The sequence below is a fragment of the Prosopis cineraria genome, unplaced genomic scaffold (assembly GCF_029017545.1).
Source record: "Prosopis cineraria cultivar Desert tree isolate PC_DT_omini unplaced genomic scaffold, ASM2901754v1 PC5, whole genome shotgun sequence".
NCBI classification, from domain to species: domain Eukaryota; kingdom Viridiplantae; phylum Streptophyta; class Magnoliopsida; order Fabales; family Fabaceae; genus Prosopis; species Prosopis cineraria.
Genome location: NW_026555336.1, coordinates 5,188,391 through 5,249,338, shown reverse-complemented (window position 1 = coordinate 5,249,338; position 60,948 = coordinate 5,188,391). Strand labels below are relative to the sequence as shown.

The following is a 60,948-nucleotide window of genomic DNA, read 5'->3' as shown; positions in this document are numbered from 1 at the left end:
TCAATTTGTATAATTTATGACTGATCTTTTAAAATTTATAGATCAATTGACTTATTTATTATATATAACTTATTTTTCAAAATTTTTAACGTAAAAATATTTTTGATCTATTAAGTGTGATTTTATAAGTGGATAATTTAAAATATAAAAAATTTTGATTCATCTAAAACTAGAATTATATAAAAATTTTAATTTAAAAAGGTAGTTATTACTTATTAGAATACATAAAAGCCACATTTATATATTAAAATTAATATTTTTTTCTGGACGAATTTTCAGTATTTAGAAAAATGTATAATTTGGAGACATAAGCTTGTTATCTTTTAATTATTTACACATATATAAATATATAAATTAATATAAAAACATAGGTACGTTAAAAAACAGTGGCGATAGTCTCTAGATTTTAGATTTTACTATTTTACTTTTTACATTGATATATTTGATCATACAATGTGAACACCGATGATGATGATTCCAATTCGCTGCCTTGTGCAGAGAAGCCAGAACACTGGGTATCGTATAAAACCACCCCTTATTTCACCCCTTTGCTTCATCCTCCATCTTGCTTGAGGGTTGGCTGAGAAAACCATGCCCATGGCCATGGCGCCTACGAAGGACCCACCATCACCGGCCTTTCTTGCCACTGTTGCTGAGCTTACGAGAATTTACAGATCGCTTCCCCCTCGACCTTCGATTGAAGAAGTCCAAGCTGCCAATTCTGCAATTGAAACTGTCAATAGCGAGGAGAATATGAAACTCCAAGAAATCTCAATGCAGCAAGTCCCTGACGGTGTTCCTGAGCAGCTTTTCTCTGTGTTACAAGAGTTGAAGAAGACTGTGGTCTTGTTCCAGGGCCTTGAACAGAGGAGAGAAGCTCTCCATCTTCTTCAACAAGAGAAGATGTTTCAGACCCTTGGTGATCTTATCCAGAGGGCTTCTCAATTCGTTTCCGGGGATGCTCCGGAACCGGAACGGCCCAATTTAGCCGAAGCAGCGGGGAAAATCGAGACAGATGTTGGTATCGGTGATGACAGTCTAGTGAAGGGAAAGGAAGACGGAGACAAACCGGAGAAAATTAACCTCATCGTTGCAGAAAGATCCTCCGCGAAGACGTCTTTCTCTGCTGGTTAGCTCGAATATCTCTCTGACTCTTGCGATTTTTTTCAAAGAATAATCCGCTAGCATAATTAACATGGATTGTGTTTGTTTTGTAGTTCCTGTGCGTATTTTATACCCGGATTATATCCTGAAGTTGGAAAATTGAACGCCAAATCCATCATGGTTTTGTGTGATTATGCTGTTAAGGTTTTTTCTCTGTCTTCAAAACAAAATGTTTCGTTACAATTATAGAGGTTTTGTTTTGGCCTGAATATAGAGGTTCATTAAAACAGTTCATTGTCTCTCTATATGAATATAGATACCACAATTACTGATGTTAAATACCTTTATTATCTCTTATTTGGCCTGTAGTTTTTGGAATTGACATGGTCAACCATGTAAGCTAGAAAAGACAACGGTATTTGATATGAATGGTGTTTATGATAATTTTGAAACAGTCATTCTTCGGAGCGATTTTATCTTCCTACGGTAGTGCACAGTGGCTTCTGTAACTTGCAAATATTGTCTTAGGCCAATCAATTCACTCAACTAAATGTGTATCCTTTGATCTGAGAGTATTTTGCAGATGATGGAAACGCCCAGAAATTAAGTCTCATGAAATTGGCCACAGTTATCGAAAATTGTGCTAACAATGGAGTGGCAATCCTTGAGCTAAGAGGGAAACTTGAGGACCGGATGGAATGGTTGCCTGTTTCAATTGGGAAACTGTCTCATGTATGTGAGATGGACCTATCTGAGAACAGCATCATGGCTCTTCCTTCCACCTTTGGGGGTCTCAAGGCCCTAACAAAGCTCGATCTTCACGCCAACCAGCTTATAAACCTTCCACACTCTTTTGGAGAATTGATAAACCTCACTTATCTTGACCTTCACGCCAATAGATTGAGATCACTGCCAGCTTCTTTTGAGAAGTTGGAGAATCTCATTGATCTTGACCTGAGTTCAAATGAGTTCTCACAATTACCAGATTTGATTGGGAATTTAAGAAGCTTGAGAAGGTTAAATGTTGAGACAAATGAACTCGAGGAGCTACCTTATACAATTGGAAAATGTTCATCACTGGCAGAGCTGAGGCTAGATTTTAATCAGCTCAAAGCACTTCCTGAGGCAATTGGCAATATTGAGTGCTTAGAGATTTTAACTCTGCACTATAACAGAATTAAAAAGTTGCCTACTACAATGGGGAACTTGTGCAGACTGAAGGAACTTGATGCTAGCTTTAATGAACTGGAATTTGTGCCAGAGATCTTATGTTTTGCTGTTAGTCTGAAGAAATTAAATGTGTCGAATAACTTTGCAGACCTAAGAGCCTTGCCAAAATCAATTGGGAATCTTGAAATGCTTGAGGAGTTGGATATAAGTGATGATCAAATAAGAGCATTACCAGAGTCTTTCAGGTTCTTGTCCAAATTGAGAGTTTTTCGTGCTGAACAGACTCCTCTTGAATTGCCGCCCAGAGAAGTTGTCAAATTGGGTGCTCAGGTAGGGAAAAATTTACGGAGAAAATACATTTTATCCCATAAACACTGAGCACTAAATAGTTGTTTTGGGAGGGTTAGGGAGTGGATTTAATATTTTAAAGTTGAAGAAGTGCTTAGTTTTGCTCTAAACTAGATTTTATATGCCACTTTTTGTAACAAATTTAACTACTGAGAGGTAAAATATAATTTTCCTGGGTAGCATTGGAACTTTTTCCTGTTCTCATTTCTCTACAGAATTGATCTAAACTTCACTCTCTTTTTTATTCTCCAGGAAGTTGTGCGGTACATGGCTGATTTTGTAGCCAAGAGGGATGCGAAATTTGTGGTACTGACGAAGAAGAAGAAGAGGGGATTTTGGTTCTGGTTTTGCTCAATATTCTGCCCCCAACAGAGAAGATTTTGAATGAAACCATGTCATTAAGCTCTCTCATCACATTACATTTTGCCCTCCATGTAATTTGGAAAGCCTTTCCGGAAGGAAATGTTCAATACTTGTGGACTTTGCTTTGTTGTCTTGCGAGTGTTTTATATAATAAGACTGTAAATTTCTGGTGTGACTGTCAGTCTGTCTGTTGAAAATCAGATGGACGTAAACAACCACTGTCATTGTAATACCAGGAACATCATCCTGGTCATGCTCTGTATAAAATGGTTGTCTTTATTTGTGATTCATTCCCTTTAGAGTGGGTTTTAGTGTACGTGTTCTGGCTTTTCTTTTGTGACGTTTTACTGGACTTGTGCAATCATTGTGAAATCTGGTTGTTCGAAGGTAAATTTTACAAGAGGATGACAAATGAATAAATCTAAAGTCAGAGTCACTTCAAGTAATGTAACTTTTTGCTCAGTTCATGTTAAATAATTACTTTTGAATATCAGATGTGGTATTACAAGATGTTCTGAATTACGCGTGAAAACTTCCACATTTCGAGTTGATATGTCTGTAGCTTTATTATGTTTGTTATTATCAAATTATTTGCTCATTTTTTTTAAAAAAATTATCCTAACTTAACCCATTTTATAATAAATAAAAAAAAAAGGGGGGAAGGCACACCTCCATGTATATACACACCTATGTCAATATTAAATATGAACTCATGACCTCTTTCAAACAAGGAACATGGATGTGCTCCAAAGATAGCTTGTCCTTAACAAATTACTTGATCATATGATTATTTGCATGCTTTGTTAAATTCTTGCATGTGAATGATGCAAGATGAATCATAAATTGATGAGATTCCTAAATAATTTACTAATAGAAGTGTTTAAGTGGCTCATCTACTCTAAATTTGATTCCTAATTCTCTTTTTGTTCTCATAAAACAAATATTTTAACATAATAGATTAGGAGTAAAGGTGTTCAAAATCAATCCAAAACAATTATACTAAACCAAATTGAACTAACCAATATAAACTAATCAAAACTGATTATAAAAAAGATTTGGTTTAATTTTTCTTTTAGCAAAACCAATTGATTTGATTTGGTTTAGGCTTTTGTCTCTTAAAACTTGAACCGAATCAAACGAAGCTTTATTATATCTATTTCATATATTTTTATAAATTTGTCTTAAAAAATTTCTCTTTCCCAAATTTAGTTATCTATAAATCACCCTTGTTAAAAATATGTTGTAATTAATTAAATGTTGCTTATGATTATTTTTTAATTTATAATCAAGTGTTTATAGGGTAACATATTAATTTTTAATAGTTAGATGTATTAAACAAACAAACAACAACAATAACAACAAGCCTTTATCCCACTAGGTGGGGTCGGCTACATGGATTGCAAGACGCCATTATGCTCTATCATTTATTAAGCTTTTAGAAATATTATTAATTAAGAGATCACGTTCAACAACTTCCAAGAGTGTTCTCTTAGGCCTTCCTCTACCTCTCTTAATCGGACTCAAAGTTATATGTTCCACTCTTCTCACTGGTGCCTCCCTTGGTCTTCTTTGTACATGCCCAAACCATCTCAACCGATTTTCTACCATTTTTTCCTCAATAGGTGCCACCCTCACTTTTTCACGTATGTGCTCATTTCGAATTTTATCTTTACGTGTATGTCCGCACATCCATCGTAACATTCTCATCTCTGCTACTCCAACTTTATGCTCTTGCTGTCCCGTTAGAGCCCAGCATTCACTACTATATAACATTGCCGGTCTGATAGCAGTACGATAAAACTTTCCTTTAAGTTTATTAGGCACCTTACGGTCGCAAATAACTCCTTTAGCTTTTCTCCAATTAAACCACCCAGCTTGAATTCTATGTGAAATATCTCCACTGATTTCGCCATCATTTTGAATAATGGCTCCCAAATATCTAAACTTTTCCACTTGAGGTATAATTTGATCTTCCAATTTCACTTCCAAATTATTTTCGAATAGTCCTTTACCAAATTTATAATATAAATATTCCGTCTTACTTCTACTCAGACGAAAACCTTTCAACTCCAATGTCCTCCTCCATAACTCAAGTTTGCAATTAACCTCTTCTCTTGTCTCTGCTATAAGAACTATATCATCCGCGAAGAGCATACATTTCGGGATTTCCTCTTGAATATGTTCCGTCAAAACATTTAAAATCAAGTTGAACAAATAAGGACTCAGAGATGATCCCTGATGTAGTCCAATCTTTATAGGAAAATCCTTTGTTTGACCACTAGGCGTTCTTATACTAGTTTTTACCCCCTCATACATATCTTGTATGGCTTTAATATAAGCAATCCGTACTCCCTTTTTTTCCAACGCTTTCCAAAGCACTTCTCTTGGTATACGGTCATAAGCTTTTTCCAAATCAATAAAAACCATGTGTAGATCTTTATCTTTACAACGATACTTTTCCATTAATCCCCTTAGTAGATAAATTGCCTCTGTAGTTGATCTACCTGGCATAAAACCAAATTGATTCTCAGAAATACTTGTCTCCAATCTCAACCTGTGCTCAATTACTTTCTCCCACAATTTCATTGTGTGGCTCATGAGTTTAATCCCTCTATAGTTAGTACAATTCTAAATATCTCCTTTATTTTTATAAATAGGAATTAATGTACTTCTCCTCCACTCATCAGGCATTTTCTTGGATCGTAAAATCACATTAAATAACTTAGTTAACCATCTCACCCCTTCTTCACCTAAACATTTCCACGCTTCGATAGATATACAATCAGGTCCGTTAGCTCTACCATTTGCCATTTTCTTAAGAGCTTCCTTTACCTCCTTATCACGTATTTTTCGATAGAATGACAAATTTTGTTCTCCTTCACCAGTTACTAAATCCTCCAAGTTACTAGATGAATCCTCTCCATCATTGAAAAGTTTAGAAAAATAAGTCTCCCATCTATTTTTAATTTCATCATCTGTAACTAAAATTCTTCCCTCTTCATCCTTAATACACCTTACCTGTTCTAGATCTCTTGATTTTCTTTCCCTACTCTTGGCAATCTTATAAATATTTTGCTCTCCTTCCTTCGTCTCAAGGTTCTTATAAAATTCTTCAAAAGCTTTAGAACGAGCTTCACCCACAGCTCTCTTAGTTTCCTTCTTAGCCATACGGTACCTCTCCCAATTTTCCTCATTGTTACACAAATGTATGGCTTTAAAACAGTTCTTCTTATACTTGATTTTGTCCTGTACACTATTATTCCACCACCAAGACTCCTTATCTCTCGGACCAGAACCTTTTGATTCTCCCAAAACTACTTTTGCAACCTCCCGTATCTTTTTAGCCATATCCTCCCATATGATGTTAGCACTTCCCTGAGAATCCCAAATTCCTTTATCTAAAAGATTTCGTTTGAAAATATCTTGCTTCTCACCTTTTAATTGCCACCACCTAATCTTTAGTGTTACTACTTGTCGACGTTTTTGGATTTTACTCATAATACACACATCAAGGACTAGGACCCTATGTTGTGTCGTTACAGCATCTCCAGGGATCACCTTACAATTTTTACAAAGTTTTCTATCTGTGTTCCTAACCAAAAGAAAATCAATCTGCGACCTTGAGGCTCCACTTTTGTAAGTGATGAGATGCTCATCTCTCTTTTTGAAACAAGTGTTGGCAATCTTAAAATCATACGCCAATGAGAAATCAAGAAGAGTTTGCCCTTTATTATTTTGCTCTCCAAAACCAAAACCACCATGCACCCTCGCATACTGACCAGCTTCCCTCCCGACATGCCCATTAAAGTCTCCTCCAATAAAAATCTTTTCACTCTGTGGTATATGTCGAATCAACCCCTCCAGATCCTCCCAAAATAATTCCTTAAGACTGGCTTCTGTCCCGACTTGCGGCGCATAAGCGCTAACAATATTAACAGTCTCACGTCCAATTATCATTTTTAAAGAAATAATTCTGTCTCCAATTCTGCTAACTTCTACAACGTTCTTCTTCCACTCATTATCTATAATGATGCCTACTCCATTGCGTGCACTTACTTTTCCTGTATACCAAAGTTTGAAACCTTAAATATCCTTAGCTCCTTCTCCACGCCATTTTGTTTCTTGCAAGCAAAGGATATTGATTTTTCTTTGAATCATAACCCGTACAACCTCTACAGATTTACAATTTAATGTCCCAACATTCCAAGTACCAAATCTAATTTTGCTCTTATGGACTAACTTCTTTAGCCGCGTGCGTCCAGAATGACGCGGTAGCCCTTGCTCATTTAACACTACATCCGGGCGCCGATGCAGCGGCTCTAACTCACTTATCACTGTACTCGAGCCATGCAGCGCGTTACTTACGGGCAACGACCTAGCATTAACATTATAACGTCTATTGTCCATGTAGTTAGATGTATTAAACAATTGTTAAAAAAAAATATTCTTTTGTTTTGAAGAGATTTTTTTCCATTGAAAATATTAATTAATAGTTAAAAATTATTTGTTAAAATGCGTACATACATACATACATATATATATATATATATATATTGATTATAAAAATATCTAAAAATACTCAATCTTAATTTAAATCCAAACCAAACTGTTCAAAAATTGAATAAAATCGTTTGAAAAAAAAAATAAATGGGTTTTAAATTTTGATGATGTATTCGGTTTGGTTTTTCCTCCGAACTAAACCAAACCGCATCTATAAACACCTTTACTTAGGAGCCTAACAAATTGAAGAGTTGTTAATTTTGTTATCATCTGCGGCCGCATAATTCCTTCTTATCCCATTTGGATAGAGCCATGAGAGAATTAATGAAGTCTGGTCAACAAACAACAAAAAATTAGTGATATTTTTCTGCCATAACAAAAAAAGAGTGATATTAAGTACAGCAATAAGGGTTGACTAGAATTAAAAAAAAATGGTTTATTAAATTTAAAACGATGGGCTTAAAACCGGAGCAACTCTTTATTAGGGGCGTTCAGATTTTCTCTGTTTCTACCTAGAAAATATCATTCAACATAAACTATAACCTTTTAAATTAATTATCAAATGAATAACTTTTTATTATATGAAGATTAAAATATATTTTTAATACTTTAACTTTACGTATAGTTTTATTTTAATCATTTAATTTTATATTGCTTTTTAATTTTGTAACCTCAACACTGTTAATTTCCTCAATAACAAAAAAATTCCTACATTCAGATTTTAAATGTTAAAAAAAAACTCAAACAATAACCTATTCAATTTATTTTTTAAAATAATAATAATTGACATAAAAATAAATATTTAAAATTAAATGTGTAAGAGTTAGAGAATTGAAAAAAATACTTTAATGGTGAAAGAGAGTAGCTTGTGTTTTGTTCTTTAGATTTCTGTAACTTCTGTTTATTTTAATGGCAATCCAGTATTATTAAAAAAATACTTTATAAAATTAAGAGATCAAATTTAAACCTTATATAAAATTAAATAATAAAAGTATATTTTAACCTCATTTAAATTGCTATGAATGATTAATTAAATTAAATTAAATTTATAATAAAAGTAGCATCCCCCATGTTGCATGTTGGACTTATATTTAATTTTTCCCCCATTTGTTACGTTTTTGTGGTCACCATTGTTAACAAGATTAAGTGGCATTTTTATTCCTCAACTATACTTTGATAAGTGCTCAATATCCTAACCTACTTGTTGTAGTATATTTGCCCATAATGTTAAATGCTCCAACATTAACTGTTAAAAATGCTATCTAATATTTAAGTTTGCTTGAAATTGTCGCATGTCATATCAAATGGATAAAAGTTAAAGTATATTTTTTCTCTTAAACTATTTTCTAAAAAGTACTCAGTGTTTTAAATTAATTTTGTTGTAGCAATTTTGCTCCTAAAATAATTAAAGCATGGAAAAAATGTACTTTAAATTGGATTCATTTTGTATAAATAAGTGGCATTTTCAGTCAAATTAAGTCGCAATTAGCATTTTAATGGTCAACATTAGGATGTTTAATGTCAAGGATAAATATGCTATATTTTAATTATTTCAGAGATGAAATTGCTGCGATAAATAGTTTAAAATACTGAATGCTCATAGAAAAATAATTCAAAAATAAAAATATACCTTCATCCTCTTTAATAAAATAAAGTATTATTATTATTATTATTTTTCATGCTCCATGTCTGCATCGACATGTTTGTTTAAAGTCCTAAACTATGACATCGCCTTCAAAGTCGTCTTACAAAATTTGAAACTTAATACCAATTTTTTATTTGACATTTGATTGATGTCGTTACTTCCACATTAATGTTTTGCTTAATTTCTCTTGATTTTTATTGAACTGTTGAATTTCTTGAGACAATGACATTGCAATATTAAAATATAAGACACATTTTCTTACACTAAATTTGAAGCAAGTTGCATCACATATTTTCTATAAAACGGATTTCTTTTTGTCTTTTTCTGTCATCTAAACCTCATTTCAAATTTATATGACGTTTTATCCAAGAATTACATATCTTTTTCAATAAAATTGACTTTATTGCCTATCAATTAGACGGATAGTAAAATATATATAGTGTTAGAAAGTTTAATAATGTATATAAAATTTGTGGCAAAAAAAAAAGTATATAAAATTTAAAAGGATAACATAATCGATAGAGACCAATAATATCTTATTTTTGTGCTACGTTGGAATCTTTCTTTTAAATTGTTTGATTTTATTGTGATCCAAATCCAATTAAGGAGTATTCAAAATTTTCATATTTCTAAAGTCATAACTAATTAGCTTACTTACGGAAAAAGCTAAGTAATATTTAATGCTTTTGATCCATAAAAAAATTCTGGCCAAATCAATTCCCAAAATAGATTAAGAAAGTCTTGAGCCGTACTATGATCGTCCCCCCAACCTTTGGCTAGAAAATATAATATAGTGAGAATAATATTTAAGGACCTCTCAAACAAATTCATCACTATAATGGCCCATTAGTTTTTTTATTAAATATTATCTTGTAAAAATATATATGTGTATATTATTATTAAAAGCTGAACTTTAACTTATATTTGTTGTTTATATTTTTTTAAAAAATTTAACAAGTTAAGGTTCAGCTTTTAACAACGATATATATTTGTTTTTATAATATAATATTTCATATAAAATTAATGCACCCTTATTGCGATAAATTCTCTTAAGAATGTCTTAAATGTTATTCTTCCTATAATATATTAATAAATAAGGATATATTACATCAAACTAAGAAATAATCCTATCATTCTCCCTCTAATAAACTCCAAGTAAATGCATAAGAAAGAAAAGCAAATTGGGATGTTGAGATAAATTTTTGAAAGTACACTTTTATCATTTTAAAACTAACAATAATAATACTGTCTATACAAAAATGAGTTTATTTGGTTAGTCTAATTAATAAAGATTTAACACATAACATACAAGATCGGTGATAGAACTATGTTTTGGTGAGGGTGTGTAAATGTATTCCTTACTTTTTTTTTTTAAAAAAAAAGAGTAAGGTCTATAAATTTTGCAATTTTATACCTTTTACTTTTGATAATTTGCTTCATTTGAACTAAATAAAAAATATTTGGGCTGAAAAACTTATTAGTTATGTTTTAATGATCAATATGGGATATGAATAACATATTTACATAAAAACCATATTAACATGTTTAATATAATTTTTAAAAAGATAAATGATGATCAATATAATAATATTATTACAATTTTGATCCTAGAGTAATTTTTTTAATTGGATTAAATAAGAATTTGACCTCCTTGTCCAATGTTCTCCCTCAAATCATGAAAATAGTACACTGTAGCCCTTATTAAAGCTATTCACATGGCTTGAAAGTCCAATCAACCTGGCCATACTGAAAGCATTTGGGTATCAAGCTAAAGTCAAACCCTTCCCTACCCAACCTGTTCCAAACATGCCAATTTTTTAAAATATTTTTATGAATAATATTTATTCTATAGTATTATTTTTTGTTGAAAATTATTACGAACTATATTATCTTTATGACTTTTTAGATAATTCTTATGATTACATTTTTTTAATCTCTTGCAAAATTTAAAAATTAATTTTTACTTAATATTATGTAAAAATATTTGATTGTAGTTGTTGATTATATGTAATTTTAAAAAAATTACTTTGAATCTAATATTAAATTTATAAAAAATATATTTTAAATGATAATAGTTGTATTTTTTTATAAAGAAAAACTCTTTATATATTGAGTCAATCGAGCCAAACTCAGCCAAACACTTGGGTATTGAGCTAGTTTAAACTGCACATCGAATAAAGCATTGGGCAAGGGTGATGCTTACCCTAGCCTATGTGTAGTTTAGCCCCTATCATTATTAAAAGTTAACTTTAAATGTTAGTTAGTTAGAAAAGAATCTCAAAAATTAAAGAAAATGACCAAAGTATTTTTTTATTATTTTATATAATTTTTTAGGTCATTGCTTGGTGAGCCATTGAACCCTATTCACCTAAATTTTATTACAATAAAATAAATAAATTTATTTATTTAAGATTATCTTTAGGGTCAAATATGACATAATAGATCTTGGATTTGGATCATACAAATTACAAAAAAAAAAAAGAGAAAATTATGAAGGCCCAGTTGTTTAGTTGGGCCTAAACCAGAAAAAAATTTCCAAGTCTCTCTCTTTTTTTATTTGAATTTCCAAGTCTTCGTGGAGGCCGTTTGATTTGGGAATGAAAACCCCAGATTTCTTACTGCTTTTCATTTCACTTCCAGTCTTACACTCTCTCAAATCTCAACGCTTTTCCTGACCTGAAATCATCTACTCGTTTGTTTCGCAGCTCCTTGGTCCTTGCTTTCAAATCCTGGGTACCGCAGTTTTTGTTTGTTGCCAGTTTGTCTGAGCATTTTTTGATTTCTTATTCGGTTTTATGCACATCGAAACATTTGTGTCAGTGATTTATGGAATTGTTGCTTTTGAAATCAAGTTTTGATTGTTTAGCTCAAATTTTATTTTTGATTTTCTTGATGTGGCCTCCCTGTGTATATAGAGACCCGATGAATTGGACAACTGTTTGAATAACCATTACACAAGCCAATGAATAAGGATGTTTTGGCAATTCCGTCTGGATTAATTAATTTCTGCTTCGTAGTGTTTTAATGCACAATTTCTAAGCTAAAAAGTCACATGGAGAAAGTGCTAACAGCATGTAATGATAGGGAGTCACTTGCGGTTGATGGACCCTTTTATGTTGACGGGGATTTCGACGTGAATTTTGGAGGTTTAAGGGTGTTGTGAAACATGCTCTTTTTCTGCCAAGCAAGCTATTGATAAGAATCTGCATTCTAGAGCTCAAACTGGACTGGAATGGCTGAGAACTCCAGAAGACCTGATGAGGAGTTGAAAGTGCTTGGCAAAAACACCATCAATCAAAATTTGGATGTGTACATATGGGATATGGACGAGACCCTTATACTGCTGAACTCCTTGCTGAAGGAGTCCTATGCAGAGGCTTTTAATGGCTTGAAGGATGTCCAGAAGGGTGTGGAGATTGGGAGGATGTGGGAAAAGCTCATCCTGCAATTGTGTGATGATTATTTCTTCTATGAGCAAGTAAAGTTTGGCATTTATGTGGAGATTTGTGTCACTTGTTTTATTTCTGGAATATTCATATTTTGATATGGATCTTTTTCGTGCAGATTGAAAGTTACAATAAGCCATTTCTTGATATTTTGAGCGAATATGATGAAGGAAGGGACCTCTCTGATTATGACTTCAACCAAGATGGTTTGGGTCCTCCCGTTGATGAAGACAACAAAAGAAAACTTGCATATAGGCATCGAGTTATAGCCCAAAAGTACATATTGGTAAAAATGAAGTATAGCTTATGTTATATGCCCCTTTCTATGAGTTCACTTTTATGCCTATGCGGTTTATGGTGCAATGTTGATCCTTCTGTCATGTAAATTTAAAATTATTCACTTATGGATAACAAGCTTAGTGTTGTAAATGAGTGCTTGGCCTTGTGATGAACTGACCGAGGATCCATCACGAAGGTAAACGAAGATGCTTCATTAGAAAGTGGCTACTGCAAATGATTGTAAATTTAACTTTTGAAATCCCATGTCAGCAAATTGATAGTTATAATTGATGATAATCAACTTTTCGACAAAATTAATTCTTGTAATATAGAATTAGACTACCTTTTCAAAATCTCCTCACAAGCATGGGTGCATCAAATGGAGATAGTAATGTTAATGACTGAGTTGATGCACTTGATGGAGCAAGATTATTTTAACTTAGAATAAGGTTGTAACCAAAACAAGCTGTACTTTACTATTTTTGCAAGCTCATTCATCACTAGTATGATCTAGCATGAAACGTAGCCTCCTCATTCTTGTTTCAGGGTTTAAAGCATCTCTTAGACCAAGAGACAGCTAAACTTTGGGATCAGTTATATGAGACAACTGATGCATATACTGATAGCTGGCTTTCCTCAGGTAGTTCTGACTCTTGACAATTTATTGATGTTAATAGTGTCATATGACTTGTTTTATTCATATCTGCCATCTTTAAATTACTGTAGCACGGGCATTTCTGGAGGAGTGTTTGGGTGAAAATAAGGATGCAGATTCCTCTGTTGCGCTTCCTGAGACCAGTGCTGAGTCAACCAAAGTGACACGCCAGCGTGTTAATGTTTTAGTGACATCTGGATCGCTGATACCCACCCTTGTAAAATGCATGCTCTTTCGTATTGACAGTCTGATAACACATGAAAATAGTGAGTCCAATTCTCTATGGTTTGACTTCCATGTTACAGAATGGGCTTTTCATGCCAAACATGATTACAATTCTTAATTACATACCATTATATTACAGTTTATAGCTCATGGGACGTAGGGAAAGTTCAGTGCTTCCGATGGATCAAAGAGCGTTTTGACCATCCCAATGTACGTTTTTGTGTAATTGGAGATGGTTGGGAAGAGTGTGAGGCGGCAAAAATCATGAGATGGCCATTTGTCAAAATTGACCCGCGGCCAGGCACACCATACAGGTTCCCTGGGCTCACCTTGAGAACAGTGAGCCACTACTTTTCTGTGGTGTATGGAAGTCTTAATAATGAGAACGATGAAGAATAGCGCTCAATCTTCTTGATGTCATCATCCCCCTTCCTAGGATTCCAATCTGTACAGAAAGTTCTGGCCTTCAGGTTTCAGCATATGTGTGAATCACAGCCGTTAGATGGTTGCCACAACTTAGGTAATTGGCATTGAGGAGATTAAGGGGAACTACTTTTCTTACAATTTTTAGATTGTAACTTGTAGATATGAATGTGAGTTGTGGATCATCCGTCACTCCTAATAATGCATGTATGATGTACCTTGTAAAGGCACTCGTTTGTCCCTTCTGATATTGACGGTTTGGTGCATATTCGGAGAGCCACAAGACACATACCCTACGGCCCTTTGCCACACTATCCTCCAAACCGAGATTTGGAAATGGAATAGTTTTCAGGCTAGGCAAATCAACCACATAACTTGAATAAATTTGAACCGTTGAATGGCAATGTTCCGAGGAATCATTTACCAGGTGGATCAATGATTTCAATATTTATTCAATTAGTTCAAGTTTCTGATAGTCGATTCAGTCTCAAGGTAACAGCAACTAATTTTTCTAATATATGCTAAGATTTCTTTTTACCTATTTAAGGCATTGAGTGGATTGATTTGATTTTAAGGATAAGATCAAGATGATTCATTCGATATGGATGAGATTGAGGCTAAGTATCTGAATGAGCAAACCTATCAATTGGAGAAATTCTTGTATGAATTCGGTACATTATGTAATCATGTTCTCTCCAATCAATACTAGTTATGTCAAATGATTATAAATATAAATTAAGTACATAAAAATAGAGAAAAAACCAAAAAAATTAAAGCAGTAATTTTTAAAATATAAAAGTAATTTTCAAAAATAAATTTATTAAAAATAAAGATAAATAAAATTTTATTTGATTGAATTGATATAATTTTATTGAATAAAATATAAATCACATGGTACATGAACAGCGCAAGAATCTCTCACCTAATTTTTGATTTGATTAATTGTTAAATCTGTAAGCATTAATTACTAAGGTAAGGATATGGTTCCAATTTGTCAACAAAATGGGCATTTTCAGTATCATCTTCGGCCTTGCATTGCTGACATTGACTTTGCATCCTGTTCTTTTTTTTTTTTTTTTTCTTTTGTCAATATCTGATACAAATACACTCGCTGCAGTTTTTCTTTTCCTCATTTATTGCTAGTATCTAACTTTGATCTGTTTATTCAAGCTATTAGAATAAGTAGGAAAAAAATTTAAGCCCAACCCGATTAGGTACAAGCTTGATCTAAATATTTAAATAAAAATTATTTTTTTAAAAATATATAAAATATAATAAATATTAATTAATTTTTTAATTTTTAGGTCATGATATACTAAAATATCATATGTTTGAGTACATTACTATAAATATTTTTTTAAAAAAATAAAAATATTTATATTGTAATATTTTTATTATTTTTAATCTATAAAATATTTCAAAATAATATTTAAAATATGTTTTAATATTTATTTTTAGATTTTAAGACTCACATATTTTCTTAAAAAAAGTTGAGTCTTACACATTGTTTAAATATCCAAAAAATATATTTTATAATTTTTTATAAAATTAACTAATTAACTTTAAAGGAAAAATTAAATTAAAAATAATTTTAAAAATAAAATTTGGGCAATCAAGTCTAGTTTGGTCATTTGTGCTTTTCAAGAGGTCAGGGTTTATTTGAATTGGGCTTATTCGAGTCCGAATAAACTGGGCCCACCTAAATTCCTGACTGATCAACATAACATTATTAATATGATTCTTTCTCCAGTTCTAACTTATTAAAGGTTAAATAATGCCAACATAAAATCCCAACATTCAATACTTTTTCTCCTAATTAAATTGCTATGTATATAAGGATTAGATTTGAACTTCCAACTACTTGTTTAAGTAACTAGATTCTGTATTACTCATGTCAATTTTAATTAGTCTGAGATTCAACACTAATATGCCTTAAAAACTCAAGTTTCCCATATCCTTTTTCTATTGTAAATGGATACCCCTTATAAGTCTTATTTCTAGGATACATTTGATCACCGATATAGTCTTGGTTTATTTCTACATCTATATAAAAATTTTCATGATCAAATGGATTCAGTTGCAGAAAATCTAAAATTGCAGACTGAATAAGTGGAAAATGGCTTGAAATTTCAGATTTAATCTTCGTTAAATATAGTGTAACTGAGTATCAATGACATTTAAGAATGCAACAAATGCATAGAGTTCCGTTGCTGCCATATTTCTCTTAGCTGTAAAACACATTTAACCAGAAAAGAAACCCAACATATATGCAACACTGTAATCATCTCATGATAGATGTGACATGGAAATTCATTATCCTAACAAAAATCAAGAAAAAAATGCAAAAAATTCTGGAAGAATTATGTCTAGCATATTTTGAGAGATAAAAGACAAAAGAGAAGAGAGATTCGAAGGAGGAAACGTGCACAATCACACTGGGGGATGAGTCCCTTGCTTGCTCTTGGAATAAATATATATAATTTTTTTCTGTGCCCTCTTTTTTTCCCCTTCAAAGGGATCAGGGGGTTAGAACGCGGAGAAAATCCAATAAAAGTACACAGCTTTGTTGGGACCCTGATCTTGCATGCATTAAGCTTATCTGTGGACCTTGTTTTCAGTTCTTTGTATCATAATGTTTCTCCATTCACAAAAGTTGCAGGTGCTATTCTACCCATACCTCATGAGGACTTTTCTTAGTGGTTTCCTGTCCTTGGATCTTCTCAAATCTTAACTTTCCATTCTTTCGCCTTCTTTGTCTTCTCCCTTATTTTTATATTCTTCTCTATTCTGGGTCTCAAATTTCCCCTTTTTAATTTCTCCATCACAATAATATTCAGATACAGATTCTTTGTGCAACTATTGTATAGGTAATTTTTGTCTCGGTAAATTTGGAGACAGGCTTATGTGTTGTCATTGCAGAATTTATATATACCCAGATAAGGAAAAAGCAAAACTTTTCACGGACATCATCAGAAGCCTAACATGGCTCTGACTCACCAACTACAGCAATCACCTCATCTTTGTCCAATTATCACGTCATTTAATCCGTGAGAAATAATCCTCAGACCAACTAATTACATGTTCCTTGTTGAGGGAGATGTGATTGTTACTTCAGCTGGGAAAAACTTGATTGCAGCATGTTGTTTCAATGGAATCATGTTCTGGGAGGAATTTGTATAAACAATTAATAATAATAATAATAATGTGATGCTCTAAAAGCACAAAGACAAAAAATGGTGGACCACAAGCTTAAATGCTCACTCAGGCTTTGAAGTGGATTCAACATCCACAGCACACAGAATGGTGAGAAGAGTTTTGCAGACGGCCCTGATTGACCTGTAGAAGCAACGTGGCTCATTCTATACCATCAACCTCCGTGAGAGAAAAAGGAGTGTAGCCAGTTTGCATCACTCACGTGCATGCACTGAATTGTGCTCCTATGGTAAAGCGAGAGAGAGAAAGAAAGGAGGGGGGGGGAGGACCCAGGATTGCTTGGTGGGGTTGATCTTGATATGCCACCAACAGAAATGGTAGTTAATCACTCAGATATATAGTGGGAAAGCAAGCATTGAAAGTTTCTAAAAAACTTAAGTAACACAAAATGAAGGTGAAAAAAAAAGGACGGTCCTTTTACAATTCAACTTTTCTAACTCTATTTCTTTCCTATGCTCACTTATATCCTCTCTTTCATTTTTTTTCCTCCTTCTCCTCCTTTCCTCTCTCTCTCTCCTCAAACTTCTTCTACAGAAGCAAGCTGCTAAGGGCACGTGTTTGCCTCACTTCCTCCATTGTTCAACTAAATTTCATTTCTTGTGGAAAAGGGCCTTAATGCTTTTCTGGTTCTGGGATTCTTGTGGCTTTCTGAAGAGAAATTTGTGTAATCTGACTCTACTATTCTGTTATACAGGCTGTCGTTTTACTTTGTTTCTGGGTGATAATTGGCATCAATGGCAAATTGTATTGTCTTTTCATGCCTTTTAATTCCATCGACATGTGTATTACTTTCCTCCCTTTTATTTTTGAATCTTTACATTCTTTCTTCTTGTTCCAGGAATTGTGAAAATGGGACAGAGAGTTTTGTTCTCTGTGTAGACATTGGAAGAGAAAGAAATAATCTTTTTGAGAGATTATAATGCCAGTTCCACTTGCCCCTTACCCTACGCCTCCAGCTCCATATACGCCTCCAGCTAATGGTATCTTGCTTTCTCTGCTTTCTTTACTCATTCATGTCGGTCCTCTTCTGTGTTTGGTTGCTAAGAAAGTAGCCTAGAAATCTTATCTCCTAGGAACTTTGTTGTGATGGTTGAAGGGAGATTTGAACTCTATAGCTTATTACATTTTGGAAATTCCCATGTCCTTTTGTACTATTAGTAGCCAGTGTAGATAAGAGAACAAGTAATCAGATAAGATGAATATAAGATTGAAGGGAGTACATAAAAGCTGCTTTCCACTAGCCAGCGGAAGAATGGGTGGCTTAAACATGAAGGTGTGTTTGATAAAATTCGTCAGTGACTCTGATTTGTATTGAATATGCGGATTTGACATATCTGATGATACGTCTTTAGATAAAGTTATCTAAGCAAGTCGAGTTTCTCCCTTGGTCTCGATGCTAGAATTCTTGTTGCTATATTATCAAATGTGAAACGGAAAAAAGATTTTGTTTCTGGTTATTGGGGTCATTTATTTGACCGTGAAACTTACAAAGGATTTGTGAAAACCTGGATTTGCAAGGAGCTACACAGCAGAGTCAGCTTGTGTGTTGTGGGTGTAGAAACCTTCTGCTCTATCCAGTTGGAGCAACATCTGTGTGCTGTGCAGTTTGCAATGCAGTCACTGCAGTGCCACCTCCTGGTATACTTTTATTTCCTCTCTCTTGGTCTCTATGATGTCTCATCAACAGGTCATTTGAGCTTAATTTTCTGCATGTATCACAATCCACAAACCCTTTTGGTGAACGGTATATATAAAGAGTTAATTGTTCATAAAACACAATATCACAGTAAAATTTATATAACCGACTTCATCTAGTGTAGTAGTGTAGTAAGGCTGCTTCTTGTTATCATAATCTAGAAACATTTTTATGTGGTCAGGTACAGAAATGGCCCAGTTGGTTTGTGGAGCCTGCCACACCTTACTGATGTACATACGTGGGGCGACAAGCGTGCAATGCTCTTGCTGTCACACCGTGAATCTAGCTCTGGAAGGTATTCAACTATTTAAGATTGTACCTCTGTAAAAAATGACATTTGAATCCAGGCACGTCTTGAGTGAGCTACTGTATATGATCTGAATCACTACTTGTGGGTAAGCATCAATTGTGGATTTGTGACAGCAAATCAGGTGGCACATGTCAATTGTGGCAACTGTAGAATGCTACTGATGTACCAATACGGAGCAAGATCAGTTAAATGTGCAGTCTGCAATTTTGTAACATCAGTTGGGGTCAGTACAATCTCCTTATTATTCTATTCTTAAATCAGCATATTTATATCATAAATTTCCCTCGTTTGCTTTTAACACTACAGAATATATGCCTGTTAATCAATAGTAATAACTATAAATATCTGTTTTCTAAGTGGCTCAATACTTCATATCAATCAGTGTCAACATAAATATAAATTTTACAGAAGCTGTACTATTCACAAGTTATAAACAGTACAGTTCATTTTTCAGTGCATAGGAAAACTTGTCTAGTTTTGCAATAAATGATGTAAAACATGCTTTGGCACTTGTGATACTTGGAACAAAAGTTCTATTTATAAAAGAGTTTTCTTTTTTTTTTCTTTTTTGTATGGCTATTTAATTGGGTTAAATTCAAGTGTTGTCAGGCCTAATTGAGGATAACTCTCCCAAAAGCATTTTACATTGAGTCGAATGAGGGTTCATAGCTAAGAACCATTTGATTTAGTGGCGTAAACCTTTCCCCTTGATGCAAGGGGTTCCATGTTCAATCCCCCATGTGGTCCAAAAAGGGAGGGGATTAAAAACATTTAGGTGAATTTGTCTAAGTTGGATAGGTGTTGTGTGCTGCGTACTGGGTGGGTGAGTGATGCATGTGTGTGGGACCTTTTTTCCTATGCGGAAGGGCTTTAGATTAAGAAAAAGGATTGTTACTGGTTTCTTGAATTCCTTTTCTTATGCATGAATTTGTTTACATTGATATTACTGAATGATACAGGTCTCAGCAAGCACAATTGAGCAGAAGTTCAGCAGCTAAATCTTGACAATAACAAAGTCATAAGAGAATCTACCGCTCTTAATTAGTAATGGGTGGATATCAGAAGGCACATGATTATTTTCTTCTTCTTCTTCATCATGTATAGAGTTATTTTCCTGTCCATCTTGTCAAATAATTTTGGTAACTTGGTGTATGAATAACTATTTATGATAAGATTCTTGATTCTGTGTGCTTTGAAAATCTACTTTTTTAGATAGTTGTTGCCAACTTTTTTGAAAAGAATCACCACAACTTGATTTCTATTCTGTCTTTTGAATCAGAATAAGTCAAAGTATCACCATCAAAAGTTTAACCAATCAAAACACGGCACCAGATGGATTAATTATCCAGGATATATATAGCAACTGGGTCAGTTCAAATGAAGATTTTAGAAATCGATTGAGGTGAGATTATTCAACAGAGTGATTATTATTCCACAGTTTTTGTAATGGCTGATTTTGACCAGCATGGCTTTTTTCATGAGTCTTCTAGACACACCGACAGGTCACGAGATAAACACTATAAACCTTATCAAAATCCAGCCTGAGCTTTTGTTTGGGTTGACCAACTTGCCCATGCTGTACTGTTCTGATCTTAACCTCCAAATTGGTTTCTCAATATTTCCCCCCCAATTTGTTGGACTAATCCAGACGATTATGTAGTATATAATTTTACACCAAGCCGTATTATTTGTATTTGAAAAAAAAAATATTTGTGAAGATACTTTTGAAGTAGATGTTGGTGCTCCAAACTTGCATTCAACACCCAATTTTTACTGATATCTCCATTTTCTTTTTCTTCTTCTTTTTATTTTTTTCAGTGTAACGTAAGAAAAATATGTCTAGCTTTATTGTAATTGATTTGTATATGCATGAGGTGCTGATCACAATCTGGACCATCCAAATTGAATTTGAATAGACTAGATTTAATTTAATTTTAATTTTTTTTAATTCATAGATGCAGAATTAAAATAAGATTATCTTTTACTTGTCATTTTATCCTTAAAAAAAATAAATTTATCATTTAAAAAATTAAATATTAAAAATTTTAGATTTAGACCACCCAAATTAAATTTAAATAGTCCAAATTTTATCACAACAATGAGCATTGAATGGAAATTTATGGATGTTACGCTCATGTCAACATAATAAAGGGATTATATTGAATGAAAAAAAAAAATGAAAAGCTAATATGTTGAAGGAAGGATCAAATTGATAATTTTGCAACTTTGTAAAGATCAAATTGCCATCTATGAACTTCTAAAGAAAGGAAGGAAGGTTAACCGGGGGCATATCTTTTATTGAATCACGTAAACAAAAGCAACTTTTTTGGTTGTTAAAAATACAAATCACGTCATTTTCAGGCTCTTGTTCTTCCCCATCCACTGGGTTTGGAGGCAGCAAAAATCAACCACAGTGAAAATGATCTGATATGGACATCTCTTCTTAATTATCACTGATCTTGTCTTCCCCAGAGAATATCTGTGTTCCCATCGTTTATTACCATCATTTAATAAACGTCTCCTTCAACTGATAATTACTCTTTTGTGATTATATGGCGTGCCTCACTGTATGCAAGATACTCAAATCTTGGTAACCAACACTGACTTCATTCTCATACATTTTTTCTTTTTTTCCTTTTGCTTTTTAATACAAAGGCTAAGCTTAACGGCTTAAAAAAGCCTGCAAGGCGAGACTGAACCCTGCGACCTAGGAGGCCATGAAAAAATTTTGTGCAAGGGGGTGATAAATCAGGTCATGTTATAGTGCAAAAAAATTGCTGCACCTATTGGATTGAAAGTGAAAATTCTTCACATCTCAATTATTGAAAGCTTGATACGCAAGCCAATCAATGTATTTATTTGTTTTTTTTTTAAATATATGATCAAAAGTGATTTTTCAATCTTTAATTTTTGTAATAATTTTGCGAGGGGGTAGTTTTTAGAAAACTCATGTTAGGCGAATATGAAAACGTTAAATTAGTTAAAGTAAATATTAACTTTATCAAACTTATCATTCTAATAAATTTTGATACCTTTAAGAATACTCATGAGTTTTACTTCAATGCTAGAGTGCAAGAGGAGGAATTTGGTGCCACTGGGCCACAGCACCATTGGTAGTAGGCTTCACTTGGGGTTTATCAGCGGGGGCTTGTTGAAGTAAGAGAGGCATCAAGTTCCTTCTTGGTGGTGCATGTAGATATCTGTGTGGGACCCATTTCATGGTGTGGGAGTAGGGGGGTCAATTTTAGTGAATTTGATCGTCTTGTTGTGGAAATTGGGGAAGAGGACCACGAGGGTTATATGCCTGTGCCTGAGGCTGTGCAATCAAAATCATGGACCCCAAATTCAATCCAAGAGAGATTGATTTCCTTTTCCAACATGAAAAGATGAAATCATGTTTGTCAAGCTGGCACACCAAATTTCCTCACACTCATAATTCTGTTCCCATGCTGCTCTGCCTTTGCATTTTGGAATACAAAAGCCTAGAGATAAACTCAGATGCAAATCAACCAGAATCTGCAAGTGACTGTTGTTGAAGTCATAACTCATGACAACTCTGCATTGAATGATGCTCCATACCATGTGTGCATGTGTACTAGGCCCAAGTATTTGAGATAAACGAGGTCAGTCCTTGGTCAAATAAAATAGGGAAAATTTTGGGGGGGGGGGGGGGGGAAACAAGGCCCATTAAACAAAGTAATTAGAAAAAGGGCTTAACTTGCATAACATGAAAGAAAAAATGTAAAATTGTAGAAGATAAAATGCAGACTGTGGAAGAAAATTGTAGATTTTGGTTTGATCCTTGCTTATTTTGTCCTCTTCCACAATTTTCCCAAGAAAAAATGTAGCCTATAAAAATAGCGAGTCTTGTCTAGATCATATGAGTAGGCCCAAATTAACGTTGCTTTCTTTGAGATAAAAAATATAAACTGAGAATAAAACTTAAAAATGTCAAATTCTGTCATTATGACGTCATTGTGACAACATTGAAGGCATTTCAGCTTCCATCCAAGTTATGCGATAGCAACGCAAAACAATGTTTTTGGTTTCTGTTTGAAAAAATAACTTAATTGAAATGAAAGTAGAATTTCAATGAAGATTCTTGAATCTTATTTATTAAAATTTAAAGTTTTTAAACTTTTAAAATTTCACTATAACTTAGAATACTAATTTGATATTAAATTTTTGAAGAAAATTATAAAATTATCTCTCATTTAAATTAATATTAGGAATACCCTAATTCATTTATTCATTTACTTATGAAATGCTATTAATTGCCCTACTTCATTTGTTTATTTTCCTGAAATAAAATCAAGTGAAAGTTTAGTAATACACAAGTGAAGTAAGCAATGGATAATACTTCGTAAGTAAATAAACAACATACATGATAGGAATCAATAAATTATTTTAAGATGATTTACACCTCAAATGAAAACAATTTAAGTAGGGCAATGAACAAGTGAATAGGGGGTGGAACTATGCTGGGCTAAGCTAGGCTTTAAATAAATAGATCTAAGTTTACGTGGTAAGTCAAAGGTTTGAGCTTGACTTAAAGCCTGTATAAGGTTTTTTTCATGACTGAAGCCTAAACTTACTTAAAGTCTGGCCTGATCTGAAAGCCTGTTGAAAAGCCTGCTTAAAAGTTGGCTTTTCAAATAGACTTACATAAGAAGCTTTAAAAGTCTTGCAAGTTTTAGGATTATTAAAGCATACATATATACAACTTGATTTACCAACTAAAATACATAATAAGTAAGAGGACTTATCAACTATAATACAATACAAAAATATAGTAACAACATTGAAATCAATACATGCATAAGTCGAATCTAATTGAAAACATAACTAAGAAATTGAAAAAAAAAGAACATATTGATTAAAAATCAAATGATGAAACTAGTATATCATAAATATTCACCACACAAAAGATAATAAAAAAGAATATAAGCAAGGAAGAACTGTCTAGTTTTTTTGAGTTTGATACAAAAGAACAAAAAGAGATTGAAAAAAGGGGATGGGGTTGATTATATCTAAATTTCTAAATTAAATATTATATATAGGTAATATATTATATAATATATATATATATATATATAAAATAAATAGGCTAGCTTATAAGTCTAATAGTGTAAGCATTGTAAAAATAGGTATAGCCTATTTAGGTAAATAAACCTAATCAAAGTCAAAATTTGACCTGGCTTATTTAGTAAATAGGCTTGGCCTGGCTTGAAGTAGACCAACCTATAAACCCAATGCTTGGTCTATTTCCACCCCGACAAGTGAAATAGGTAAGTTATTATATTAATTTAAATGAGAAATAATTTTATTATTTTTTTATAAATTTAATATTAAATCAGTATCTTAAATTATAGTAAAATTTAAAAAATTTAAAGTATTTAAATTTAAATAAATAAGATCCAAAGATCTTTATTGAAATTCTCCCGTAAATAAACAAACAGAGATGAAATTGAACAGCAGATTTACGCCAGATTATAAGCAGAACAACAAACGCTTGATAGATACGTGTTCAGTGGATATCTATCTATCCACCAACATATAGAAAAAAAAACACTATAATATAATGTTGACATAAGCCTAAGAGACCTGATTAAATTAAAAAAGAAATAATCTTTGACTGGTTTCAACGTGGCAACAAGCAAATTGAAATAGCCCTGCATGGAGAACAAGTGGCGCCCAACGTGCCCTTCTCCGAAGTCTTCGGTGTCTCAAAGCTCTGGACTTGAAATTTTCCAGGACCTGCATATAAATGGAGAAACAATGCTCTTCATTGCAAAAGCTTCAATTAAACGCTTCAACAAGAAAACTGATCGGTTCATTGTTTGAGTAAAGGAGGAAGACGTACAGAGAGATGCAATCAACAAAGGAGAAGCTAAGCAATATGGCCAGTGCTGCCAAGGAACACATCGACATCTACAAAGCCAAAATTGACGAAAAGGTCCGATTCTGAGCTTGCCCATACATTTCTTTGCCCTTCAATCTTCCAAAAACATGAACTTGTCGCTTATTATCATTTATCAGGCTAATAAAGACAACCAACAGCGACTATTTCTTTCTTTTTTTCCAAAGTAAGTAAAATGTCACAGCAGCGAGATTGATCATTCGTAGAATTGAATTATCTTCTTGTGATTGTAATTGTTGGGAGGTATCAAATAATGAGTTGAATAATGGTTCAGGCAGAGAAGTCAGTGGCAAGAACAGAGGAAGAGAAAATAATAGCACATGAGCGAGCCAAGGCTAAGGAATCTCAGGCAAAGATGGAACTTCATGAAGCAAAAGCCAGGCATGCAGCTGAAAAACTAAGTGCCAAGCAACCATCTCAGTTTAGCCATCACGACCCATCCTTCGTCGGAGCTCACCAACACGGCACTAAACAGCCAGCCTATGGGGCAGCTCCAGCGCCTGAAAACTCTTGCCCATTAGCTCGAAACTATCCCATGAACAAGCATATTTAGTAGATCTCATGTTTCACTCAAGTTCCTTCTAGGATGCTCCTTTGTTAACGCAGTCCCTTATTATGTATTCTGAGGATGGCTTGTATTATCTTCTGGCTTCATTACATTTAAGTTAGTTATGCTTTTTTTTTTCCCCGGTTTTTTTGGGGCGGGGTGTTGGTTGACAAGAATACATGTCACAGTTGTACATTCATGTGCTTGAAAAGAAAAGCAGAAGCTTCGTTTTTCCAAGTACTGATATTTTGACCTCATTCATCAAATCAAATGGAAGTCATAGGCACATGCAACAACATGAGATGCGTTAACCCAATAGGTTTTCGACAAGTAATGTTCTGCTAAAGCCCAATGCACAACAAGCCCAAATAGCATACAGTCACTCACATATACATTTTCCTTTGTCTATTTGTGACATTCATTTTTTATTATTTGTTGTGGTATGTATATGCGTGTCTCATTCACATGTACTAACATTTCTTCCCTAAATGCTATATATAATGAACTATTCATTGGGCTCTATGTGCCCTCATCTCAAATCCCCATTCGTGCTATTTTGTTGTCATGGTATCCCTGCTTTATTGCGCTCAAAGCTCACTCGTCTGCCTTCCAACCTGCCAAAGCTCTCTACAGGTTCAGCTGGCCCTTCCCAAAGTTACTTTGTTCAATCGGACCGCACCAACTATACCCTTTAGGCAACTCATGTTTTGCCTATTATCAAAGGTCATAAACTGGAGGATTTTATCAACTTGCCCTTCTTTTATTATCACTAACAATGTTTCAACACCTAACCCCAATTTTGAAGATTGGGTTGCTACCAATTAGCTTCTCTTTGGTTGGCTATGTCTCCACATCTACTTGTTTGTGGCGTTCTGCAAGAGAGATTGCTGGTGCTCAAAACAAAGCTCATGTGTTCATGCTGCACTCTGAACTATAAAGTACTCACAGGGGTTCCTCTACTATATAGGAGTATCTTACTAAAATGAAGAATCTGTTGGAGAGTCTCTCTCTTGCTAGAAGTAAGGTTCCTTATTTTGATTTTCTTCTTCAAGTTCTTGTGAGTCTGAATGGGGAATACAATCCTATTGTTGTTTAGCTCTCCAAGGAGGAAGATGTTAGTTGGATTGAGTTTCAATCCACCCTGCTTGCCTTTGAATCTCGCCTTGACCAACTTACTTTGATTGCATAGAACGTTATCTCCACTCAGTTTGCTCATCTAGCTGCTTTAAGCTCTCCTCGAGGTGGCTGGAGTGGTGGACGTGGTGGTTGTTCTTCATGTGGGAGAGGATGTTTAGGTCGTGGAGGTGAAAAACCTTATTGTGCTTTGTATGAGAAGACATGTCATCATGTTAAAAATTGTTTTAAGTATTTTGACTTCTCTTTCAAGCCTCCTACAAACAACAACAGCAATAAATCTTCATTTTCTGATTCTGGTGTCAACCAAAACTCAGTGTTCTATGCCTCACTTGAAGTTGTCAGTGACTGTTCCTGGTATCTTGACAGTGGAGCTACAACTCATGTTACAAATTATGCTTCTCGCCTTGATAATCCTGTGAAGAATGATGGTAAGACTCAGTTATTTGTTGCTAATGGTCAAAACATGAAAGTAGATCAAATTAGTTGTTCTAAAATACAGAATGTGCCAGGGCAGTGTGTTAAGCTGAGTAATGTTCTTTATGCACCTACGTCTAAGAGGAATTTGCTTAGTATACCTAAACTTTCTAATGATAATGATGTTTTTGTGCTTCTTAAATCTAAAAATGCTCTTGTGAGGAAACAGGGAACAAGGACAACTTTACTTTAAGGGGTGGGAAGTAATGGAGGACTTTACAAGGTCAATGTAAGGAAAGTCAAATATGATGCAGTCAAATTCGACCATACAAGTTGTTAGCAACAATAATAATACTATTGGCTGTGTTACTAGCCCAACTTCTAGTCCTATTATGAGACTTTGGCATTGTAGGATTGGTCATCACAATGACCGAATATTAGTGCTTGTAATGTCAAAATTAATGAGAAAAGTGAACCTTTGTTTTGTGAATCTTGTAAGTTTGGCAAGTCTGATTCCCTTCCCTTTAAAGTTTCAGTTTTCCATGCTTTTCACCCTCTTGATTTGATACACACAAATTTTTGGGGACCCTCACCTACTCAATCTCTAAATGGTTATTGGTATTACATTCTATTCTTAGATGATTTTAGCAGATACAGCTGGATTTATCCTTTGAAATCTAAGGATGAAGGATTACAAATGTTTATCAAATTCAAACAATATGTTGAGAACCAATTTGATCAAAAAATCAAAGTTCTTCAGGTGATTAGGGAAGAGAATGCGGGATTTTCAGTAAAGTTATGCAAGATGCTGGAATTCTGTTTAGACACCCTTGTCTTCACATCTCTCCTCAAATTGGTAAGGCTAAAAGGAAGCATAGACATATTATCGAAATGGGTTTGACTTTATTAGCTCAAGCTCATATGCCTTTGTTATATTGGTGGGAAGCATCCACACAGCTATAGAATTGATTAACAAGCTTCCTACCAATGTTTTGGGCGGTATCTCTCCCTATCGAAGGTTGTTCACTAAACTACCAAATTATGATAAAAAAGACTCTGTTCTATAAATTCAAAAGGTAAATAAAATACCAAATCATTGATGGAAACGGAAAGAGAGGGATTCGAACCCTCGGTACAAAAAATTCGTACAACAGATTAGCAATCCGACGCTTTAGTCCACTCAGCCATCTCTCCCCAATTGAAAAGGGCCCATGACTCCTCAGAACAAGATTCCTCAGAATAAATGGATTGGTTTTTGGTTCCTTCCGCCATCCCACCTAATGAATCATTAAGATTTGTTTTTAATAAAATCTTAGGCATTCACAGGTTCCGTCGTTCCCATCGCTTCTCGCTTAATGGTTAGGTCTCAATTGTACAATGGAGCCTCTAATTCCATTTTGTCTTTAGTTGAAAGTTTTTGGTGCAGCTTGCTATTCTTGCCTAAGAGCTTATAATAAGCACAAATTACAATTTAGACATGAGATGAGTTTTTCTAGGAGACAGTAATCATCATAAAAGTTATCAGTGTCTAAGTCCTACATGGAGAGTCTCTTTCTCTTGTCATGTTGAATTCAATAAAAATTTGTTTCCTTTTGTAGACGGTTTTCTAAATAAAAGAGGAGTACCTGAGGTAGAGATTCATCCACAAGAATTTTTTTAAAGCTTCATTTGGCTCACCGCCATCTCAGTGTCCCAGAAGCATTCTAGAATCTACTTCTCGTGCTGTGCATAACAATCACCCTGATTTAGATGTTGTTACTTCTAGTAACAAAGCATTCAGTCCTTATGTGTTTTTGTTCTAGTTTTTGACTAGAAGAAATTGTTGAAGAACAAAAAAGAATCAACAATTCACCATCTCAGTCTGTCTCAGTTTCTGCATCATCTTAGTCTGCCTCAGTTTCTACAAACTTAAAAAATCAACCTATTCAGTCAAGTGATAAAACAGATTTAGAACACAACAATACTGAACCAAAAAAAAAAAAAAGCATCACATGGTTCCTAGGAGTAAATCAGGTATTTTCAAGCACAGGACTCCTTATGTTGGATTGGTCACTGCTGACAGTAAGATTACTGCTGAACCTACCAGTGTTCCAGATGCTCTAAAGTCAAGCATGTGGAGGAAAGCTATGCTTGAGAAGTTCTATACTCTCATAAAGAATCAGACCTGGTATCAGTTCCATTTACAAGGAAAGAAAGACCAGTTGACTGCAAATGGACCTTCAAAAGTAAATTTGGTCCTAATGGGAGATTTTTAAAACCTAAAGCTTGTTTAGTAGCGGAGGGTTTTCAACAATATCTCGGGATAGATTATGACAAGACATTCAGCCTTGTCCTAAAACCCTCTACTCTGAGGTTTGTTCTTATAGTTGCTATCAGTTTTCATTGGCCAATTCGACAACTAGATATTAACAATGCTTTCCCAAATGGTTTTCTCCAAGAAAAAGCCTAAATGAAGCAGTTTGAAGGTTTTGTTGATAAGAGGTCTCCTAACCACATATGTTTGTTGAGCAAAGCTATCTATGGCTTGAAACAAGCTCCTGGAGCTTGGTTTGATTGTTGGAAAAATACCTTATTGAATTAGAAGTTTGTTCATTCTAAGTGTGGTAGTTCATTGTTTTTCCTCAAAATGCAAAGCAATGTCATGTTTTGCTCGGTCTATGTAGGTGAAATAATTATCACAGGGAATAATCCTCACATGTTGATTGTGTTCATCAAAGAGCTCAATGCTTTATTTCTACTCAAGGACCCGGGCAATTTACATCATTTTCTTGGAGTTGGAGCCTACAAAGATTCTACAGGGCTTTACCTAAAACAAGAAAAATACATTCTTGACCTCCTAAAAAAATGTGGAATGGAAAGATGCTCTTCAGTACCTATACCTATGGTTTTCAACAAGAATTTGTCCATTCAGATGGTGTTCCTCCCTCTAATCCTACAACCTACAAAAAGGTAATAGGTGCTCTACAAGATTTACTAGACTGCATATCATATTCACGGTCAACAAACTCAGTCAATTTGTTCAAAAGCCTACGGATGTGCATTTGGCAAGCAATCAAGAGGTTATTAAGATATATATAAAAGGTTCATCAGATATGAATCTTCATATAAGACCAAGTAATTACCTTAATCTCCAAGGCTTTTCTAATGCTGATTGAACTATATGTGTTGATGATCAAAAATTCTTAGCGGCCACTATTTGTTCTTTGGAGATTCCTTGATAGCTTTGTCAAGTAAAAAGCATAGTGTTGTTGCTAGATCGAGCACTGAGCTAGAGTGTAGGCCTCTTGAGGATCTTGCTATTGAGATTGCCTGGTTATAGTCTCTTATTGCAGAAATTGGTGTGAAACTCACACACACCCCAATCGCTGGTGCAACATCAGTGCAATGGCTCTAGCGTTGAATCCTATCTACCATGCTCGAACGAGGCACATTGAGCTCAACGTGTACTTTGTTGGTGACAGAGTAATCGATGGTCAATTGGTTGTGTATTACGTACCTTCATTTGAAAATGTTGCCACATCTTTACTAAGGCATTGTCTCACTCGAAGTCTCTTAGTCTAAGGAAAAACTCAACGTCTCAAAAATCTCCTCCTCTCATTTGAGGGGGCATGTTAAAGTAAAATTAATAAAGCCCGGCCAATAATGCTCTGCTCAAGCCCAATACACACAAGCACAAATAGCGTACGTCACGTAGGTTTTCTTTTGCCTATTTGTAACATCCATTCTTTATTATTTGCTATATGTATACACGTGTCTTGTTCACGTGTACTGGGGTTTCTTCCCTAAACACTATATATAGTAAACTATTCATTGGGCTCTGTGTGCCCTCATCTCATATCGCTATTCTTGCTATTTTACTGTCTCACATACAACGGATTAATTATAGGAAAATACAAGGACTGACCAGGAACTTCCCTTCAAAGGTTCTACTATGCAACGGTGGTGGCAGCTTCAAAATGATCCTTCTGCGAATTGGTCGCCAGGTTTTATCTCTTTGGCTAACAGCCTAACACCACAAAGCTCAATATGAAATTTTGCAATTTAATGTGTGGAATAAGAAACTCAGGCCTCCTTATCCTTAACTTTAAAGCTCATTTAAGGATGTGTTTTTTACTGCAGGTTCCCACTAAACAGACAAACTCAACGAGCCAAATATCGGACCAATTTTGTAGGATTTTTATTAGTTATAAACACTGTAATCTTCCATGGCGTTCCACACGCTGCTCAACTCAAGTTGACCGTCAAAAGAGGGCCTGCCTTGTTACCTTGACCAGCCAGGTATTATACTTCACTTTAAACTTGGCCAATGTTTCATGGTGATCCACTGATAGTGTTAATGGTTTAGAACGAACCTCATCAAAGAATTCATCTGCTGCATCTCCATCTTCATCCATTCTGAGACGCTTTGCATGCCAGCTCACACAGAACCCCCACCCCAGACCCCTGGAGTTGAGAAACATAAGAACCAGAAATATGAGCCGCCAGGAATAACTATGCATGCATCAAAATTCAAAATTACTAGAGGAAAAAGGAGAATTCCAAAACATGGTGATACATTTGGATGCTATTAGATACAAAAGGCTATAGATAATATGAAAAACCATATATACAAATAAAACCTTTCTATTTGGATGCTACAGATAATATTTCAGTCTTGCTTTGTAAGTTTGTCTGTTTCTTTTGACCTTTGGAATTTCCTTTCCAAGCGTCGTTTTAGGTTGTACTCGTTTTAAAATAAAACCTACTCTGTATACATTAAATCGCCGACGAACTCTAGTTTCTCTTCTTCCTCCCATCATAATGTATCCAGGTTTATATTAATAAGCAAGCACGTCGAGATGTTAATATGCTTAGGCCATCTATGCAAGCAACCCTTTTGCTCCGGTAAATTTAGTGAGCAACAACATCTTAATTCTTAAACACCCATTTAGCGCGTGTTAGCTTGAGATTTGAGTTTGATCATTGGCTTCGTGCTTGGATTTGTCGAGGTCGTCCTTTACAATCCCCAGGAACCTAGCTATCTTTATGGAAAACCCCATCCCCGAAGGAAAAAAGTTACGGAAGAGAAAGGGTGGCAGAAACAGGAGACAAGAGGATGGTGGTTCGTGCGCTCCTCTCATCTCACAATCTCTGTTCATGGTTATGCTTTTCCAGCTTCTAGAACGAAAGGAACAACGTTCATCTTGTTGAGGAAACCCTATTTTAGTATTTCGCACCAAAGATTTACCGCTTCAATTCCAATTTTCGTCGTTCATCTCTGACATGGCAAACACAATGGTCAATGGAGTTTTTTTTTTTTTTGAAAAAAAATTAAAATATGATAAAATTTGGGGAAAAATATATCTTTTTACTATAGATCCTTATTTTTTTTTTCAGTATTTTAAATTTCTACACTTTTATTTTCTAATATTTCAGATCCCTAAATGAGTAAAATGAATAAATTGTAAGAATTCTGAATGAATATAAAATACCAAAAAAATAAAAGTATAGGAATCTAAAATATTAAAAAAAATGTCAAGAACTCTAACAAAATATGAGCAAGGTGTAAGGACCAAATTGGTATATTTTTCCTAAAATTTAAATACTTCATCTTATATATTTAATATATTTTTATTTAATCAAATCAAAATAAATAAATTTTAATGTATTAATAATATTAACAATAAGAATTTATTATAAAATAAATAATATAAAAGAATTTATTTAATTAAAAACAAGTATTTATATGAGGATATAAGTTTTTTTCATTAAAATATTGTTTTGAAGGTCTTTCTTGTCAAAATAAAGAAATTTTGAAATGATTAAAATATCCCTAGATAAATAAAAGACTGAACCCATTTAATAACCATACATCAAAATTTAGCACAACTATAACAACAAGCCTTATTTTATTAGGTAGAGTTGGCTATATGAATTATACAACACCATTATATTCTATCATTTATTAAGCTTGCAGAAATATTATTAATTAAAAAGTCTTGATTAATAACTTTTAAAAATATTTTCTTTAGCTTTCCTCTACCCTTTTGATAGAATGCAAAGTTATTTATTTCACTTTTCTCAAAAGTGTTTTCAGTGATTTTCTTTATACACATTCAAATCACCTTAAATGATTTTCTATCATTTTTCTTTCAATAGATGTAATGCTTACTTTTTTTCATGTGCATTCATTTCAAATTTTAAACATATATGTCCACACATCTATCTTAATATTTTCACCTGCTACTCCAACATTCTCATTGAAATTTAGCACGACAAAGAAAATTTGATAGTCTACATTAAATTTTCATATCAACTTCAAATTCCCAAACCTTTTTCACAAACATGTTTGAAGGTGAATTAATTTTGTAAACAACAACATTACTAGTCGCATGTTGAAAATTGAGTACTCAAACAAGGCAAATTTAGTGCTCATACTTTATCGAACCTTCTTGTCGAATTCAGAAAAACCTTTTTACAAACTATCACATTGGTTCTGTGGGAAAAAAAATTGATAGCCATTCACTAAAATAGAAATTAATAGCCACGCGTTAGTTATTCAATACTCGAACAAAGCAAATTCAGTAGTCAAACTAAGAAAGTTTGCTGGTCTGGAGTGTGCTTTATTTGCACAGGGCATTTCGGTCATTTCAAGACTTCTTCGTTTACAGAAATGGGTTATGAATTGCCGGGACAAAAATGCACCTGCTCACACTTCAGAGTTTGTGCCGATAAATCTGTTTCCCTTCTCACGCGACGAACGCCATTATCGAATGAGAAAATGATGCATTGGTAGTTCTAAAATGTAGTGCAGAGATCGGTAACAATGATCGGTTTCGTGGGTTATGAATTGCAGTAATCTCCAATTTCCATATCAACTTTTCATCTACTCATTATATAACTACAAATTTAATCAAATTAGGAAATTCAATATAAACCTACATCTGCGCCCCGCATGAAATATTACTATCCGTGAAATATATAATACACATAGCATTACTCAATAATCATTAGCATTACAACAAGATAAAGTGTAGATCACAACAAAATATTAAGCGCACAAGAAAGACACGGGAAGGGGTGGGAAGAACCAATTTAATATTCCAATAAAACGCTGGCCACAGGAATATCAAATTAAAATTTCACACACACAAGCATTTGTATCGATATGATGATTGACGAGTAACCCCTCATACTCTCGCTAACAAGAAAACACTGCAGCAAATGGATTAATAATTGAACGCCGAATTTGGGATTGCTTCAATCTCTACCCATCACCCATCCACAACGCCTGAAACCATCCATCTACGTTTCTTCAGCATCTAATCTCGTATGATCCTGCTTTTGTAATATAACGAACCCACTCAACGGTGTTGTACCCACTCTTCTCCCACACCTGCAGACAGAGAATGAATCAGTCCACAACTTAAAAGAAGAAAATGCGTGTACGAAAATTATGAAGTTTTAAAAAAAGAGGGTCAGGATGGATACCTTGAGAAACCGAACACGTAGACCAGATGCTGTGAACATGGGAACCTGCACGTACAAAACAAGGGGAAACTGCTATGTGAAAAAGGAAAGGGAAGGTTTGGAGACAAGTGATCAGAATTGTTGAAAAATGCCAACAGAACTATTAAGATGTCATACTCCCAACTTCCAACTTCTACCCGAAGAAGAGATCCAATATCATATATGCGCAGAGATTTTAATCCAGCAGATGGAAGATTCCCAATAATTAACTTTCTTTTCCAATTCTTAGACGTGATTGCTGAGTGAGTTGTTGTATAATGCAAGATAGAATATGCAGTCCCAAGTACTGTAAAGAATATAAGCAATTGCTTGCCCATCTTCGCGGAATTAGTAGAAGGAACAGAGGAAACACCTGAAATTCCATCTGAATTGGTGGTCTTGTCCAAGATTTCTTTTCCGCCATTGTGGAAATAAGTTCAATTTCTGCACTCAAGGTTGGCTCGGTTTGCCCAGGAAATTTTCTAATCCTAGAATTTAGAAAGAGTTATTGGAATATAATTGATTGACACCATAAAAACATTCAAATTAGGATTATTGGAAGTTTCAACATGCAATAACGAAGTAGGATAAAGAAAACTATTCACTTAATGTTCATAATAAATGACACTCACTTCCAAACCAAACAATCAATAGCAGCATTATATTTTGCCCGGCCAGATGTTACTGTGAAACTTGTTTTTGCTGTTTGTTTTGGCACAGGAATTTTCACAACCACCCCAAGTGCAAACATTTTTGCACCAAAGACACTCTTTACCTGAAAAATATTTTTAAAGTATATAGATTCAGTAAGAGGCACAATCTCCAATCTTCAAAACATTGGACCTTCAAATAAAATTTCAAACCTTAACATTTACTTCCATCCGTGTTCGTCCAAGCTCCTTGATGGTAGGTAATACTTTGAAGGGGAGATTAACACCCTCAGTGATACGATACCTACCCAAAGCAGTCATGTTAGTATATATCACTACTGAAGTTCTAATATTAGGTAACAATGCTATACATCTTATTGGAACTATGAAAATATCTTCAAATGAGCAGATATTGCTATTTTCTAGCAATGTTGAGATTATAATTAATAAACAATGAGAAAATCACCTCATTAGAACTACCAAAAAATACACTACAGAATAAGATTTGAAAGCTGTCAAGTATCAATCTGATCCAAAAAAGTTAAAAGGAGGGAGAAAACATTCTAACAACAAAGTAAGCATAGGCCAGAAGTTTGAATAAATGAAATTAGAGATCCCAGGAAACTATGACTGGCACAAAGAAAAGATAATCTGAGTGAAACAACTAGGTATCAACAAATTAGTTGAAATCTTAAAATGGTTTGGGGGGAAAACCTTTCTGAAGAAATAAGTGCTTACAAGCCAGATTTCATTTCAAATGTATCCCTTGACTCTGTTCCAACAAAAGTTAGGGAACCACGTTTATTCTAAGAAAAACTAACCAGTTTTATGCAGTTGTTACCAAAGCTCAGCAGCTTTCAGTTTTCTTTTACACTGGGCTTGGGGGGTGCCACAGAGGTAATAAAATGCTTATGGATCAAAGTTTAATAATGCTGATCTACTACAAACCACACCATTTGGCTATTTGAAAGCGCAGAAGACTCAGATTGATTATATGATAGTTAATCTTCTACTGAAGCATGAAGTTAAATGTTTGAAGTAGGTTAACCTAAAATAATAAAGATGATATGCCATTATAAGTAAATATCTTACTTCATTAGTTCAAATTCACCATCAGGTGGAACAAAGCTAACAGTCTTCTCTGAGTTGAACCTCGTCAAATTTACACATTGATGGAAAGTGACATCATCCAGCTCAATAGTTTTACCACTGCAAAATATTTAGTTGATGAGAAAAGGAAAACATCAACATTTCAGAGCATCATATTTTCAATTATATTTGTAGTAGGAGAACATAGAGAAAACTTAGAACAATAACATCAAAAAACAAAGCTATCAATAGAAGAAAAGTAATCAGGGAAAACAGTGCATAAGAAAGGAACCTTTTGGTGGGACGGGATTTAAGTTGTGACTCTTTTTCAAGACCAATTTTATCATTCAAACCCAACTTCAAATCAGGCATTCCAGAAAGGAAGCACTTCATGAGAATCTTCCCTGTCACATCACACCGCAAAACACTACCTGAAATCACAAAACAGTTAGTATGCAACACAGTAGACATCAACATGGAGACAATTAGAATCTATAACCAACCTTTTGAAGACATAAGAAGATTTACGCTTTCCACAATATCCAGGAAAACCTGCAACAGGCCAACGTTAGAGTTACTGTGCCAATATTCAATCCTCAATAATATAGGATGTTAGGTAATATAGAATTCACCTCATTCTTTTTGTACACAAGACCCTCTCTCCGCCATCCGACAGCTCCAGTTACTTGTAAAGTTGCATTTGGAACAGGTCTATCTGTGGGCTGCTTCCCCCCCATTGAACACAGCATATGATGAAGTAAAGAATTTAACAGGATACTCAATCGAGAAAACATGTAAGAATTATATACTGAAGAGAAAGGAAATTTTGATAGCAAATCAGCTATGAAGACAGCAGTTAAAAGTTTGTTAGCTTTTTCTAAGTGGTTCTACAGCCTAAAGTGAAGAAGTGGCATAGAAAAGTGGTGAAAATAAAAATGTGCAAAACAAAACAGTGTCCAAGAATTAAGTAATAGTGCAATTTCATATATTCATGCAACCATCTACAATGTACTCTCTGGATTTCCATTTTAACAAAGTCATTTTTTAATGCCTATTGTGTGTCCTACCACGTCCCAGTTCATGTTCTTACTTCATGGTAGTTACAATAGTATATGTGGACTGACCTTGGATGAAAAAGGGGACCGCACTCCTTCCTGAGTAATGTAAAGCTTTAAGATCTCTGGTGAAAGATTTTGTGGGTAACCAAAATCCATGATTTCTGCAAATACACGTCATGTCAATTATTCGTGATTTGCCCATTTATACAACTAATAGTTTTCCTTTTAGCAAAATTAGACTAGGTCTTTCATTGTTATACATGATTTGACTTGGCAAAAACATATTTTCCAAGTTACTCATCTGCATAAATATAACAAAGATGCACTATAAACACCTCATTTATCGGTCAATAAAATTACATGCAAAGCATTAGCTAGCACCCAATACCATAGCAGTTCACAACTCACGAACACAACCATAACTTATTGCATATTTTGATCAAGAAAATATCATCAAATATTTAAGATAAAGAAAATCATCTTGGTATGGCTGTTATCACCAGTACAATGAATTTGTAGCTTGGCATGCGGCATTATGAAAAAAGGCCAGTATGTCATTCAAATATGCTCCTTCAAATGAAAATTGAATTTTTATATTATACACAAATCAAGCATTTGAAGAGTTTTATCAGGTCTTGAGACAAAGGATGGAGAATGAAAAATTTATAACATTGCTAAGAGTAAAGAAAGAAAATCAAAAGATTTGGAACAAATAAGATGTATAAAGGATAAAGAGGGAAATGTTTTGGTCACAAATGGTGATATTAAAGATAGATGGGAGACTTACTTTTCTAAACTTTTTAATGATGGTGGGGGTTAGTCTAATAACTTATAGGATTTAGTAACTCTTGAAGGAGAACAAAATTTGTTGTTCTATCGAAGGATACGCAATTGGGAGGTAAAAGAAGCTCTTAAAAAATGGCAAATGGTACAATGATTGTATTCCTATTGAAGTATGGAAATATTTAGGAGACGAAAGGGTACAATAATTAACTAAGTTATTTAATAAGATCTTACAGTCCAAGAAAATGCTTGACAATTGGAGGAGAAACACCTTAGTTCCTATTTATAAAAATAAAAGAGATAATTAGAATTGTGCTAACTACAGAGGGATTAAACTTATGAATCATCCAATGAAACTGTGGGAAAGAGTAATTGAGCATAGGTTGAGATTGAAAACCGGTATCTTTGAGAATCAGTTTGGCTTCATGCCAGGTAAGGCAACTATAGAAGCATTTTATCCACTAAGAGAATTAATGGAAAAGTATTGATGCAGATATAAAGATTTACAAATGATTTTTATTGATTTGGAAAAAGCTTATGATCGTATATCGAAAGAAGTACCATGGAAAGCTTTGAAAAAAAGGGTGTCCAAGTTGCCTATATTCAAGCTATACAATATATGTCTAAGGGGGCAACAACTAATATAAGAACATCTGACTGTGAAACAAAAGACTTTCCTATAAAGATTCAACTACATCAAGGATTATCGTTGAGTCTTTATTTGTTTGACCTACTCTTAAATGTTTTGACTAAGCATATTCCAGAGGAAATCCCCAAATACATACTTTTTACGAATGATATAGTTTTTATTGCGGAGACAAAGGAATAGATTAACAATAAACTAGAGTTATAGAAGAGGACATTGGAGTCAAAAAGGTTTTTACCTGAGTAGGAGTGAGACGGAATATTTACATTATAATTTTGATAAAAGGTCAATGAGTAGCAATTTGGAAGTGAAATTCGATAATCAAATTATACCTCAAGTGGAAAAGTTCCACTAATTGGGAGCTATTATTCAACAAAATGAGAAAATTGATGAAGATATTGCCCATAAGATACAAGCTAGGTGATTTAATTGGAGAAAGGTTAAATGAGTTATTTACGATCGTAAGGTACCTAATAAACTTAAAGAGAAGTTTTATCGAAGTGCAATAAAACCAGTAATATTATATGTAAATGAATGTTGGGCTTTAATAGGACAATAAGAGCATAAAGTTGGAATAACAAAGATAAGAATGTTGAAATGGATGTGCGGATATACATGTTAAAAAAAAAATCCGAAATAAACGCAAATGGAAAAAGTTGGGTGTCACACCCATTGAAAGAAAAATAGTAGAAAATCATTTGAAATAATTTAGACATATATAATGAAGACTACAGGAGGGACCTGTGAGGAGAGTGAGACAAATAACTTTAACCCTTGTCAAGAAGGGTAGAAGAAAGACAAAGAGAATACTTTTTGAAAGTTGTTAATCGAGACCTCATAATCAACAATATTTCTAAAAAATTGATAAGTGATAGAGCACATTACTGTCGTATAATTCATATAGCCGACCCCACTTAGTGGGATAAAGCTTGTTGTTGTTCAAGCAAGCATATAAACATGTTAAGCAGGTAATGAGGTATTTGTAAGCTCTATTTTGTGTTCCCCCAATTATAAGTATAAATGATATGGACATCTTGTAAGGTGCACAATCATTCCCTTGCACCTCCCTCATCAGTTTATATATAATATTCCCCACTCATTGAAACTTTGGCAGATATATGAACCTAAGTGGTAAAGTTTTTAAACAAAGGTCAGTTTTACAATCATGTGAGATAACCCTTAGAATTCAAAGAAAAACAACTTCAACAATTACATAAAGTACACAATCATCATTATCATTACATTATATAAAAGCTAAATCAATTGATACTGTCTAATTACAGCTTATCCTTGAATTGCATTTTTTTCATATTTTTTCTGTTCTTTAACCTTTGTGTAACAGCCTAACAGGGTTATGGTCTATTTAAATCAAATCATGAACGTGGAAGGACTTTAATTCTAAAGGAAATATAGTTTCTGGCCCTTGATAGGTATATTCCTCAATTATTTCGTTTCTGAATCTTAAAAACATACTATTCTGTCTGTGAAAGAAAGATCTCAGTTATTTGCTTCTTGCATCTTAAAAATATACAATTCAGTTCCTTAAGGTCTTTTGACACACTAATCACTACTTCCCATCAATAAATGCTCAATGATGAATGATATTTCTAAGATTTATGGACCAAGTTGTTGAAGCACACATCTTCCAAAGACCAAAAGTACATTTTCTCTACATTCAATTACCATATGAACCACATACCATCCAGAAGCTCGTATATGAGAACAAAATTATTGCGAATTGCATCTTCATCAAAAGCTCCACCAAAATATGATTTAAATAGCGCAACAGCCTGTAAAGAAAGAAGTAAATGTCATGCACCATAAAGATGAAACTTTTGTATCATTGCAGATGGTAAATAAGGAACAAAGAGAACAGAAGCAGTTTAAAAAAGAGCAGCAAGAAATTAAGAGATTACAGATATCATTATCACAATGTTGAGAGCAGAATATCACACTTTTCTTGGTACAAGAAAATAATAAATTTTTTAAAACAGTTACATTCTTGGCCTTGACAGTTTGTCAGACTTAAGGTTATAAGCTGATAATAAAGAACTGTAGCATGACAGTGAAACATATAAAAGGGAAGCATTGATCAGGATTGAACTATCACTGTTGATTGAACCAGCCCAAACTGATTTCATTAACAACCATTGGAGGAAAAGACACTGTGAGTGATTAAATAATATACATGTCAACATGACAAATCTTGTTCAAAGAACATAAAACCACATTGCTAAGTCTATGAGATTCAAATATAGCATTCATTTTCCATGTGCTAAATGCTTTATTCCTTTTATGACCTCTCATAGCATCACCATTAAACAGCACTGACATGATTAGTCCATTGCACAGCTTTGTTGGTTGGCAATGAAAAATAATTAGATTTTGGGGTACTCAAACAAGAGCACCATTAATTGGTTTACATCTCGTCCATACCATATCCTAAGAATCAGTTGTCCTTAAGCCTTGTAGTACACAACATAAAAGAAGGCATCTTCATGTCTAACGCATGTCAAACTAGCATGTGCTCAGCATCATTCTTTCATTCAAATAATTGTTTTCCCTATTAAAGCAAAGCACAGAGAGCAATAAGACTGTCCATATGTGAACATAATTTCTCAATACAAACTGCCACCATGAAACTTCAAACAACCAAAAACTTCAAATGACCATAATATAGATCATATAACACAGCATATCCAGAAAGAGAGTTGCCAGAAAATGATGTGCGAATAATTTGTGTAAACTGATTTATACATCATCTAGATTTATCTTGCAACAATGACAACAACAATTTAATGGGCAAAAACAGTCATCAGGGAGGTGTCAAAAACAAGTAGATGTTAACTACCTCAACAACAAACTTAAAAGCACAAGCTACATTAGCATTGCTGCTGACAACAATCACAATGTAGACATTGCTGATCCTCATGTAAAAGAAAGAGCAGCCACCTATCTGCCTCACAGGACATGTACCAAGTTCTTTTGTCTGCATTATATGAGTCCGGAAAGCATCCACCATATTTCCCCTGCAAAACTAGGTATCAGTAGAGGCAATATTGTACACGATTGAATTCTCACCCCCCAAAAGAAGTAAAGGAAGACCAGAAGAGAGCTTAGGCGCCTCTGGTAAAGGGAGATTTAATTTTCCAAGTAGATGGAAATTTATAAGATACTTGGGGATAAGAGATAAGAACGAAAAAATTCTATGTATTGCATGGACCCAGAATTTCTAGTGTGTAATTCGGTGCTGTGCACTTGCCACACCATGAGGTGCTGGTACCTTACAATGAGAATGAACTTTACAATACTTGAAAACAAATGTGATGCTCATTGTACATATAAGTCTATACTGGTTCCTAGCAATGCAGCAGGGCTGCAATAAAAAATTGCGCAGCAGACGTTCCAGCTCAGTATATGTCTTAAACAACATGCAAATGCTAACTTCTTCATAGACGTCACATTAAACTTCTGATAAATAGATTTCCAAACCTCTGGGAAGCTAAATGACTAATAAACGCCACTCAACTAAAAATCTCCAACCATATGAAGGAGCATATTATAGTATACCAAGATCTTGTGCAAGCTAAAACCAATTCACCTCAATGAACAAATTCCAGGGCTTCATTAAAGGGCACCTTAAAAGTAATACACGTAATCAGAAGCCCTGGCTGCGTTCCCAAGCAAGTGGAAAGTATCGGGAAAAAAACTGTTTGAAAAGGGAAACCTTACTCTACATCTAAGTTTTTATCGAAATAAGCTACTTGTCTTCTGTTGATGATCCAGATACACAAAGCTCTATCACTAATATATGAATAAGCCGCCCCATTTCTGACAATATCCTATTTATGAAGAAAACAAAAATAATGACAAGTAATGAGGCCCTATAACATGCAATGAGAGATAATTCGTTCCCCAACTTAAGATCAAGAATTAGAGACAACGTACAAAGAAGTAGGAAAAGCAGAGAAAGTAGAAGATTCAGTTACCCGACATCGTCGCGATAAAGCCGATTGATAAGAACATCTCCTCGGAGGTTCAAGAAGTATATAGCGGAAGCTGCAACCGGCATCTCCGATCCAGCGTATCCAATTCCAAATTCGCCGGCAAGGAGCCTCGGAAGATCAAACAGAAATGATCAGCGTGACTCCACAGATAACAGCGCCGATCTGCGGATCAGAAGGCGTGGCTTAGACAATGACCAGCAACAATTCTGTGTTAGCAGCAATCAAGTGCTGCATCGGAAGAAGTCGTCGTCGTCTATGTGTATGTAGCTACCGCGGAAAATACAGCGGAAGAAAATGAGTATTAGCGATGAAATGATCCGAAAAATTTTGAAGGAAATTTGCTGGGTGCAGTTTTTGGCAGAGTCGCGGGGGGCTCCGGTCAGCGGAATCGGCACTCGCACACTCGCACTATTTGGAATTGCACGGCACGTGCGTTTTCCAGACCCTCAAGGGAGCGATATTATTTATTTATTTATTTATTTTCGATTTTTGCTTGTAGAAAATCTAAAGTTGTCCAAGAGAAATTCTGGTATGAATATGGACTAATCCCTTGTTTGATTTGAAGGGAGGGAAAGGACTTTAGTCCCCTCTCCTTATTTAGACAGTAAAAATGGAGAAAAAGGACCTCCCCTCTAAAATGTAAGTTTGAGGAGGGGAGGAGTATTATTTTGATATAGTATGACTAATATATTCATGTTATGTTATGATAATTCCAATTTGTCCCTGTCTAAATAAGCCCATCACTTGAACACCTCGACTCCACAGTGATTCCTATCGCACCACAATTTCAACCGACCTGTAGCTAAGTTTGTTGTTCATGTCACCATTGCCATCGTTGTCTACAGGTGGGTTTTTTTTCTCTTTGTAAGTATTTTGATTTTTCTCGTTTCCATCTGATTAAAACCTAAAAAAAAATTTTATGCTCGAATTATTAAAACGTATGAAATTGGTGGCTTTGGTTCTTCCTATTCCTGACTTTGTCCCTCATTGTCTGCATTGGTTTTGGTGATTCATGTACTACATCATTAGGAAAGCACCGTTTTGGTGAGTATCAATTGAAAAAGCACAAGGTTTGATTTAAGGTCCTGCAAAACGGTGCTGCGATAACGGTGCTTTTTTGGTTTAAATCAATGTTATCAATGTCCACCATTGTCAATGTGTTCTAAATAATTTTGGCATTTTGGAATATATAAATATGCTAGGTTGGCAATTCAAAATTGCAATCATGATTCATGAGTCTAGAAATCAACGTTTGATTATATGTAAGCAAATGCTTTCTTCCAAAGCTCTTTTTTTTTTCATCATGAATAATTAATCATTTAGCATGGAAAGGAAAATAAACACTTTCAATTTTGTTCTCTATTAGGCAACTGAAGTTATGATATTATAGGCAACTGAACATAAACATTTTCAATTATATCAATCACCCAATTTATTAAAAATTTTGAAGATGATGTCAGTTTTTTTACTCATGATTCCTATGGATTGATAGTAGCTGGGCATTGTTAGGAAAAGGCAACTCTCTAGTAGACTATCATTTGCTCATTCTATGTTCTTTACTCTCTAATATATATTTGTCGCCTATCCTCATCATAAGATGATGTTTAGAAGTAAAATCTATATTTATTTTTGTTATCCCATTTGATATTGAAATTTGCTTCAATAACAAGTATTTTTTTTTTAGATGGAATCTAATGATTTTTTGATTGAATGGCTGGATATGTGCTGAAGGCTTGTAGCTTATTTCATTTGTCTTGTTGCTAGTTATTATGCACTTCTTGTAATGTTTCAATTTAAATTTTAATAGCTCATTTAGATTAATAAAAATTTTGGAGAATATTTACAATAAGTAAATTAGTTAGGAAATGATTATTGGATCTAATTTAAGATATAATTTTAAGTTAAGATTTTTAGAAATTACTATTACTATTATTGTTGTTATTATTGTTATTATTATTATTATTATTATTATTAGGAAAGTAAAAAAAATTAAAAAGGGGGTGAGGAACGGATTTATATTCCTGTGTGTGTAGGTGTATGTAGAATTAAAATGATGATCATGATGAATAGGGGTGTTCATTCCGGACCCGTCCCGATTGGCCCGGTATCGTCCCGATCATATCGGGACAGGTCTTGTCCCTGCCCGAAAATAATCGGGACGGGACTTTACGGGACGGGACAGGAAAGGAGTGCGGGACGGGACAGGACACGGGATTACCATCGGGACGTCCCGTCCCGTCCCGAATATTATATATATTATTTTTTATTTTAAATATATTAATTATATTAACATAATCTATAATTATATTAATTATATCAATTATAATTTTAATACTTGTAATTCTTATTTAAAACTAAAGTTTTTTTATATTGATAATTTTAATGGCATGGAGTAAACATGACGATATCTTTCTTTATAATATATTAATTATATTAATATAATTTATTCTTATATCTATCTATTTAATAAATTTTCTTTATAACATATTTCTTACTTATTTTTAGAAGAGTAATTGGCTTAGTATATCTTCACTAAAGTAAAAGAACAATTATTTAATGTCGTGTTTGATTTGCCTGTTGTTGCTAATCTTATAGCATAAAGATCACTTGTATTTTTTATTATAATATGTAGTTGTGATTAATATAATTCAATAATTGATTTTAAATTATTTTTATTTATGTACTTGCGTTATTTTGATTTTAAACTTAATAAATTATATGATTTAAAATTTTAAAAAATGTTATTATTCAAATCTTTTTTTCACATTATTCCATTTATCGGGACGGCGGGACGTCCCGATCTTATCCCGGTCCCGTCCCGACTCTTAACGGGACGGGACGACTTTCGGGACGGGACGAGACACGGGACCAAAATTTAGTCCCGATATTTTTTTCGGGACGGGACACGGGACGGGGGTGTCCCGGTCCCGTCCCGTCCCGTGAACACCCCTAATGATGAACGGAGGGGGTTTTATAGCACGGACCCACACCTTTTTTCTTTTTTTCTTTTTCTTTTTCCAAATACACACCCTTGTTTCATTCTCCCATTTCCCATTTTCGTCTCCTTCATCTTCTTCACATAGCACCACGAGCTCGCAACAGGGTAGAGAATTCTAGGAGAAATTTTTATGATAAGGCTTTCTAATAAAATATTTTGAGTGTTATTTTAAGATTTTTAAAATTATGTAAGTATTTTAAAAAAAATTCTTAATCATCTATCCTCTTTAATTTTTGATTTTGTGATGGTGAAAAATTTAAAGTTTGAAAGAGGGACGAATTTATGATAAATAAAGTGATTGTTGAAATTGTTAATAGTATAATAAATATTTTAGAGTACAAATTTGTTAATGTGATTTGAATTTGAGACTTATAAGTTAAATCCTAGACTCCTATGGATAAATTTTTGTTAAATCTAAAAATATAAGTTAATTTGTTAATGTTTAGATGATTATTTGGGATGAGAAATAGACTATTATAGTTATATAATGATGACTTTAGGCTTAAGATTAAGTTTATAATTTTTGAATATTTTTAGGTGCGAATTTATGAAATTAAAAATAAAAATTTTGGATAATAGAAAATGTTTTAAAGGTTGATTTTAGTTTATTAGTGTTTATAGACTAGTAAAAGAAGAGTTAAAAATTTTACTTAAAAGTACTAACTCTAGATTTGTATTAATAAAGGGATTAGAAATTATGTTTTCTATAATTCTATAATTAGAGTTGTTTGTTTGGTTTCAATAATTGATACTAATATTTATAAATAATGTATTATGTGTAGATTGTATTGTTAGTGAATTTGTGGTGGAAGAAAAATTGTAAGAAATAATTTATTGAAAAGGCCACGAGATAACCATACTTTAATTTATTATTAGTGTTGCTTCATGTTAATTGTATAATTATTAAGAAAATTATGAATTATTGTTGAGAAATTATTTTGTTATGTTTATGGTAAAATTGTGAATATGTATTTTGAAGTATTTTTACCAAATAAGATGTAATATTGTATAATTATATAATATTGATATGTGATTGTTTGATTTTTGTAGGAGGTATTGGGAGACTTGTTGTTATTGTTGTATTTTGTGTCATGTGGTGCGCCCCTAATAGACCCCTAATAGGTGATTTGTAAGGGCTCGGGCTAATTTACTTTTGGCCGAATAATCTAACATTGAATGAGAGCTACAGCTTGAAGTTAATGGAGGGAGATAAGGATGGTTGTTTATCATGTATTACAATATCTCTTGTATTTTTGTTGGAATTATAAAATTGTTGATTTCCTACTTAGCAAGCATACATTTAACTATTTGCATACATTATTATAAATTGGCATTGGTTATTGAAACTTTTAAGTCTCATCATGTGGTTAATAATTTTTAGGAAAGAGGCCATGAGTGCACATGAAAGAGCCCATGAGGCTTAGTGGTGTGGATTCACTGTTTCTTTTGAGTATTTTTTATTTACGATTTTTAATATATTATATTGTCAATATTAAGGCTTTTTGTTTATCGATCATTACATGAATGGAATGATGCAATCGTGCTCTTCAAACTATTTATGCTTTTGGTACATTTTGAATGATTGTAACTTTGATGTCTGATCTATTTTGGATGTTTTGAAATGGCATGATTATGGGGCCATATAACTGGCTTTTTTTGAAAATTAATTAAATTGTCTATTTGGGTTGTTGATTTATGGTTTGCACATATTGGGAGTATAAGGTTGGAAAAATGTGATTATAGCCTAATAGCATGTGGGAGGTTGAAAATTTACTTAAAATGTTATATTATGCAAACCTAAGTCAATTATTAAATACTTTTATATTGAATTTATTAATATAAAATGTGTTAGGTGGCTATAATCTAACTATGATTGTAGATGTGTATTAACATTATAAAAAATTGTTTTGTATTATTTGGCAAGGTTGAGAGGTGGTTATAAGATTTTAAAATGTATAACTATTTCTATTTTTCCTAATATATTGTGTTTATCAAGTTCTTAATTTTAAAAAGGATCTTTTGGAACCTTTCATACTTATTTTATTTTAAAATGCTTGGGATCCCAAATTTTGAAAATGATAAGTTAAAGAGTTTAAATTCTATTTATCATAATAGCACTTATTTATCTATCTTAATCTTTTATACTATGATAGTGTTTCAAGTTATAGAATTGTTTTAAAGAAAAAGGATTAATTAACTTCTGTTTACCATGGTAGACACTTCTCTACCATGGTTGAGTTAATTATTTGAGAAAAATTTTTAAGGTATTACACTCCTAATGTCTAATAATGGGAGAAAAGTGAGCTATAGTATGAGCTCAAAAAAAGAAAGAGTACATGAAGAAATAATGAGTTGAATAACTAGTGGTGATAATGGGTGAGATCTTGTTAGAATGGGTTTTCAAGCTTTCTTAAAACTTTGTAATATGTTAAAAAAAGATTGTGGCTTACAATCGACATGATGGGTGAGTTTAGAAGAACAAGTTGCCAAAAACCCTTTTCATATTAACCCATGAAACAAAAAATCATGTAGTAAATTTCTTCTGTTAACATTTAGGTGAAACAATTAGTTGTCATCTCCAAAGAGTGTTGAAAGCTATACTTAAATTAGAAGATAAATTAATTGTCCAACATGATGGTTCTATGATCCCTCCTGAAATACATAGTAAAGTTGAAATTCTATTCATATTTTAAAGATTGTATTGGTACCATAGATGGGGCACATATATGTACCAAGGTATCTCCTAAAGATGCTCCTAGATATTAAGGTAGGAAAGACTTTCCAACACAAAATGTGTTAGTAACATGCACATTTGATTTGAAGTTCACTTATGTGCTTGCTGGATGGGAAGGCATTGCATCTGACTCAAGAATTTTGAAGAATGCATTAAGACGAGAAAATAGGCTTATAATTCCTGAAGGTTATTCTTTCACTAACTGGTAGTTCATTCAAAGTAAATATGTAACAAATGATATTTTGAAATTAACATAATGACTATTTTATTTTATTATAGGTAAATATTACCTTATGGATGCAAGCTTCATGTTAACAAGCGGCCTTATTACACCTTACAGAGGAGTTTGTTATCATTTGAAAGAATATTCAAGCAATCCACCTCAAAATCATAAGGAATTGTTTAATCTTTGACATGCTTCATTGCATAATGCTATTGAAAGAACTTTGGGCTATTGAAAAAAAGATCCCAATTTTATCTAGCTCATCTAAGCTTACTTATCGTGTCAAACCTCAAACACTAATTATTGGTGTATGTTGCATCCTTCATAATTATTTGATGAGTATAGATCCTCATGAAACTCTTCTACATCAAGTGGATGACAAACTTGCTACTCAAAATACATAAGCTAGTAATGACCATGCTTCAAGGAGGGAGAGTTATGAGGCTGCTAGGGGTGGAGTTATAAGAGATACAATTGCTACCCAAATGTGGATAGATTATCAAAATCAATGAAGGAATAGATGGTGATGTATTTCTTTGAGTTAGGACCTTGTTGATGTATTTCACTTGTATCCTAAAACGATTTAATTGTGTTGATATTTTATTGTATACTCTATGATTGAGCACCACATTTCCTATTATGATGAATGGATTTTTTTAGTCTCATTTTATTATATATTTATTGTCATAACTTACAAGTATCTCGCTAATTATATATATTAACTATAATATTATGATTACAATTATATTTTTTGAAGGAGATTATAGTTATATATTGTAATTACAATTTAGCTCACATTATACTTTTAATAGTATTTTTTAATATAAGGGTATAATTGTCCATAATATAATTACTTTTCCTTTCTTCCCCTTCTGAATCAAATAAGATAATATTAAATATTAAAATCCCTCCCCTCCATTAAAATCCTTCCCCTCTCCCTAAAACAAAAAAGTGGAATAGTCTAAGATTATTACCACATTCATATCTAATTTAGAAAAATAATAATAATAATAAAGGTCCACGTAAGAATTGTCCTAATAATAATCTATCTATCTATCTACTAATTCATGAAAAATCATGGAGAAGTGCAAACAGATTTTCTACTTATCATGTTATAGAAGCTTAGAATTAGGAGCAAATCATGTTCGAAAAACTTTATTTAATCTTAAATATAGAGTAAAAATATAGTAGTTAATTTTTTTCAAATATTGCTCATTCTTAATTCTATTAACTTGTTGGAAAACTTTTAATTTCTATAAATACTTTAGTATGGTTATTAATTTCAATAAAGAGCAAAATTGTAAAGTCAAATACTTTTTACTAGAGCTAGTAACCAACCTACCAAACAATAGCAACTTGGGTAGGCGAAAATGGGATATTTTTAAATGTAGGTCTATTTTGACCCGTACCGCCTAACCTAGGTTTATGGTAGACTAATTTATGGATGGGGGGTTAACCTACTTAATTTATTATTATTTTAAAAAAATCCTAATAAAAAATGAGCTATGAAGCACTTAGCACACACTCGATAGACACCCATGACTACTCTTGACTTCTCAATTGAAACCGTTGCTTGCCTCCTTCAAACCTTCACTTTCCACTCTTTAGTGTTCAGTCACTCTGTGCTCACATTACAATTGTAACTTGTAAAGCTTCACACCTTTAAGCTTCAATCTTGTCTTTTCGATCTCCATTCTAGCTCTCCTCCCTAGTCTTCCTTCATGACCATTGACCATGACCATCGTGACTTACGAGTTCTTATCCTCCTCCTTCTCTCTCATATCTTCAAAAACCTATAGTTTCCCATTAATCAGTCCATCATGTTCCTCCTCCTAACTCTCCTCATCCTCATCCCTCTCATTTCTCTATCTCGTCTTAGCTTAGCTCTTCTACTTAAGCTCCATTAAGTATTATTATCAAATCTCAAACTTGAAATCTTGAATCTAGCTAGCAAGTTGTAATTTATTAAACTCTAGCTTATGATACTTGTACTATTTATATGTTTTCTCTAGTTGCATTGATTGAATTTTGTCTGATTGGTTGATTAAATTCTTAAATTGAATTTGTTTACTTTGGTTGAATTAATTATATTTTTTGGTTTAATTATGTTTTATTTTTCATTTATGGCAAATGAAGGTTTGGAGAAGTCTACTCAAATTAATGTTATTATAGCTTCTAATAACCCTTTATACATTACATTGATTACGAGAAATCTTTGAAAAATTATGCTTAGACTATAACTTAAACTTTTTATTATGTTTTTTTTTGTGATAGAGTAGATATTTATTTGGATTGTATTACTATATTTTAAATTTGTAATATATTTTTTAATAATTTAGAAAGAGTTTTATTATTATTTGAATAATTAATTTTTAGGGAAAAATATGATTTTGTTTATAGCAAAAAATAATAAAAAGAGCTGGACTTGTCATTTTCAAAGTTGGAAAAAATATAATATATATATATATATATATATTTACTGGCATGTTAGCCCACCAACCCACTTCTAGTGGGCTTGAATTGGTAAACATGGAGCTTGCTAAGATGCAGGTTACTCCAACCTATACCATTAGACCTGTGGTTGTCACAAGCTAGCCCATAACCCATAAGTAGGCTCATATTACGGACTTTACTTTTTGGAAGTTGATTATGGCCATTAAGAATTAGTTAACTTTTGACATTAACTAGAACTAGAGATATACACGCTTTGTAACTTGTCACTTTAGACATTTAGCTTTATAGTTTAGGTTTTTGATTATTAATTTTTTTTTTGAATTAGAGGAACACACACTAATGGTGTAAGATTATAAGCAAGATTGAACACACGACCTCCCACTTACAAAGAAACTTACATATCATTAGGCTACATGGCCTTTTGGTTCCAAGCAAAGGAAATTGTAATTCTAGGGTTTGTTTAGTTCAATCTCATTATAGCCCAGCAATGACAATCTTTATTCCATTACCATAGATGACTTATTTGGTTTCACTTGTTGATATATGGTAAAAAAGAATGCAATATTGATACTTATTACACTTTTTTTTGTAATATCTATTACTGTGGGAGGGCTTATAAATGTTCATTGTAAACAATAATCACCTATGGAATGTCTATTTTATCCTCTTCAAACATTCTCCTTTATCTTTATTTCCATATATTCCAAACTTTTTTTACTATATCCTTACCTTTCTCTTCTCCTTCTTGTCATCCCCTTCCCTCACAGTATGTTTGATTGGAGGAAAGGGATTTTAATGAAGGGAAGGAGAAGCAAGAGGGGAAAGGGAAGGAGAAATCCCTCTAATTCTCCCCATTTGGAGGGGAGAGTTGAAAGGGAAAGAAAGAGAAAATTTATTCATCATATTTTTAGCAAACAAGAGGAAAGGAACCCTTCCCCTCTATTTTTCTATCCAAACAAGGGGAAAGAAAATTTTGATCATCTAAACAGACCCTTAATATTTTTTATTTTGATTTGATATTATATGAAATTGACAACACTCTCTCAACATTTTTTTGTTAGATCATCTATTACTCTCTCTCTTTTTTTTGCTTCTCTACCTTAATTTTATATTTAGATTTGATGCTTGGCATGTGTAATATCAACTAATTATATCAATCAATTAACCAAATGAATCACACGTTACCTGGTAAATAAAAAATGGACCATACAAGTCTTTATCATGGCAAATAGAAAATCATTTAATCCAAAATGGTTTATATTTGGAAAGATAAAAGATTTAAACCAAAACAAATCTAAATCAGAGTTATAAAGTGTACAAAAGTATGTTGTAACATTTGAGAAAATTTAATCCAAAATTAGCTAAGTAAATAAGGGTTATTGCGTAAATTAATGTGGTGTATAGTTACAAAGAGCTAACAAATGCTTTAGGTTGTGATTTTAGCTTTAGAGTTGAGTCTGGAGTGAAATCAGGCCACCTAAGTATCAAAAAGTAAGAAAAACGAGGAGAAAAGCCTCTATGCCACATATCGTAGCACGTGTGTGGTGTGCCACAGTGTATGAGGCTAAAAAACATGAAGTGATCCTCTCTATACCACATATCACAACACGTGGTATAGGTTTCACAGTGCATGGTACATTTTTTATAGAAATAAGTGATGAACGAACTTAAAAATTAAAGGAGAAAGAAGTAAAAAATGGAGAGTATTGGGAGAAATTTGTTAGGGCTTCAATTTCAAGAAGACTAGAGGTGTTCCCAAGCCATATAACCTTAAGGTCATATTTGGTACATTAGAATTGGGTCCAAGAGAAATGGAATTAGAATTGGAATCATGCTTTCAATTATTTGGTATGCATGAATCCAATTCCTCATGGATTCCAATTCTACCAAAATACCTAGAATTCAATTCCATCTCCATCATGATGGAATTGCTACAATTCTATGGAATTGTCATAAATGCCCCACATACATACTCCATCATGATGGCTGAGTTTTTTATTTTTTTTATAAGGGCATTTTGGTCTTTATCTATTTTAAATACATATATTTATTAATATTATATTCAGATTCCATCTTCATACCAAACACACTTTTAAAACTCAATTCTATTCCGATTCCGATTCTAATTCCAATTCCGATTCCAATTCTGATTCCATTAAAAACTCTTCCATCATACCAAACGAGGCCTAAGAGTAAGTCTCCTCGCTTGTTCCTCTACCTTCCCAACTCATTTTCTTAAAGTTTTTGGTTAGGGTCGGTCCTTAATAGATCCAAATCCATTGACTCAAATAGAGTTAATGAAAGTTGTTTTGAGTATTTAAACCTAAAAATTTTAGATTTAGACATTAATGGTGGTTGGGAGCAATTAATGTCCAAAAATGAGTGATAAATGTGGATTGTGGGGTTGTTAGGAGATATTAATGACCCTAGAACAATTGATGAAGTTAATAGGAGTTAAAATACCCAATGGGTAAATGTGAGAAGCAAAGGCATTGGATATTTTAGAAATGAAAATGTGAGAGTTGAAAATGTGTTTTTGGTAATTTTAATTGAGTTTAGAATTGATTAATTGTAAATTAATCATTCGAGCACCATATTTTGCTTAAAAAGCAAGTTTGGAAGCGAGTTATTGAGGTGTAAACTTTTGACCTCTAAAAGTTTGAGGTTACCGAGGAAATCTATCTTGGGTAATTTTTTCTTAATTGTGTCATAATGTGACATGAATTTATTTGCATGCATAATTGTGATTGTGAATGTAAAAGCATGCCATGAACTATATGATAGTGTATTAAGCTTGTTTGACTTGAAATGTGAAGTTGAATTCGAAAAGATTTTCAAACTATAAATGTGTGTTAGAATGAGAAGTGTATGTTATGTGATGTGTTGATAGTGTGATGTAATAGTATGTGAATTTTAGATTTGTGGCTAATGAGAATTAGAGATGTGTTATAAAATTGAGAATTGAAGTGGAGAGAGTTTGTGAAAATAATAATAATGCTTACTTAGGTAACGTAATACCGTAAAAACCAATATGTTGTTATTAAGAAAATGAAATTGTGAAATGAATAAGCATCATACATTGTATGATCATTTAGAGGGAGTTCGTCTAGGGAGAAGAGTAGATAAAATCTATATGGTATTTATGGCTCCCTTCCAATGCATGAAAACAAAGCCTCAACCCACTGTTTACTAAGGGACTGTCTCATAGTTTGTTAAAGAGCTAGAACTTAGCTATTTTCACGTATTTATTAAGGAGATTAACTTAGGGTATACGACACCCTAGAGATTTGAGAGTGGGGGAAGCCATGTTTTGAGAGTGAGAGTTGTGATTTTTGGCCAAGTCATACCCCACAATTGGTGAATTTAGATAGTCCAGTCACACGGATAGAGTCCTGATTGAAATTTTAGCCTACACTTGTAGTCGGAGGAAATAAAAAGGTAGAAGGATAGTTTGATAATGCACATATGTGTTTATTTGATGTGTCATATGGTTGATAAGTTTGTGATAAGTCATGATAGTAGATGTGCCATTGTCATATGGTTGTCTGTATTATGACAATATGTATTGAATTGATGAATTAGGTCATTGTACATGTTTTGGTGTATTGTGGCATATACCTTGTGATTTGATAGGTAACTGAGTTGAAATGAAAAATTACAACTTGTGTCACATATAATTGTATATTTTGAGTAAACAATTCTTATTGTGTATTTTAAATCAATTAATATGCAACTACATAGGATAGGTGTTCCTTGATTATTAAGTGACTAAACTCAACCCTCTTTTTCAATATTTTACAAAATCTAGCTCTAGTATGGAAAGAGAAAAGGCACTAGGGGCTTAGGAATCTAAGATTTCTACTGTAAATTCTCTTACATAGATTTATTTTGTGTAATAGATAATATATTTTCAATTATATTGTATTTTATTTACACTAGCATTATATTGTTATTAATGAATTTGAGATGTATTTTGGACCCTAGAATGTTACATGTAAGATTTTAAAGTATTGATAGGGCTAAAAAACTAGTGCAAGTGTGGGATATTAATTTAATCATGATTATAAAAATTGATTGTAAAATGCAATACTATAAAACCTCCCTTTTTTGTTTTTGGTTATCAAAGGGATTATTGAGAAGTGAAAATTTGATATTTTTGAATATAGTTGCATGTTGTGTTTTGTATAGGTAATCTTAAGTCCTTTGAATATGTTCTGGGTATTACAAATTGTTATTGGCACATGTGTCAGGTTTTGGATACCTTTAGGTTGTGAAAATGTGTTTAGATGTTCATCTTCCTTGTGTGACATAATTTGGAAGTAAAGCATATACTATTAGCTAGTTTATGAAAAGATCTCTCTGTAGGCATTTAAATCACTTCATTCGGATGTCAGATGAAAAAATAGGGCATGCCCAGGTTACTGTCAAATAACAGTAAAATTGTTGTCTGATATGTGCAACACGTTGTGGCGAGTGTCACAGAAAAGGGGTAGTTACGGCGCATGTGTATAAGCCACGACATATTGTTTTAATTTTCATAACTTGATATTTTTTTAACTGTTTTTGAGTCTTTTCACTTCAATAAGGTATCTCATGCTTTTGAAATAATATGTTACTCTAATTAAAAGTTTGATAAATGACTTTGATTTATTTTAAACTATGAAAAATTTAGATCTCATTTCTAAAAAATTGAAACTTAGTAATCTAAAAAGAAGCTTAACCTATGATTACCTTAGTTTGTGTAATTAATTGTGTTTAGGTAACAAGGATATTTCACATGTAATACCTTTTTAAAATTGAAACCATTGAAAAATATGATTTACAAATCAATTTTCAACAATCAAGATCATCAACCGCGGCCAACAATGCGTTTGATACAACCAATGACACAAAGGCCATCCACCAGCACACTGTAACATCCTAAAACTTTAAATCTAGAAAAATTGGATTAAATAAGGGATAAATTAGTTAAAAATATGATTAATTTATTTAATTATTTTTTGGGTGGCTAATTGAATTTTTGGGTCATATTTGGCTCTAGATTGAGATAGGATGAAAGTCGGATCAAGTCGGGAACCATTGGGGGGAGCAAAATCAAGTTGTTACTTGCTGCGTCGTGAGTTGTGGCTTGCGTGGCGTGCACTGTGGCGCACGGCACAGCAGGCAACTTAAATTTTTGGGAATAATCAAAAATTGATAGATTTTGGGGTAGAAAACTCAAAGCACGAAGGGGGTAACTTTGGGCACTGCTGGGGCATTAATTTGGGAAGATTTTGAAGATGATTTGAGCCTTCAAACTCTTGGATAAGTTTTCTACCCTTCTCCTCTACCTTTTCATCTCATTTTCCATGGATTTGGAAGAGTGAGAATTTAGTCTGATTGAATTAAGCCATGAGTCAATGTTTTAAAGGTTTCTATTGACTCTAAAGGTTTAATTTAGGTTTATTGATCTTGGATATGTGGTAATAGGAATCTACTTTCTTGTTTGGTGAATTTTGGATTAAGCCCCAACTTGATCATAGGGTGTTGAAGTGTGATAAATTGAGATATTGAGTTTTATATTGTGATAGAGTTAGAGAAAGACTTAAAGGGATGAAGTAAACAAATTCTAATCTTGACAAGTCTATTTGTTGAGAATTTGAGTGAGAAGTAGGAGAATTGGGAGGTTATTATTAGCTAATGGTGCTTGTGTTAATTGAAAATTAACATATAGTACTTGTTGATGTAGATTGTGGTGTGGGAAGACTTACCTTAACACAAGAAGAGAATTAGTACTACGGGTGACCCTTTTAGTAACAAAAGGGTTGAGGTAACTAGATAATTTGCATTGTTTATTACCTTGTATAAGTTATTCTCAAGTTGCTTTTCTATGATTTGTTGAGTATATATGCATAAATTCTTTAAAGGTTAACTATTTTAGAAAAAGTAGAGTATTGGTTTGTAAAATTCTATATTTTTGAAGTAAATGAAAAGATTTTGTTGCATTTGTTTAGAAAGTTGTTTATGCATGTTCAAGTGGAGATATATAGTGAAATGTGGTATATTAGAGGGTGGGAGGTCACCCTAGTGGAGATAGTGAAGATTAAGTCCATATGGCATTGCTGGCACCTCGAGACGCCAGGTGCAGCACTTACTCTCCTTAGTGCCCGAAAATGAGTGCGGTGTTGAAGACTTACTCTCCTTAGTACCCAAAAAGGGTGTGGAGTTGGATACTATGCTCCTTAGCATTCGTAGGATGCGGTATTGGAGTAACGACACCCTAATTACTTGTAATAGGGGGAAACAATAGTCCAGAAGTGGTTTAAGACACATAGGCCGAGTAGTCTACCATGGATGGTGAGCTTGGGGACCATACATGTGGTTTAATTCTGTGAAATAGCCTATTAGTTTAGTCGGGAGTATCGGAAGACCAGATGGTTAGGGATCATGCACGCAAATTTATGGTGATATTATATGATGTGATTATGTCACTTATTTTAATGCTTGTTTATAACTTGGCTTGTTAATTAATAATGTAGATTATCTTAGTTACTAAGATTTTTATCTCACCCTATGAATTATCATTTTACAAGTGCTACCAATGAGACTGAGCCAGGGAGGGAATCGGGCAAGGACTAGCATATCTGTTACATTCTTAGTAATGCCCGATTTTGGTTTGAGTGGTGTACATAAACTTGTTATATAAAATTATATGTTGCCAACTAGGAATGTATATCATTTTGATTGGTTGCACTTGTTTCATACTATGTTGTGGTGTATTTTAGCCCAATATTATATATAAGGTGAATATGTGGTAATTTTTATGGTGATGAGCTAAAATACTAATACAAGTACAAGAAATGTTTTATTTATGTGGTGACAATGTATTTGTAGTGTATTATGTGGCAATAGAGGCCAAATAGCATATATGATGTTAATTTGGTATTTTGGCCATATTAGGCAAAATGGCCATCGAGTAGCCAAATTTTGTGTTTGGTAGGTTTTTTTGTGTTTGATTGGTCACTCAAGTGTATTTTGGTCCATTGGACTTGGTTTAAGCCTCACAATGGATTAATGGTATTAGTTATAAGTTTTGGATATTTGGATGATTGAAAATTTCTTTGAAAAACTGACTTTTGCATCTAAGTATCTAAAATTCTCATACGGTGTCGGTTCGAAACAAAACTTATACCATCAGTTAGCTTATTGAATAAGCTTCGTGTGGGCACTTGAATCACTCCAATCGGACATCGGATGTGAAAATAGTGTGTGTTCAAAGTTCATTCAGAAAAGCTGTCATGACAGCATTGCTATCATGGACAGGTGCGCCACGGCGCATTTTGCGCAAGCTGCGGTGCACGGTACAGCAAGAAAACTTGACTTTTTGTGCCACAAGCCGCGGCGTACGGACCATGAGCTGCGGTGCATGCACTAAACTACTCAAAAATGACATTTTTGGCCCTATTTTGAAGTAGTTTGCTTCCCAAAACTTTTCCATACTTCCAATACCTTTATAAATCCTTAAGTTTGAGCTCAAACTATCAATTTAAAGGGTTTTCATGGGATCTCAATTATTTTTAAAAGATTATTAATTTAAACCCTTATATGGATAATGTGAGATTAGGAGCAAATCCTTGCTCCTAATTATGATTGTTTGTTGTGATTGTGTGGTGAATTTTGATAATGTCAAGATGGACATTACACACACCGCAACAAAGGTGGCACATAAATAACAACACATTTCTATCACAGAACAAATCCAAGGACTGACTTCCAGTGTACCCTAAATCACCATCTAATATCTATTCGAGGTGTAACATCCTAAATTTTGATTCCTGTACTAATACTAATTAGGGATTGAATTAGTGATTTAATGGGATTAGGATTCTGGATTGTGAAGTATTGTATTGACTAGTTGGGATGTCATATGAACAGATATGAGTAGAAGAATGGTGTTTCGAAGTAAAGCATGTGAGTATAGTAAGGATTACCTTCACTATGTCACACGCTGCGATTGAGGATAGAGGCACCGTGGTATATGGTATAGAAATCTAATAATGACTTCATTTTCTAGCTCGTGAAATAGAAGGAAAAAGAGGGAAAGAAAATCCTAGTGTGGAAAAGATAGGGAGGCTCTGCTAGGGAAAAGATTTTTGGGAGAAAGGACGACATTTTTGACCTGTTACTTATCAGGTAAGTCTTGTATTGCCTTAACCTTTGATTTTACCTTATTTTCTCTTAGTTTTAACTATTGAGAAATTGAATTTGAAAGTTTTAAGGAGATGATTTCTTACCTTATAGTAATAGAAAGGTCTTTTAAAACTAAATTAGTACTTTGTGATTGGTTTGAATTTGAACAATAAAGCTTTGAAGTCGTAGGTATAATTTGACCTAATCTAAAGAGAGAGCAGTAAGAGAGAATTTGATTGTGAGGAAGATAATGGTTGTTGTGAGTGGTAATTGGAAGCAAAACCTGGAAATGGGCACGAATAGAGGGAATAGTAGTGATTTGATGTTTAAAATAGTGTAATTGACGCTTTTAGTTAATAGAGTAATTGACTCTGGGTGCCTAAATTGTGTAGGTTTTTGTGTGCGACAAGTTGAATAGTTAAAGAAGTTCGACTAGGGTTGTGGAACACGAGTAATCCTTTTTATTGAATAGAAGGGTTGAGGTAACTATATAGTTTGTTATGTTAATTAGCTATTATAACTGTATAAAAGTAAATGTGAATTTGTGGTTTTATGGGTTTTCATGCATGATTCAGCGTTGTAAATGGCTTTAGCATAAAATTGAATTTGTGAAATGAAAGTTGACAATTTTTAGCTCTATTTTTGTGTGTGTGTGTGTGTGTGGTGTAAATTGTGGAAAAGCAGCAAACCACGGGTGTGAAGCATGATCATAGAGGGTGAGAGTTCATCCAGGATATGTGTGGATGTGTGTGTGGAGATGTGAGTGAAAAATCTATATGGTTAGGCTAGTACCATGGGACATCTGGTGCAGCATTATATAGGCTGGTACCATAGGTAATTCAGTACAGCATATTATAGGACTATTACCATAGGACATCCGAGTAGTCTAGCAACTTCCTAGTGCTTGTTAGGGTATGGTTAGGAGTCAACGATACTTCTATCACAAGTGTGTGAAATGAGGGAAACCATAGTCCCTAGGTGGGATAGATTACCTTTGGTCGAGTGTTTCTACTATTAAAAGTATACTCGGGTTAATGAGTGATTGATTCAGTAGAGCCTATGGTTTCGTGTCAAGGAGTTTTGGAGGATCGGTAAATAGATGATTATGATAACGTGTGAAAATGATTTATATGAGAAAAGCTGTGAATAAAGCTATGTTATAATAAATAAATATGCTATATTTTGGTTTTATTACTTTGACATGGTTATCTATGCTAATAGACATTAAATGAACTATATTAGTTATTAAAATTT

The 60,948-nt window shown here is 33.4% G+C and overlaps 5 protein-coding genes across 11 annotated transcripts; 4 read left to right on the top strand and 1 right to left on the bottom strand.

The window, feature by feature from the left end:
* The first annotated feature begins 486 nt into the window (after positions 1-486).
* Positions 487-3,275, top strand: LOC129310546 (plant intracellular Ras-group-related LRR protein 5-like). The gene is made up of 3 exons (XM_054952412.1): positions 487-1,129; positions 1,688-2,604; positions 2,875-3,275. The coding sequence occupies exons 1-3, from the start codon at positions 592-594 to the stop codon at positions 3,004-3,006; spliced, it is 1,587 nt and encodes a 528-aa protein (XP_054808387.1). The 5' UTR covers positions 487-591; the 3' UTR covers positions 3,007-3,275.
* An 8,442-nt stretch (positions 3,276-11,717) lies between these two features.
* Positions 11,718-14,424, top strand: LOC129310576 (eyes absent homolog). Of its 2 annotated transcripts, none has more exons than XM_054952462.1 (6): positions 11,718-11,863; positions 12,215-12,608; positions 12,695-12,862; positions 13,402-13,495; positions 13,582-13,776; positions 13,875-14,424. In XM_054952462.1, exons 2-6 carry the CDS (start codon positions 12,363-12,365, stop codon positions 14,132-14,134), a joined length of 963 nt encoding a protein of 320 aa, XP_054808437.1. In that variant the 5' UTR covers positions 11,718-11,863; positions 12,215-12,362; the 3' UTR covers positions 14,135-14,424. The 2 variants fall into 2 exon arrangements, with proteins under 2 accessions (XP_054808437.1, XP_054808438.1); XM_054952463.1 differs by having other exon boundaries at positions 11,729-11,863; positions 12,202-12,608.
* Positions 14,425-17,872: 3,448 nt separating this feature from the next.
* Positions 17,873-20,576, top strand: LOC129310602 (protein LOL1). Of its 2 annotated transcripts, none has more exons than XM_054952492.1 (6): positions 17,873-18,115; positions 18,210-18,351; positions 18,890-19,009; positions 19,249-19,362; positions 19,491-19,600; positions 20,337-20,576. In XM_054952492.1, the coding sequence occupies exons 2-6, from the start codon at positions 18,291-18,293 to the stop codon at positions 20,373-20,375; spliced, it is 444 nt and encodes a 147-aa protein (XP_054808467.1). In that variant the 5' UTR covers positions 17,873-18,115; positions 18,210-18,290; the 3' UTR covers positions 20,376-20,576. The 2 variants fall into 2 exon arrangements, with proteins under 2 accessions (XP_054808467.1, XP_054808468.1); XM_054952493.1 differs by having other exon boundaries at positions 17,878-18,035.
* A 4,580-nt stretch (positions 20,577-25,156) lies between these two features.
* On the top strand, positions 25,157-32,704 carry LOC129311604 (late embryogenesis abundant protein 6-like). 5 transcript variants are annotated; one of them, XM_054953962.1, is made up of 5 exons: positions 25,868-27,409; positions 30,059-30,344; positions 31,282-31,378; positions 31,515-31,673; positions 32,384-32,704. In XM_054953962.1, the coding sequence occupies exons 2-5, from the start codon at positions 30,091-30,093 to the stop codon at positions 32,654-32,656; spliced, it is 783 nt and encodes a 260-aa protein (XP_054809937.1). In that variant the 5' UTR covers positions 25,868-27,409; positions 30,059-30,090; the 3' UTR covers positions 32,657-32,704. The 5 variants fall into 5 exon arrangements, 3 of the variants coding, with proteins under 3 accessions (XP_054809939.1, XP_054809937.1, XP_054809938.1); XM_054953963.1 differs by lacking the exon at positions 30,059-30,344 and having other exon boundaries at positions 32,384-32,695; XR_008593329.1 differs by lacking the exons at positions 31,282-31,378; positions 31,515-31,673; positions 32,384-32,704 and adding an exon at positions 25,157-25,333 and having other exon boundaries at positions 25,572-27,409; positions 30,059-31,265.
* A 1,666-nt stretch (positions 32,705-34,370) lies between these two features.
* LOC129311696 (AP-2 complex subunit mu) lies at positions 34,371-43,529 on the bottom strand. Its single transcript, XM_054954111.1, has 13 exons — positions 43,099-43,529; positions 41,961-42,138; positions 40,809-40,899; positions 37,747-37,841; positions 37,255-37,344; positions 37,126-37,174; positions 36,915-37,053; positions 36,626-36,742; positions 35,747-35,837; positions 35,516-35,658; positions 35,257-35,371; positions 34,866-34,910; positions 34,371-34,770 (listed from the first exon to the last, which is right to left on the bottom strand). Exons 1-13 carry the CDS (start codon positions 43,179-43,181, stop codon positions 34,690-34,692), a joined length of 1,317 nt encoding a protein of 438 aa, XP_054810086.1. The 5' UTR covers positions 43,182-43,529; the 3' UTR covers positions 34,371-34,689.
* Positions 43,530-60,948: the final 17,419 nt, after the last annotated feature.

Excerpts from the sequence above, each read along its gene's own strand:
- LOC129311604 (XM_054953962.1), top strand. The coding sequence starts at position 30,091 with ATGTTGATTGTGTTCATCAAAGAGCTCAATGCTTTATTTCTACTCAAG. Across the intron at positions 30,345-31,281 it reads ATCCTACAACCTACAAAAAG|GAAAATACAAGGACTGACCA; the intron begins GTAATAGGTGCT and ends GATTAATTATAG. Across the intron at positions 31,379-31,514 it reads TTCTGCGAATTGGTCGCCAG|GTTCCCACTAAACAGACAAA; the intron begins GTTTTATCTCTT and ends TTTTTACTGCAG.
- LOC129310576 (XM_054952462.1), top strand. The coding sequence starts at position 12,363 with ATGGCTGAGAACTCCAGAAGACCTGATGAGGAGTTGAAAGTGCTTGGC. Across the intron at positions 12,609-12,694 it reads ATTATTTCTTCTATGAGCAA|ATTGAAAGTTACAATAAGCC; the intron begins GTAAAGTTTGGC and ends TTTTTCGTGCAG. Across the intron at positions 13,496-13,581 it reads TGATAGCTGGCTTTCCTCAG|CACGGGCATTTCTGGAGGAG; the intron begins GTAGTTCTGACT and ends AAATTACTGTAG.
- LOC129310546 (XM_054952412.1), top strand. The coding sequence starts at position 592 with ATGCCCATGGCCATGGCGCCTACGAAGGACCCACCATCACCGGCCTTT. Across the intron at positions 1,130-1,687 it reads GAAGACGTCTTTCTCTGCTG|ATGATGGAAACGCCCAGAAA; the intron begins GTTAGCTCGAAT and ends AGTATTTTGCAG. Across the intron at positions 2,605-2,874 it reads TTGTCAAATTGGGTGCTCAG|GAAGTTGTGCGGTACATGGC; the intron begins GTAGGGAAAAAT and ends TTTATTCTCCAG.
- LOC129310602 (XM_054952492.1), top strand. The coding sequence starts at position 18,291 with ATGCCAGTTCCACTTGCCCCTTACCCTACGCCTCCAGCTCCATATACG. Across the intron at positions 19,363-19,490 it reads CGTGAATCTAGCTCTGGAAG|CAAATCAGGTGGCACATGTC; the intron begins GTATTCAACTAT and ends GATTTGTGACAG. Across the intron at positions 19,601-20,336 it reads ATTTTGTAACATCAGTTGGG|GTCTCAGCAAGCACAATTGA; the intron begins GTCAGTACAATC and ends TGAATGATACAG.
- LOC129311696 (XM_054954111.1), bottom strand. The coding sequence starts at position 43,181 with ATGCCGGTTGCAGCTTCCGCTATATACTTCTTGAACCTCCGAGGAGAT. Across the intron at positions 36,743-36,914 it reads AAATCCCGTCCCACCAAAAG|TGGTAAAACTATTGAGCTGG; the intron begins GTTCCTTTCTTA and ends AATATTTTGCAG. Across the intron at positions 35,659-35,746 it reads GGATGGAAGTAAATGTTAAG|GTAAAGAGTGTCTTTGGTGC; the intron begins GTTTGAAATTTT and ends AATATTTTTCAG.